The following is a 58711-nucleotide window of genomic DNA, read 5'->3' as shown; positions in this document are numbered from 1 at the left end:
ACAATAAACCATAAACCAAATCACAAATAAACCAATCCTCCACTCCCAGACGCTTAGCCACCCTGCCTCCCAACTCAGCTCAGTGTCTGGGCTTTCCCAGAGTCCTTTAATACCCCATGACCCGGAGATGTTCCTGCCCCACAGTCCACAAGTCCTTACCACTTCCGGGTCAGGGTAAAAGTCTTTCTCTTCAACCTGGAAGTACGTCATTCCTCCCGTTCACGTGACCAGGACGCACTTCCAGGTTATAGGGCACATAAGAGTCTATGAGCCTCGCTACAGCGACTCCTTGTGGTCCCCAAGGTATCCAGCAGGGCTGTGTATAAAAACTACAAAGTCCATGAGGCCCTGCTGGAACTAGGGGCACGTCCATGCTGTCGGGAGAGCTCCTCCTGGCGGCCTGGGGGTGAGGGCCGGCAACTCTTGCCGGACATCCATCACAACTGACATTGCTGTTCCACAGAATCAGAAGGTTCTGGATGCAAATTATCCCTTGCATAAAGTACATCCTAAGATTGCTTCCTGTTCTTTCTTTATACCATGCAGACACGGGGAGGAAGTGTAAACTCCAGAGAAGCAGTGTCTGAGCCAGGACTAAACCCAAGAATAAAGAGTTACCATGTTTCCCATCTAAACAACTACAAAATATCAAAAATAATACAAGAATGGGCAGAATCTAATTCAGACAGAATAAATTAATAATAGTGAAAAAGCTGACCATTTCTGGACTGAGGCAACAATACAGTTTGGTCATTCACTCTATAATTAAACCCTGATTAAACAGTCTGTTCCCAGGATATCTAATGGGGAGCCAAAGGATGGGAAAACAACGCTGAATACAATTACAGCTACTCCTACTGCTACACTAATGAAAAATTGCTGTGAAATAGGTTAATGGGGTTAGTACTGTTAAATGTACAGATTACAGTGACATTCTAACCTGTATGTGTTATTCAACATGCAACATGTTGCCTACCTTGAAACATCTGTCTGAAATTAACTGAATCCTATTATTTTTGCTCTGTCATTAAGATATATTTGCCAATTCACTAGGATAGGTTAATTCTTTCAAAGTTGAGATAAAGGCTAAGAATGGAACAATGAACAAAGATCAGTCCAATATGTTTGAAGAAGCACACCATTCACTATATTTATAACACCTATTAATACTTGAAACTAAATAGATGGTAAAAAGTGGCTTTCTGTACAACAGCACCACTTAACTGCTGGCTTTCTTTCTTGTGCATATATGTCTTGACCTAAAGTCGGTGCACTGTTTCACGCACTAGAGTTCTCCAGCTCATCTTGTCTTTCTAGACATTGTGATGGATGGCCTGCATCTCAGTCTGTCCGAGATGTTCCTCAACAGAAAGAAGGAGGAAGAGCAGGCTTTTCAGGGCACTGCATTCCCCGAGACACTAGGAGGCAGCTCCCCTGGATGGCAATGGTTCCCCAGATTCCCTCAGAGCATCCTGGGATGTGGAGTGCATTTCCTCAGCCCTGTTGGGTGCCGTGGGTGCTGCCAGGGGGAGCTCACAAAGAACCTGGGGACTCCTACTATTACGACAACCCGGAAGTACTTTGGAGTCACAAGGACAGAAGCCCGCAATACTTCCAGGCTACATAAGGAAGGATGATGTGGCATTGACCTAGAAGAAGAGACTATTTAAAGGAGTCAAGACCCAGCAGAGAGAGCCAGAGTTGGGAGGTTGGGTGACGAAGCTGCTGGGAGTGGAGGATTGGATTATTGTTAATGTTATTGATTATTAGTGTTATTGATTGGAGAATTGTGGAGTGTGCGGTGCTTTGTGCACTTTATTTAAAAAAAATATTAAGGAAAGTATTGTTGGTGCTTTTAAACGTGTATCCTGGATGCCTGTCTGGTGGGTTTAACGGGGCAACAGCACCTCTAGCGTCCACAACATCTACGATACATCGGTTTCTTGCTTGTGGGCATCTTCTTTCACTGAGTAAAGCCTCTTATTCTAGTCCCCCCTTATGGTCTATTTCCCACAATACTATCTTCTGATGCTTTTCATTAAATTTTGATCTCTTCGTATTAACATATCATAGCACTGTAGTCTTCATCCTTTGGCACAGCAACAATATCATTGTCTTAATTAAGCCCTCATTTTCTATGATTGCTTTGATTTAAAATTTATTAGTTGAGATTGGTCTGGGTGAACTTTTGTCTTAACATGTGTATATTGGTTAATTGTGTCAGCAGTTTTGATTTCTTCATGTTATCCATTTATTTTCACGCTGAATCCTTTCTATGATTTCCTTCTTCCATATTACTCAAGAACCACTCTTCCCCTATATTACAAATTTTTCACTTTTCCATAGGAAATTTACTCTGTCTGAGATAGCATTCAACTTATAGGGAGGTGTTTCGCTTTGTCAGCATTGACTTCTAGCCCAGCTCCTTTGGGCTCGTTTATGAAAACCCTTGTCATGTCATTCAGTTTTTACTTGCATTGAGATCATCAGCATAGGCTAACACAGTGGTCTTTTTGATTGTTTAATTCTTGTTTCCATTTCCATTTATTTCTTTGTGGTACTTTGTAACATCAAAAGTGAACAGCAGTGGGGAGAGGGAAAGTCTTGGTTTGATGCCATTCTTTACTTCACATAGTTATAACTGTCCAAGTCTGCAAAAAACATTTCTGTAAGTCTGATCGCTTTTTTGTAATTCTTGAGTTTCCATTTATTCCCCATATTTCTTTCTTGTCTTTGCTGTCATAAATGTTCTTTAAAATCCACACACAAGCATTTTATTTATTTTACTGTAGTGACAGTCTTTAATTGGTTTTAATTTGGTGTACAATTCCAGTTTAGATTAATGATCAGTAAAAAATCTGTACATACTGTATGATGTTGAACGGTTATGCATTGGATCATCTTTTCTAGTTTGACATAAGGAATAGTAGGACAGTAAGATCTGGCTCTCTGACAATCATGTGGATGTATTGTATAAATAATAAGCTTAGGAAAAATACAGTAACAATATTGCATTATTTAGTGCTTAGCTGTCCATTCTATCTGTTGTGTACATGACAAATTAGCATCATTAAAGTTCTTAAAAATGCACCTGTTATCTCCAGTCTTATACTAGAGAGTGTGTATGCTTCATGTAGAAATTAAACAACTACAAGGTTGGCAGAGGCAATTTCTCTCAACAGATAAAACAATCTGCAGTACATAAGAGTCACTAACTGCAGAAGAAGACACTTTAAATACAGTTATCTGGATTACCATTGTTGATTTGTAAATAAACAGAGCTGTCTGACTCTGAGTTTAAATAACTTGTCAGCTCATCAGTCACAATGGAATCATGGCACTACCATCATTCTTGTCTGAATTTATGACTTGTTAATAAATCAACATACTGAGCAATTAGTGCGGTACTTTCTGTATTGAATGAGTAAAGGTACATTGTTTCTGGTGTCTTCTTAGGACACTGGCTCTCCTGACCTTCTCCCTGCCTGGTATGTACAAATTGCTGTCTTGTGGTTTGCTCTATAATAACTGTCAATAAAAATATGACAAAAAAGTAGCTTTGTTGACACTGAAAATTTGGTACATTGTTTCACAGATTCAATAGGTCCACTCTGCCATATTTGAGCACACATACAAGCAAATCAACAAACAATAAGTTGACATAAGTATGTGCCATCTTTGATTTGTCTGTGAAATTGTAATACCTACAGATATCCTGAAACTTATCTGGATATTTTAAAGTGACATTGAAATGTAAAACATTGGTAAATTGAACTTTTTAAAATAGTTTAGCTTAAATTTGAAAATCAGAATTTTAAAAACATTCTTGTCTATATTGTCACTTTGGTCTGGAGTTCTCGGCCTCTGCATTTGAGCATTAGAGTGGTTTGACTGTCATATCACCTTTCACAAAACATACTGAATGTATTGAAAAATGACTAGTTTTCTTTAAAAATGCACATTGACAAGTTTTCAGCTGGATTACATATTTTGTTGCTTAAAATTGAAACCAGAAATTTTTAGTAGAAATCCAATTTATTAATTTTGTAATATTTACTTCTTGTGTTAGGTTGGAAGACAACATAATCTACCTCACTTTCTCCTTTCTGTAATTTCAAAAGCTCCTTGCCATTGTGCTGGCAGTTTACAGTCGATGGTAGATAGTGGTAAACTGTTGATAATATCAAAATCTGGAAAAAACTGGGTGTTGGTGGTACCCTTTAAAAAGCCTTCACTAGTGGGTACAGTCAGGTAGGAGTTACTAATTTGCTATACCAAACACCACACCATGGCAAGAGCAGATGATAAATGAAAATGAAAACAGGCAATACATTAATCTTACACGACAAATGGAACTAAAGTCAAAATCAGTTAGACAGGAAGTTAAGTTTCACAGGTTTGTAAGACACCTTCTAAATGGTATAATACATTGATTAAATTATAATAATTAGTAACCTATTATTCAGAAACAGTAACATGTGTAATAAGTATTATACTTTCTTTGATGTGTTTATATAAAAAGGAATACAACTATTCCAGGAAATGGTCTTATTAAAGTAATACTATTTAATCCATGCATCCTAACATGGCTATTAAATACCCACTATGTCAGACTGGGTTTTATGCCAAAATATACAGAATAGTGACATATTTTAATCATATTGTCAAATATACATTTTTTATTTTGAGTTTTCCTCATTAAACTAATTAGATGGCATAAAAGTATTGGAACCAAATGAAATTTTAATGAGTAATAATCACTTCTCTGATTTTCCCATAAGAGCTTTTTTTGTGTTTTTTTCTGGTTTCAACAGAATAATGTAACATTTTGGAGCAAATATTGACAGAAGTAAGCCGAAGCTTGAAGCTAATATTGCAAATATTTCCACAGCCACTGTATATTTTCCTGGAGAACTAATATAAGCAGGAATAAAACTTAACCAAACAGCACAAAAAATCAGCATGCTGAAAGTTATGAATTTAGCTTCATTAAAGGTATCAGGAAGATTTCTTGCAAGAAAAGCTAAGACAAAACAAATGAGTGAGAGCAGGCCAATGTAGCCCAGTAAAAAGCTGAAGCCAGCTACTGACCCAATGTCACACTCAAATATAATTTTAGCATTTTGATACTTGGTGTTTTTACTGGGAGCAGGTGGAGCTGTTATAAGCCAGATTATGCATATTATGGATTGTATAACAGTAAAAATAAAGACAGTGCCTCTTTGTTGAGCAACACCAAACCATTTCATCATGTTATTACCAGGTAGTGTGGCTTTAAATGCCATTATCACAACCACAGTTTTAACAAGAATACATGAAATGCACAGAACAAAACTGATTCCAAAAATGATATGCCTCAGCAAACAGTTGAGCTGTGATGGCTGACCAATAAAGCATAGCGAACACAGAAAGCATAGGCTTAGTGATACCAGTAAAAGAAAACTCAGTTCAGAATTATTGGCTTTAACTACTGGAGTGTGTCGATTATAAACAAAAACAATTAGTACGCCAAATGATAGGCAACTTCCAAATATCGCTGAAGCTGCCAGAATGATTCCCATAGTCTCCTCATAAGAAAGAAATTCAATTTGTTTCATCAGACACCTGTTTCTTTCTGGATTTGACCAAAAATCAGGAGGACACTTGAAACATTCTGGGGAATCTACAACAGAAGTAAAATCTCAATTAGAATGAATTCATAACCCTTAAAAAATAATAGATATAGCTGACACATGCAATCTCTGAAGAGGAGCAGCCAATGAAAGGAAAAATGTAGTCCTAAATGAGCAAAGATCAGAATGAACTGGAGAACCAGAGATCAAGTTACCAAAGCCCAAAATCAAAAAACAAATGCACAAAGTTCAGACGTTCTGAATTCTTTTAAAAAATCAAAGAAACGCAAGAGTGTGTTTAGTAATAATTTAGAAAATCAATGATGTACAAGGACGTGCCGCTATGTTTCATATGCTAGGTGTGGTTACTTTCTGTAAAACACATTTGGGAACCACGTGACGACTAGGGATGTGTGAAGTGACACTTAAGTGCTGATGCTTTCAATACTGACAGTCACCACTTAGGATCAATCTTTGCATAAAAAATTCCTTACAGAATTATTTTTTAAGCATTAATTTTATTGCTTATTAAATCAATGTTCTTCTTATAGCAAACAAAATTTTCAGAATGAGATTCACTTGTCCTTCTACCAACGCCCACTGGCTTCATAATATACAGTTTACACGTGTACACAGAGGAACACAACAGTTGACACTGATCAGTCCGTCAGTCAGTCAAAAGGAAGAGTAGTGGTTTTGTCATAATGAAAAAGAAGTATAGTTTGGAGCCATTTCACTGTACTTAATAGGGGTATTTGGCAAAAATCTGCAAAATACAGTAGCCAAACCACAAATTTAACGAAACACACAAACGTTTGCCAAGTAAAAAAGCATGAGAAATTACAGAGGAGGTAATCTCAGGAGGCAAATTCTTCCACATCTGCTAGTGCCAAAATGAGACAGCATTCTCTGTCAGAAACTTTTCAGAAAATAAAGCATTGTCCAGGTATATAATTATATACACTTGAAAATTACTGCCCAATTATCCAACAGTTATCCAATATTTTTGTTTATCCATGTCGTGTGGACATGTGGATTAGGGCATTTCTCAAAATGTAATTTTATTATTTAACTCCATTAACAGCAATATTAGAGACTTGCTATACTACCTATATAAGCCAGGTTGAAATCTAAATAATCAAGGTAGATCTTGCAGTGTTAACATTTACAGTGCACCATGCAATGTGTCATTTGGTATGGGATTCATAAAAGCAGTGGTAATATTTGTTATACTCTATCTGTTGGAATGATGGAGACATAGCAACTGGACCTGTTTTAATTAACTGTTTCTTTGACACTTACCTACTTGGGTACTAATTTCCCCCTCTGTACATAGGACACAATCAAAACAGCACACTGGCTGTCCTTTTTTGTTAGCCTTCCTTGAGCCTGGTAAACAACTTTTACTGCAGACAGATTCTGGAATCTCACAAAGAAAAGATTCAGTGAGAAAGAGCACAAAGGAAACTTAACTCAGCAAAAAATGATTAAAACCAGTGGAAATAAGAAGTCTGCATTAACAGAGAAAATTGAAAAACTAGGGAAAAAAAATACATAACTAAAAGAGACACATGGAAAGGTTGTTGACTACTTGACAAGCACACATGCTTATTTCTTCTAGGTACTTGATTGCACTAGGGAGTCACAGTTGCACAGTAATAGAGTACTGAATACAACCCACTAATTTATAAACCGTACCTATGTAAGATGCTGCACTTGCCAGACACACTTTATATCCAAGGTTAAGCTCAAGGACATATTTATTCTTTATCTTTCCCATCCATAATCCATAAGTATATTAAGACTGTGTGTCTTGGTTTTCCTCGTGTCATGTGCGCAGCAGTCAGTAAGACCTGGTGAAAAAGTACTGTAGTCTATTCATTCACGGTATTAGAAAAACATATATCACTATCTCAGTTTAAATGTTTGCATTCTTTTCCATCTTTTTTATTGTCCATTACCAGTGTGGGTAAAGATGCAAGTATGAATTTTCTTAATTTTAGTTTCCATAAGTTGAGTTTCAACCTACATACAGTTTCTGTTTATATTTAAAAGACGGTGAAGTCTCTGTCTTTGTTCCTGATTGAGTGTTGACGGCAGAAGAATAATTTCCCATGATGTCACAGTAGTAACTGTCAATTGAAACAATATCATTTTTTAGGGCCGGGCTGGAGAGATGCTTTTGGGGGTATAAAAGGTCCTTAGTAAGTTGAGGATTGGCATAATGTTTGTAAGCTATAGATATAAGATTAATAGCATTTTGAGGGCTTGGAAATAAAAACCTATTTAGATATTCCTGATAGCGTCTTCCTTGCAAGAAATTTGAGCACTGGAATAGATAGATAGATAGATAGATAGATAGATAGATAGATAGATAGATAGATAGATAGATAGATAGATAGATAGATAGATAGATGTCCACTACTACACATTCTAGCTGCATAGCCTCTAGCTGAGAATTTCTATGTATAGTGTCTCCAAATCAATCTATGAAGTAGATAGAGTGAAAGAGAAGAGAGAGAGAGAGAGAGAGAGAGATTGATCATTCTAGTTTGAGAGGCACAGAGCCACCAGTACTGCATGTGAAATTGAATCTATGTTTTCACAAAACTATTCTGAGAGGGGACTCCAAAATTCCTGTAATTGATCAATAGTATGAGAGTAGGATATAATTATGGACTAAGCCGCTAGGTATTGTATGCCGATGGTCTTGTTAATCAGTCTGACAAGTGGCATTGTGCTTAACTGATTGAAACTCAAATTTAAAATTTTTATTCTACAGTCATGCATGTCACTTCTGCAGTTTTTTTTTTTTCTGCAAGCACATCAGATCATATAAACCATCAAGAATATGAAAGTCGCATTTTTCAATATTAGCGACACTTGTTAATAAAGAGTATCCAGAAGGACAGACTTTTTATCAGCTAAATTTCACTAAACGGGTGGCACAGTGGCGCAGTGGATAGCACTGATGCCTCGCAGTTAGGAGGCGCGGGTTCGCTTCCTGGGGCTACACTGTGTGGAGTTTTCATGTTCTCCCCGTGTCTGCATGGGTTTCCTCTGGGTGCTCCGGTTTCCTCCCACAGTCCAAAGACATGCAGGTTAGGTGCATTGACGATCCTAAATTGTCCCTAGTGTGTGCTTGGTGTGTATGTGTGTGTGTGTGCCCTGCAGTGGACTGGCGCCCCTCCTGGGGCTTGTTTCCTGCCTTGCGCCCTGGATTGGCTCCAGCAGACCCCCGTGACCCTGTCGTTAGGATATAGCGGGTCGGATAATGGATGGATGGATGGATTTAACTAAACTGCTGAGGTGTGTATGGGAAGCAGCAGAAAAAAAAACATCCACAGTAGTGGTGCACTCACTGCATCATAAGTTAAACAGCTTTTGACCAAAAACAATGTGGTTGTTGCTTCATGTCTTCTGTATTCACAAGATCTCACTCCCAGTGACTTTTTTGTTCCCTAAATTACAAATGAGATTGAAGGGTAGATAATTTGCTACCATGTTAGAGATCCAGGGAAAAAAAATTGAGTCTCTAGGCATAGTATCAAAAGATTTTTTTCAGGAATGAAAGAAATACTGAAACAAGTGTTTTGCAAGTTTTCTTTTTTTTTTTAAGAATTCAAAACATTTTTGAACCACTCTTATATAGCCTTTTTAGATGTAGTGAATTTAATACTGGAAAGGGCCTCATCTACTGACTCTGCAGGTCTACTGGAAGATAACACTGCTCATTTAGGGAAAGATTGTGATATTTATAGACATATCATTAACTGGAATAGCCTCTTTGATCTGAGTCTGAGTTTTGACTTATTATTGGAAGTCAGTGCTAATTATGCTTTGCTCAAATGCAAGATATATTTGCACAGTAGAAGAACAGAATGTAAACTCTCAGCTTCTAGTTTATTGATCCTTATAAATCCATAAATTCTAGACACCCAGGGAAAAGGAAGTGATGGATGATCAGCTAATCACCATTGATGGTGAGTTTGGTTATGAATGAAGCATCTGCTGCTGGACACTCCTGAAAGTGTGCTTATTGTGATCAGCAAGCAAGTTCGTTAATCCCTTTCCCTTAGAATGGCCTTTTCTACAGCTGGAGGTGGTTGACATGTAGACTGAACTGACCTAGGCTATCCTGTGGGAACGAATAGCACTTTGTTTCATGAAGGATGCCCTAGACTTGAGATGCCTCACTGAAGAGTATTACTTTTTTTTTTACACACTTGCAAGCAAATTGCAGGTGGCTTTCTTTCTTACCAACGAGAATGGGAAATAATTGGCATATGTCTAATTTTACTTTTGTCGTGTTAAAAGGGTTTATAATTTTGCACATCCTTATAGGCTGGTAGCTTTTTGCTGATTGTATTAGAACAGTTTAAAAATCTAGAGATAATTATTACAAGGAAACATAAATATCTCTTTAAACACAGTTATGGGTGCATAGTAAACATCAAGAATAGATGGTTCTCTCTATACCTTAATTTAACTATGAAAATGAATATTGTCAACATGAATATCCTTCTAACGCTCATATATCTTTTCGGGGTCCCTTTATACATCAACAAACTCTTTATTAATACGTTAGGCTCAACTATAACAATAGGTGACTTTTACAAAGATCTAAAGTAGAAGGTGGCAGAGTTCTACCTTTCAGTCCTATTACTGGGTGGAAATAGAACATACAATAATATATCGGTAACTGGGAGATGTCTACAAGTTTACACCAGCTTGGTTTGCAACGGAAAAATAATCTACTCTGTATGCTTTGTTTTCTGTTCCAGTTAAAACTAATACCATGAACCTGCTGTAAATCCTGTGAATCACCATTTTTCAAAATTATGGAACCAATTTAGGACATATATTAAGTAAGAGAAGATTTTAACTATTTTCCCTATATATTAGCCTAGGCAGTATTCAGTCATACAGGAGAGATCTTAGAGATCTGCAGTATATATTGATAATGTATTTGCAACCTTAAAACAATTAATATCCGGATACAAAGTTCTGTTATATGCAGATTAGAATCTTTGTTGAAATCAAAGGGATTCCCACATATTTTACCTATTTCTATTCCTGACGTCACACTGGATAATGTGAATGAAAATTCAGGCAGCATTTCCAAAGTATCTAAAGAGAGATCTTTAAATGAAAATCTCAACAAAGGAATGGAATTCAGCAAATCATAAGATACATTCTAGTTCAGTGTGCGGCAAAAATGCCATAATTCAACAAAAAAATGTTTTCATCAATCACATATAACTCATTTAAAATGGTATAAAATATAACCAGGGCAAAGTCCAGCTTCTGTTATTAAGCACCTGCATCACTAGGTCGTGTTTCTGAAATGTCCAACACTTAAACCATTTTGGCAGTATTTTTACTACAAGTCTTGGAGAATTTTGGATCTAAATTCTCTTCTGCTAATATAACAGTTGTGCTTAACATTTTTTACTCTACTGTCTGTTTTATACTATCCAAGATTTGTTTTATTTCCTCTCTTTCTCTGTCTATGACTAACAATTTTTAATAGCCGTTTCCTGACTGATCCTGCATTCATACGTTAGACTTAGTAATTACCAAAGGACTAAAAGTTGATGTAAAGCAGATCATTGATATTGGTCTATCAGACCATTTTCTTTTACTATTTAATATAGAAATATTGATAGAAAACATTCATGAGAAGCATATTGTTAAAAAACGCTTCTTTGATTCATCAGCAGCCTTAAAACTTACAAACATTCTAAGCAATCAGTCCGTTTATAGTGCTAACTATAATAGCAAGGATAATGTAAATAGTAATGTGGAAAACTTTTAATACTAAGGTGAGTGCTGCTGTTGACATAGTTAACCTGAAAAGACAGTTAAAAAATCTTATAGCATTGTTATACCATGGAAGATCCAAAGAGTGTGTGATTTAAAGAGAACATGCCGTACAGCTGAGCGTAAATAGAGAAAAACTAAACTAACAATCCACTATGAGATATTGAAGGTTAAAATAACAGAATACAATAACACAGTCCATCTTGAGAGGCGCTGCTATTTCTCTAAGATTATAAATAACAATGCTAGTAATCTGCGGTGGGTTGCCGCCCTGCCCGAGATTGGTTCTTGCCTTGCTCCCTGTGTTGGCTGAGATTGGCTCCAGCGGACCCCTGTGACCCTGTGTTTGGATTCGACGGGTTGGAAAATGGATGGATGGATGGATGGATGCTAGTAATCCCAGAATCTTGTTCTCTCCAATTGATCGTCTGCTAAACCCAGGTATTGCAAAAGAATGCCTCCAAAATACTTCCAGTGAAGTATGTGAGGCTACTGCTGTATTTTTCAATCAAAACATTAATGATATTAGAAATAATATAGAATATCTCCCCAACACTGCGGATCCTCCTAAGCCCCAGTATTCCATTATAAACAAATTTAATTCTTTCACCATGATATATTTGCCTGATTTACATAAAATAATTTCTCAACTGAGAACCTCCACCTGCGCCCTTGACCCACTACCAACAAGTTTTTTTATAGAAGTATCGGGCATGCTAATTGATAGCATTCTTGACATAGTAAACCCATCATTAGATACGGGGGTCTTCCCAGACTGTCTTAAGACTGCTGTAGTTAAACCTCTACTCAAGGAAAATAATCTTGACCCCTCTGCTTTTGAAAATTTTAGACCTATTTCTAACCTGCCTTTCTTAAGTAAAATTCTAGAGAAGGCAGTCATTATGCAGCTAAATGACCTCTTCAATAAACATGCTACTCTCGATATATTTCAGTCAGATTTTAGAACAAATCACAGTATAGCAACTGCACTCATTAAAGTAGTAAATGCCATGCGCATAAATGCAGACAGAGGCCATTTATCTGTTCTCATCCACTTAGATCTGAGTGCCGCATTTGACACCATTGATCACAACATTCTCAGAAGTCAATGGGTGGGCCTCTCTGGTAGTGTCTTAAATTGGTTTGAATCCTACCTGGCAGGGAGAAACTTCTTTGTTTGTTGTGGTAATTACAACTGAAAGACACAAGATATTCTATATGGTGTTCCACAAGGCTCTATCCTGGGTCTGCTGCTCTTTTCTATCTACATGTTTCTGTTAGGTCAGATTATCTTGGGGCATAACGTGAGTTACCACAGCTATGCTGATGACACGCAGCTGTATTTATCAATAGCACCTGATGACCCCGACTCTGTTGTTTCACTAACACAATGTCTTACTTGTGTTTCTAAATGGATGAACAGTAATTTTCTCAAGCTAAATAAAGAGAAAACAGAAATTTTAGTGATTGGCAATAATGGATATAATGAGTTATTAGAAATAATCTTGATATATTAGGATTAAAAGTCAAGACGGAGGTAAAGAATTTAGGGGTAGCTGTTGACTGTAACCTGAATATTAAATCGCATATTAATCAAATTACTAGAACAGCATTTTTTCACTTAAGAAACATAGCAAAAGTTAGACCTCTTATATCATTGAAAGATGCTGAGAAATTAGTTCACGCGTTTGTTTTCAGTAGACTAGATTACTGTAACGCACTCCTCTCAGGACTACCCGAAAAAGACATAAATTGTTTGCAACTAGTACAGAATGCAGCTGCTAGAATCCTAACTAGGAAAAGAAAATCCAAGCACATTTCTCCAGTTTTGATGTCACTACACTGGTTACCTGTGTCATTCAGAATTGACTTTAAAATACTGCTTATGGTTTACAAAGCCTTAAATAATCTCGCTCCATTTTATATATCGGAATGTCTGACACCTTATATTCCAAATCGTAACCTTAGATCCTCAAATGAGTGTCTGCTTAGAATTCCAAGAGCTAACCTTAAAAGAATTGGTGAGGCAGCCTTCTGCTGTTATACACCTAAAATCTGGAATTGACTGCTAATAGGAATTCGCCAGGCTAATACAGTGGAGCACTTTAAAAAACTGCTAAAAACTCATTACTTTAACATGGCCTTCTCATAACTTCATTTTTATTTAATCCTGATACTCTGTATATTCAATTTATTATCATAACTATTCATGGTGACTCTAAAATAAAATTCATGGTGAACTCCGAGTCCAGCTCTGGGCTGCGAAGTAGCAGTACAGGAGAAAGCTGGAGCAGAAGTTGCAGAATAACAGCATGAAGGAAGTGTGGGATGGGATGAAGATCATCACTGGCTGCAGCTCGAAGCGGGATGCCACTATTGAGAGAGACGTGCAGAGAGTAAACCAGATGAACAACGTCTTCAACAGGTTTGACCACCCTAACCCACTCTCACCTCAGAGTACTGCACCCTCCAGCCATCCTTCTGCTGATACCAGCATATGTGAAAGTTTCCCCCAACCCACAATTACAGCAGCCAGGTAAGCAGAGAGCTGAGGAGACTTTGTGCCAGCAAAGCAGCGAATCCAGATGAAGTATCGCCACGACTGCTGAAGGCCTGTGCGTTGGAGCTGGGGAGTCGTCTACAGCGCATCTTCAACCTGAGCCTGGAACAGGAGAGAGTCCCGAGGCTTTGGAAAACATCTTGCATCACTCCAGTCCCAAAGGTTTCACGTCCTAGTGAGCTGAACAACTTTCGGCCTGTCGCTCTGATGTCACATGTGATGAAGACCATGGAACGGCTGCTGCGTCACCACCTGAGGCCACAGGTCTGCCACGCCCTCAACCCTCTGCAGTTCGCATACCAGGAGAAGGTAGGAGTGGAGGATGCCATTATTTATATGCTACACCGATCCCTCTCCCACTTGGACAGAGGCAGTGGTGCTGTAAGAATTATGTTTATGGACTTCTCTAGCGCCTTCAACACCATCCAACCTCTGCTCCTTAGGGACAAGCTGACAGAGATGAGAGTAGATTCATACCTGGTAGCATGGATCGTGGACTATCTTAAAGACAGACCTCAGTATGTGCGTCTCGGGAACTGCAGGTCTGACATTGTGGTCAGCAACACAGGAGCGTCGCAGGGAACTGTAATTTTGCTGGTCCTGTTCAGCCTATATACATCGGACTTCCAATACAACTTGGAGTCCTGCCATGTGCAAAAGTTTGCAGACGACACTGCTATCGTGGGCTGCATCAGGAGTGGGCAGGAGGAGCATAGGAAGCCAATCAAGAACTTTGTTAAATGGTATGACTCAAACCATCTACAACGGAACACCAGTAAAACCAAGGAGCTGGTGCTGGATTTTAGGAGACCCAGGCCCCTCATGAACCACGTGATCATCAGAGGTGACTGTGTGCAGAGGATGAAGACCTATAAATACATGGAAGTGCAGCTGGATGATAAGTTGGACTGGACTGCTAATACTGATGCTCTGTGTAAGAAAGGACAGAGCCGACTATACGTCCTTAGAAGGCTGGCATCCTTCAACATCTGCAATAAGATGCTGCAGTTGTTCTATCAGACGGTTGTGGTGAGTGCCCTCTTCTACGCGGTGGTGTGCTGGGGAGGCAGCATAAAGAAGAAGGATGCCTCACACCTGGACAAACTGGTGAGGAAGGCAGGCTCTATTGTAGACACGGAGCTGGACAGTTTGACATCTGTGGCAGAGCAACGGGTGCTGAGCAGGCTCCTGTCAATCATGGAGAATCCACTGCATCCACTGAACAGTGTCATCTCCAGACAGAGGAGCTGCTTTAGCGACAGACTGCTGTCACTGTCCTGCTCCACTGACAGACTGAGGAGATCATTCCTCCCCGACACTATGCGACTCTTCAATTCCACCCTTTAAAGGTTAATATTATACAAAATTATTGTCTGTCTTTTATACCTTCATTTTTATTACTCTTTAATTTAATATTGTTCTTTATCAGTATGCTGCTGCTGGAGTATATGAATTTCCCCTTGGGATTAATAAAGTATCTATTTACAGTATCTATCTATCTATCTAAAATCTGTACTAACCCCTATTCTCTCTTCTGTTTCTTTTCCCAATTTTCTGTGGTTGCGACCTGCGCCACCACCACCTAATCAAAGCACCATGATGTTCCTACATTGATGGATTAAAAGCCAGAAGTCTACATGACCATCATCATCTAGTCCTTCCATGAGAACACCAAACACAGAGAGGACTGTTTCATTTTTGTTAGGTAGAATGCCCAGAGGGGGCTGGGCAGTCTCATGATCTGGAACCCCTGCAGATTTGTTTTTTTTTTCTCTCCAGCCGTCTGGAGTTTTTTTTTTTGATTTTTGTTTTTTCTGTCCTCCCTGGAGGAGGACCTTACTCTTATTTTATGTTAAGTATGGTAAAGTCATCCCTGATGGAAGATCGCAGGAATCATGGGAAAGAGGGGTCCTTTCATAGGATTTGCTGGCCCAGCACTGTTTCAGCCGTGGAATGGCCAAATGGGGGAGGCAGCTTGATGGATGAGGTCTGCAGGACTCTAAAAATATCCAAATCTTATTATGTGATATCATCTACTGTTAAATTCTGCTCCGTACTTCTAAAATTTTTATTTTTATGCTGTATTAAGGATTTGTTCTGTTATGTGTATTGTATTGTATTGACCCCCTACTTTTGACACCCACTGCACACCCAACCTACCTGGAAAGGGGTCTCTCTTTGAAGTGCCTTTCCCAAGGTTTCTCCCATTTTTCCCTACAAGTTTTTTTTGGGAGTTTATCCTTGTCTTCTCAGAGATTTAAGGTTAGGGGACTGTCAAGAGGCAGAGCCTGTTAAAGCCCATTGCGGCACTTCCTGTGTGATTTTGGGCTATACAAAAATAAATTGCATTGTATTGTATAGTAATTAGTGTTGTCTTATTTTAATTCTTACTTTGACTTTTTTCTGTTTTCTTCATCATGTAAAACACTTTGAGCTACAATATTTGTATGAAAATGTGCTATAGAAATAAATGCTGTTGTTGTTATTGTTGCACCTTACTCTCATTTTTCTTTTTGTGAGAACTAAGGCAAATGGCAGTGTATATATTTAAATGGTTTACATCCATATATACTTTCAGCTATTAGTTTAGCATTCTTGATTTTACTTAGTAATTTTTTCATATGACATTGTGCATTTTGCAGTTTACACATATTCTGTTTTTGCAATATGACTCATATAATCTTATTAAGTAACAAATAAATAACTTACTGAGCCAGAAGGAAAATTCCAAAATATGTCCCCTTCATTTAGTGTTAGTTCCTGGCCAGTGATGGCTGCCTTATCATAAACACCAACTGTTTTAATGTCTATCTTCCCACTGCCATCTCGCTGCCAGTTCACTATGTCATAAATTGCTAGGGCATCTCCATTTTTATCAAATGCCACTCTTTCTCCTAAATGTGTGGTGAAATTGATGCCTTTCAGGTAGTGCATTAGCTTGTAAAAAAAAGAGAATTCATTATTTGAGAATTGCCAAATAAGACTAAGTAACTTAAAATTAAAGTAAGTAAACATGCAAACACACTTATCCATTTGTGGGTCACAGAAAATTATGGTATAAATATGCAAGACGCTCCTGAATAACAAATGTATATTTATCTGTACTGCCCCTATGGCTACACTGTAATCCAAAGTAATATCCCATAGTTATACCGTAGTTACAAAGTATTTGCAATCTATGCAATATAATTGCATAACATAACATTTTCAAACCTGCTTAAACAAATTGATTGTTGTCTGGTCTGTAGCTTATCCTGTCAGCATCAGGCACAAAGCAAAAACAAAGGCTGGATATTGTTCAGCCCCACTGGACTCCACTTCCGAAAACATCCATACTCACAAAGGGAAAAAACACACATTTGGAGAACATGCAAAATTTACACAGACACTGCAAATTGGGGTCATTAAGGCACTATGTATAGTGCCACCATGCAGATTATAATTTAGTTAATCAAACCAAAATTAAGATGTGGTACAGTGACAAAGCAGTTAATGCATGTGAGGAGCTTTCTTAGTAACTCATTGAATTTAATTGGCCACTCTAAAGTGGCTGACTATGAGTTTTTGTGGTCGTATGTGTGCGTGTGAACTTTAAAGGACTTCAGTGGAAGCTTACTGCCTTGCCCATAATGCTGCTGGTTCATTTGACCCTTAATTAGGTAAGAAAAAGGGGTTGATGGATTTTTCATTTTTAACTAGCTCAGAGATTTGCATAAACATTACTGTAGGTTAGATTAGATTAACTTTATTAAACCCAAGAGGAAATTTGGATGAATACAGCAACAGAAACACAAAAACAAACACTAACAAGACAAATAATACAATCAATTAATCAATCAATTAAATATATATTGAGAAGAAACTGCAAAAATAACTTAAAGAGTATAAGCATTCAGTTTGGGATGATGGGACGTGATCAGAGATTAAGCTGTCTTTCTCACCTGCCAAGGTTGAACATTTGTAATGCTGGCACAGCTCTTGTTTTCAAATGGTCCTTTTCCATTTTCACAGGATGCTAACTTATTAAGTGAATGTGCTAATGCATAAACGCCTTTATAAATATTGTAAGAAGCCCGTGATTCTGATACGTCTGTATAAGGTGTCTGCTTGCTTCTAACATCCTCAGATCCTGTGCAATACTTGACTTCGGGCAAAGCAGAGGAATTTTTCATACTTAAATTTTCCTTAAATTTACAGTCAAACATTTTTTCCCAAAATGTGGTTGCCAAATTTTGCATTGAAACAGGATTGGGGTTAATCTGAAGCAGAAAATTTTTTAATCCTGGAATTTCTCCTCTCCGCAGAGCAATTCCAAAAGTTCCACCAAATGCACCAAAATTTTCCTCTGTGGCTAGTACTGTGGCGGTGCTCCAGGCTTCACTAGCAATCCACTGCCTGCCGGTGATGTTTTGTTCAGTGATTTCTTTTACCAAAGGAGCTGCATCAACTCTTGTTGAAAATAGCACAATCACCTTTGCTGTTGAGTATTTGATAGTATTAACAACTTGAAGAATTTTTGCTCTCTCGCTGATGACAGGCAGATTTTCCGTGAATGCAATGCACCCAAACTTGCTCATTTCTTCTTGGAAGCTTTTTGCAGCATACTGTCCATAGTCATCTTCAGTTGCAATAATGCCTACCCAGGACCAGCCATAATGTTTAATAAGTTGAACCATTGCTTTGACCTGAAAGGCATCACTGGGTACAGTTCTAAAAAATGATGGATATTCCAGTTTATTACTTAAGCAAGAGCATGTAGCATAGTAGCTGACCTAATGGAAATATAAAACATGTTGATTAGAAAGAAAGAAAGAAAGAAAGAAAGAAAGAAAGAAAGAAAGAAAGAAAAATTGATTTTTGTCTTTGAACAGCTAATACTAATTACGGGGTTGACTAGCTTAAGATAAAATGGACCTAAAACAATTATTTAACACCTACAGAACTGCATTAAGAATCTTCACTTTCAAATTCATAATATTTAATTAATTAAATTTTTTACAGATACTACCAAACAGTCTAAGCCAGTCATTTAAATGACGTGCATTGATTTCATGTCACATTCAAAAGGCATGTTACACTGAAAAAAGTATAACATTGATGTTGTTCATTCAATGTAAATTTTCTCTTTCAAGCAACTTAAGATTAGTCAATTAGTGTTGCAGATTGAAATATTTGGTTTCAGATCTCAATCAAAATAAAAAAAATTGTTTGTACCAAATTAAGTTATGGTGGAGGTAATAAACGTAAAAATCCTATTTCATTTAACTTAATATATTAGGTTGTTCATGTGCTGTGTTTGGGGGCCATTTGCATATTCATTCGGTCTAACTTTCCAGTTTGATGACTTTCCAACTGCCAAAATAGAAGAACAACTTAAAAAATAGATTTACTTCAGTAAAAAAAAAAACAAGTGAATTGCACCCAATAACTCTAAATGATTTGCCTCAATTTAAAAATTGTGGGATCAATAAGCTAAAAAGAATTATATTGGTTCTGATTGAAAATATTAAGTGTGAATCATTCATATTTTTTTTCAGTGTAGATTAAGTAGCTATTTTAAAATGCTCTGGATTGTGAGTCTTTTTATATACTGGCATCCACTACAGTTTTAGTTCATGCTTGCCTATTAAAGCTGTTAGGACAGGCATTGTGTAAATCTATAATGGAAATGTGAGTTTAGACGCAAGATGCACAGAAGAATGGATGGATCTGATGAAGTTATGAGGGTTGTGTCTATCTATCTATCTATCTATCTATCTATCTATCTATCTATCTATCTATAAACCACTACTTATAGAGACAAACCTGAGTTACTCTGTTAAATTAACTACACCAGGAAAGTGCTCCATCAATTAACTGAGTTATTAAATAACATTTCTGTCATAAGCAGTTTTGTGTTTCTTCATTAATTCTCAATTCAGATTATAGCTGATTGTTGTGGACAAAGCTAATGCCCTGAACCATTGTTTATTTAGATTTTGCCTCACACTGCCACCTTCATCCAATGACCAACACCTACTACTTCAGCTGGAATGGCCAGTGATCAGTTCACCTCTGACCATCAGTATGGACTGTTGGTACCTGCAGACCAAGTAAGGAGACAACTGAGGAAGCTACATACAGGAAAAGCCAAGGGACCAACGGAGTCAGTCCTTGAGTTTCTATTGCTCATGCTAACTAATTTTGTGGTATCCTCTGGCACCTCTTCACTCTGTCTCTAAGTGAAAGTGTTGCTGCTGTGGAAAATACCCTGCATTGGTCTGGTTCCAAAGAAGGCAGGTGCCTCATTACCTTATAACTAATAGACCAGTCAGACTCACGTCTCACATCATGAAGATCTTTGAGAGGCTGGTCCTAGACTATATGAATCCCCTAGTGTTGATTTTATTATCAGGCAAAGATTGGAGTAGAGGATGCAATTGTCCATCTACTCCACAAGGCTTATTCTCACCTTTACATAGCACTGTGAGGATTATGTTTTGTGCCCTGACTACCATCCAGCCAACCTTGTTAAGGGGTAACCTCAGAGATATTCAGGTGGATCATCCTATGGAGTCCTGAATAATGGACATCTCGATAAGGGAGATAGAAGTCAGGTGGTGAACTTAACTTAACATCAACAAAAGCAAGGAACTGGCTATTGACTTTCACTGCACCAAAGAGTCTTTATGTCCAGTCACTATTCATGGAGTGGATGTCAAAGTGGTCCAATCCTACAAGTACTTAAGGGTCCACACCAGTGACAGGTTGGACTGGTCTCAGCACACAGAGGAGCTATATAAGAAAAGGCAGAACAAGCTCTTTTGTCTTAGGAAACTGCGTTCCTTAATTGTGGGATGTGACTTCTTACAAATCTTCGACAACTCATTGATAGACCATACAATTTTCTACGCTAGTTTTCGGCTGGGCCAGTAGGATCTTTCTATCTCCATTTGATGTAAATGGAAAAATGTTTATACACTATAAAAACGTTCTGCAGTGTAAGAACTATAATGATTAACTATACTCTATACATTAATAATATTTTGGTTACTTAACTATTGAAACTGTAACAAATGTAAGCTTTTTACCTAAACATAACATTATGGGTGAGTGAGTGAATCTACTTTGTATTTATTATATGGAAAAAATCTGTGTCCATATTAATTGCACCAAGAAAATGTCCCAAAACTAACAGTGAATAAACTTCAGTTATTAATTAATATTTATGTCACATGCAGTATTGTACTTCTTCATTAATTACCAATTTAAGTTATAGCTGTGTTCTTTACCTTTTATTGATTGCACATTTCTAATTTGATTTAAATGGAAAAATATTTATACTACACATTATAAAGAAGTTCTACAGTGTAAGAACTATAAAGAATAATACAGTATATACAATAACAATATTTCAGTCACACTAGTATTAATATTGTAACAGATAATTGACTGAAAAGCTGAAAACCTTTCATCATAAAGTAAAGAGAAAATGTACATGAAATGCATACATTACCATTGGCAAACGAAACAGCCCCAGTATTCTTGATATGGCGATAGAATGTGAGGACAGAGGATCACCAATAACGGCAACAACAGGCGGAGGTCCGTTACAGTCAGACTCTGTTAAGACCTTATCCATGCCAGTAATGAGGGTAGTTGCTGCCCGTAAAGCGACTTGCAGTCTCATGCAGTTATCAAAGAGCCTATATCCTAATGTGATATTAGGAAGAATAGTAGGGTCTCTGTTTATTTCCTCAATTGCAAATGCCATTGTCAATGCCCACTGAAATACAGAAAAATCCAAACTGCCAAGAAAATGCAATAGCAAACATTAAAAGTATGCATTGAAAGTTCAATAAGGTGAGTCTTACACAGCTAACATTTTTTATTATTGAAAACTGCAATTTGTCTATGACAGTCCAATAGGCATTATTTTTTCAAACAATACAGGTCAGTATATCATATACATTTACAACAATTTTTACGGAATGTTTTATGATGAATTGAAGTAACAACAATCCACAAAAGAATACCTCCAATATGAACACTATCCCAATATATTTTTTGTAGTCTCACTTAATTTATTCAAGCAGACATTTTCCAAGGAAAACTCAAGTATGTAAAATGAATAAAATAACACAGAGAGCCACTGCCGGCATTTACAAAAGGTGATGCTTCCCATTGTAGTTTGGCAACAACTATTGTTATTAATACTGAAATACTGAGATACTATTAAAAAGGAGCATTATCTTGAAGAATGGTTACATTCCAAAAAATAACTAAATGTAATTAAGTTAATAACTCTATGAAATATTCATTGTTTGTTCTCTTAATCCAGATATTCCAATGCAGAACAGTTAGCCTCATACACACATACACATCTGTGGTATGGGGGACTAATTGTTGCCTGGAAAAAAAAAAAAACTGAACACAAATAGTGCCCAGGCCAGGATTTGCAACCAAGACTCTGAAGTCATGAGAGAGCAGTGCTACAAAATTGTACCACACAGCCAACTCTTATGACATAAAGTGCACTTTATTTTTAATCAGTTATTCATATTTTTTTGAAATGTAACTATTGGTTTTTGAAAACATTTTAGTAAATCTTAAATACACACTCTGAATACATTGTACATTCAATTGAGAATTATTTTGACTAACGTTAGATTTTATCAGATTTTAAGAAAGTCACTTAGTTAACCATCCTTCATTTAGCCATCACATAACCTCAGAACTTGGACAAGTAGAATGTCATACCCTTGAGCAGACTTGCTTTGTCACATGATCTGCTGACAAAATGGAAGTGAACCTGCCTATTTCTGGTTTAAAGTTCAGTCTGTTAGATTTGAGCAAATTGGTAAAAATACATTTCTATGTGCAAATAAATAATAATAATTCACCACATATAAGAAACTACTTGTAAAATTGGATGTTTTCATCCATACATACAAACAGTAAATACTCAGAATATTCATTAACAACATACATATTTCAAGTTGCATGATCTGAATCAAAAAGCAAATACTGAGGCAAGATACAGTTTCACCATTAATGCTATAATTCCACTCACCTCTCACAATTCCACTTCTCAGGTTTAGAATGAAAAGATAGATCTGGCACAATTGTTTTGAAACTCACTTCAAATATTCCTCCTAGCATAATATCACCTTTTTTATATAACCCCTGTAGATCAAATGTTTCTTGAATTCTGCATACTGGATCTTCAGCAGAATAGGTACATGTTGTTACATACAAAACCATTAAGCAAATGAACCTGGATTTCATGGCTTATTGTTACTTGAAATGCCAGAGTGATTTACCCATTTATAAGCATATGTACACTGCACTCAAGAGATAAAGGTGTCACAAGGATACTGTGAACAGCTGGCATCACTTAGCTAACCTGGGAATCATTGACATGCTTATTGTATCAGCCTCTTTAAAATGTTGTATATTTTTTAAATGTGATATTAAATCTATTCATAATAAGGGTCTTATATATACTGTTATATATATATATATATATATATATATATATATATATATATATATATATATATATATATATATATATATCAATCAATCAATCAACATTTATTTATATAGCACATATTCATACAAAAATGTAGCTCAAACTGCTTTACAAAATGAATAGAAAAATAGAAGACACAATAAAAAATAAACATAAGTCAACATTAATTAACATAGAATAAGTAAGGTCCGATGGCCAGGGTGGACAGAAAAAACAAAAAACTCCAAAAGCTGAAGAAAAAAAATAAAATCTGTAGGGGTTCCAGACCATGAGACTGCCCAGTTCCCTCTGGGTAATCTACCTAACATAAGTCAAACAGTCCTCTTTGTATTTAGGGTTTTCATAGAAGGAAATATATATGTATATATATATGGAAATATATATGCAGTATATATATATATATATATATATATATATATATATATATATATATATACAGTACACTTTGAATTTCTTTTACAATCTAGTTAAGGACTGTTCATTTTTTCATATTGTATGTGGTCTGTTTTCAGCATCATCTTGTAAACACAGTTTAAACTTACTACTCATTTGTAAAATAATTGTCATGTTTAGTAATATTTAGTTTGCATAATTACTTAAATGTTTAACATGAACAATGTTTTTATTCATATATGAAATACTCAGAAGGTAAGACTTCAAAAATGTTTAAAAGAGAATTTGATGATTTATGTCATTGACCAAACAAATGTAAAGCTGCTGATAGAAATTAAAAACAGAGAAACAGGTAAAATCAGAGCATACTGAATTGACTCCTTGAGACTTTTGGAAGGATGAACATTTGTTTGCCAAACCTTTGACAGACAGATGTTAAACCTATTCCCCCATCCTTTTTAAAAAAGGCTATGACTTCCTGTCATACTTTAAATATAGTAAATATAAACCCACACCATAAACAACGGAAATGTCAAAGTTAAGTCGAAAATGAGCATAATCTTAATGACACAGAATACTGAGACTTTAAATCATGCTCTTAAAATTTATTAAAATGGAAAGTAGAAAATATTGGAAATTTCTGGAAGGATACAATAATGGAGAAATCAACTATGATTATTTTAGTTTTAAACAGGAATTAATTGTGAAATGGTTGATATCCTTTTTAGGGTGGGATTGAGAAGCACTTTGTAATGGGTGAAAAGTCTATATAACCTACTGAATAGTGGTCCTAAATCTTGTAAAGAAAGCCCTGACTTTAGATGAGTGCTGGTGACAAATAGCATTAAAGGACTACCTTAATAAAGTAAAAGGGAAGCAATAGATAGGAAAGACCATGTTTAGGAATCTTGAAAATAAGAAGGCCAAATTCCTTGTGCAAATTAGGAATATTTATAGAAAGACAAAGTGCTGGTGACATTGTTGATCATTTTGTATATTTACCTGTATTTACCTTGTAATTTACCTTATATCTTCTTTGGATGCCAATAAAAAAAGTTCAAATTAAAACAAGCATAAAGGTTTTAGCAATGGTAATTACCTTTCGGACCAGGGGTTATCACTGTGTACTAATGGCTTCTCCTTTCCTCCCTCTACAGAATGAAAGACTGACAGCAACTCCATTGATGATGTCACTTTCATGTCCGTCAGCCTGGACCCTCCTCTTTCTGCCACTTGAAATAACCCAGAAATTGTCAGAACAGGAAACTCTCCCGTCTTTGTACTCCCCAAGGGTTTTGCTAGTGAAGATGACACCCTTGGGCAACCCGGAGAGTTCCCGGTTCCACTTTGAGCTCACTTCAACATTGCTGCACTGGGACAAGGGAGCCTGGGAAGTTTTCGTGACCCCATTTTTAACCGGGGAGGCCCTACAGTTTGTGCAAAACCTCCCTCTGGAAAGACTGATTATGACTTCCTGAAGCAACAGAGCCTCCTCTGTACGGCGGTGAGCCCCATGGTCAAGGGGTGCCAGCTTCGTCTGTAGCATAATGATCTGGACAGCCCTATACAAGAACAGATCCAGGACTTAGTACTCCTGATTTACAGCTGGATCTGCGGAGTCACTCTGAAGTACATTGGGGAGAAACTCGCTATCGATGTAGTCCTGTCAGGGATAGACGAAAGCCTTTGTGATAAAATGCTATGGAACGATGTCCACTTGCTGCTAGACCTAACCCACAGACTGGAGGATGTAGAAGCCACCTGGAAACAATGGGACTACCCAGGCTTGACCCCGACTTAATCCAACCAGCATAGATGTTTAGGGTCGCCAGCGCCACTGGTGGAAAATGCCATTGTTGGAACACCATAGTGCAGACTGAATGCAGTTGCTTTTGCTGTGATCTAACTCGAGTGTGCCATCTCCCACCTGTGAAAGCCATGACAATTGGTCTGGCCTAGCTATGCGGCTCAAAAGTTTCCCCCACGATGTTTAAGGAGGACAATTTTAAGGTCTCTAATACGTTGGCCGGGTGCGAAGACTCGCCACTGTTGGACTCTGGTAGTGACCTCTGCCATATCAGGCACTTCACCCTGGCCACTCTTAATAGGTAAAAGGAATTTTCATGCTCACAGTGAAGATTTGGGGGGCTCACCTCTGGGTGGAAAAGATGAGGGAACACATTTCGAAACATTTTTATTTGGTAAATATGGACTGGGATGTGGAGCAATTTTGTAAGACCTGTCAAATAGTTTCCGCTCACAGATCTGCCAGGGTACCCCTTGTACCAATGCCTATTTTAGCCATCCCCTTTGAGAGAGTGGGATTAGAGTGGCCTGTTTCCCAAGAGTAAAAGTGGCTTTCAGTATATGCTCATGTTAGTCAATTACACCACAAAATACCCAGAAGTAGCCATGCTGTGGTGGGTATACGCCTGGACTATTGCAAAAGCGCTTTCATAAATGTTCACGCATATTGGTATCCCTCGTGAGATTTTGACTGATTAAGACATGCCCTTTATGTCTTGCATAATGAGGCAACTATGTGAAAGCTTTGTAATTAAGCAGTTACTCTTCACGGTTTATCATCTGAAGATGAATGGCCTGACTGAACGATTTAATAAAACCCTAAAACAGATGATTTGATGGGTAGCCTATGACAATTCAACCTTCTGGGATAGAAATGTGTCTTTCCTCCTGTTTGCTTTCTGATAGTTTTCTCAAGCGTCCACCGAGTTGAGTCCTTTCAAACTATTATTTGACCAGTGACTGCACGGGGTGCTAGACATTTTTTGGGAAGAATGGACAGGGTCTCACAAGACACCCGGTGGGGGGGCGGGGGGATTTATTGACCGACTTGTTTTGCTGCAAGAACAGGTTGCCAGATTGTCCTCTATTGTGGTGGAACACCAGCGCGAGCAAGAGGCACAAAAGCATTCTTATGACAAGAAAACTTTGTGAGTTTAAGAAGGGGGATTGTGTGCTGGTGTTGATCCTGTCAAATACACATAAGTTTTGCGCTGAATGGCAAGGGCCGGCAGTAATGAAAGAGCGTATATCCCCAATGAATTATAAAGTCAGGATTCCCGAGTGACAAAAACCGGCACAGATTTTGCATTTTAACCTTTTAAAGGAGTGACATGACCCATATGCAGTCTTGGTCACGTCCGCAGTGGTCCCCCAGACCGAGGATATTATTGGGGATGATTTAACTTACACGCAGAAAGCAGAGTTGCTGTCTCTGATCGAGAGTAACTCCAAAGTCTTTTCGGCCATGCTTGGTAGGACAGACATTGCAGAACACAACATCATAGCTCCACGAGGTGTAACTGAAGAAGCGCAGCAGATGTTTCAGTTAGGTGTGATTCGTCTGAGCATAAGCAAGTGGCAGAGCCTAATTTTACTTGTCTCAAAGCCTGACGTTTCAGTTTGGTTCTGTATTGATTTTAGGTGTTTGAATAAGATTTCCAAGTTTAATGCATACCTGATACCGTGTGTGGATGAGCTGTTGGAGAAGCTCAAGCAAGTCTCGTATATTTCCACCCTAGAACTCACAAAGGGTTATTGGCAGGTGCCCATGGAGAAGTACAGTTGTGAGAAGACCGCATTTACCACTTTGGAGGGCTGTTTGAATTTATACGACTTCCTTTTGGTTTCCATGGTGCTCAATTGACCTTTCAGTGGATGATGAACCAGTTCTTGCGCACCCATTCCATATATGCGGGTGCCTATCTTGACAATGTGGTCATTTTCAGTAATGACTGGGACTCTCATCTTGTCTGCCTTCAGGTGGTGAATGGCAGTTTGCAGCTGGTTGATGGCTAACCCTAAGAAGTACAAGCTGGGTATGTCGAAAACCCACTATCTGGGATGTTCATGCCTTCCTCGGGCTTGCAGGATATTACAGACAGTTCATTCCCAATTTTGTGCATCGGGCCGCCCCTCCTCACTGACTTGACAAAGGGCAGAAAGAATCCTAATGTTGTCTGGACCAATGTTTGTGACACAGCCTTCTCAGACCTAAAAACCGCTTTATCCTTGTTCCTAGTTCTGTGCAATCCAAACTTTTCAAAGGAATTTATTCTGCAAACAAATGCAAGCTCTTTTGGTTTAGGAGCAGTGCTCCCTCGGTATTTTGAGAGTGAAGAACACTCAATCACGTTTCTCAACAGGAAACTACTGCCCAGGAAGCGTAATTATTCAACCATTAAAAAGGAGTGTATAGGGATTAAGTGGGTGGTGGAGGCCCTCCGCTACTACCTCTGGGGATGGCGGTTTACCATGGTGACTGACCACACCCCATATCAATGCTGATGTTCTCTCCTGCCTGGCTGAGCCCAACTTAGATGGACGCTTTTCGCACACCGGTGTGGACAAAGCTAAGTGGAGGGTTGTGAGGTTTTTGAACTCTTTTGGAACCCTCTCCAATGGGTGCGACAACAATCTGATTGGACAGCAGTTCTTCTTGCTAGGATTCTAGGCTCCCAATGTGCATAGATATCATTTGACTCTTTCAATATTGTTTTGCATTTCTGAGCTGGTATGTTTTCTATTTGGTGTCATCTCTGGATGGATACTGATGGAAGGAGAGAGAGACAATCAACTGCTGGAATGGAATATAGTTGTGCCTGCCATGTTCGTCCTTACTGTGCACATTGACCTAATGGGGCTTCACCAACAACCTCCTCATGTTCTGGCCTCATTACTCTGAACTGATACTGCCTGGCACAGCCTACGTTCTGCCAATCACTACTACTAACCTTCTACCAATCAGCATTCCACTTGTGGCTGTAGGATAGGTAAGGTTATTCATTTTGTGTTGCAGTCCTCAACTTATGGTTCAAAAAGCCAAGTTATTTAAAAAGTATTAAAATTTGAAAACAAACACACCAAACATTTATCCAGAGTTAGTTCTCATGTCACTGATATCGATCAGAATAATAATAATAATTCAGAATCATAATTTAAGTTTTCAATAAAGAGTCAAAAACTCCACAACAATATTTTAAAAATATACATTTAAGTCTCAAGTTGAAATTCTAAACAGGATTATTATTTTTTTTTTCACCTAATATATGTATGGTTTACATCTAAACAAATTCTTTGTTTAAAGGCAAAAAAAATCTAATTATTATTTCTAAATGTACATAAAAATACAGCACATCAAAAACAAATGGTCTTCCTGTATGACTAATATAATTAAAAGTCATAACTTGTATTCTAAGCTTTATTTTCATTGAAACCTAAAGTTGTAAGCAAACCAAAATCATTGATTCAACTCTTGCATGTCTTTATTCTACTTACAGCCAAGTTTAGCTATCAGTTATGATAAAATGATTATCACATACCGTAGATATGGAAAATTATCTCCTTAGTAAAACATTTTTATCATTTACGAAATCAGTAAGATTTTTCCACGTTGTGACAAGTCCCACATAAACTGATAATCGTGCTTTACCCTGGGTTTAATGTGTACAATGTAATTATCTTCCCTCTGAATGAAATGTAAGATTATTATTTAATTACCTTTTTCCTTTAAATGCTCACCTCAGGACAAAAACTATGAGGTGCTGTTCTTCACACTACACTTTATACTAAAGCACATATACTATTTACTGAAACAGGTACAATATATACTGAAACACATACATTGTTATAGGCAAATGCATACACTGTATGCTGAGATTTTGTCACATGCACTGCACACAAATACTTTTAATAGTGAACATTTCTTCACTTGATTGGAGTAAACTAGTGATATAAAAACATTTAATTCATTGGCCAGGTACACTATTGGGAATTAAATAACAGCTCAACAAGGTACTTCAATTGCCACTGTGATGTTTTACTGAAAAAGGCAGCACATTTGTGCTTCTCCTCATGGCAGAGAATAAGTTGTTCGTCATTATTTTGGAGATAGATTACATGAAAAAAATTACTTATATTCTGTTTCGTTTCGCCCCATTTAATAACATTTTCAATAACGCTTAATTCAATTAGATTTCTTCTTTCTAAAGCAGTTCTGAAGCGATCTATATATATAATTCACTAAGGCAAGACACCCATGGAAAACACGCCAGAAGGGGCGTGGATTCACTAAGCTGCCGACAAGTAAGACACCTATGGCGCACGCAGGGAGGAGCCATGGCTACCAACCCCAAGACCACTGGATACAACGACAACTCGCAGAGCCACACCCATGAATTCGGACACGACGACACAGAAAGAACAGCGTCATTTATATTCGTCTGTCGTAGAGGCCTCATGTACTTCAGAGCCACGTTGACTGTTCATAGAGGCATGTTTCTCGTAGAGGTGAGTCGCCATATGCAGCGTGTGAAACGGTTTGCGAGGGGTATCCTATGGGATCCTTAAAACAATCCTTTACAACTGAGGTTAAAACACAATGAAGTAAGCAGTCTTTAAAAACCGAGTTTTCGGTTATGACACACGACCTCGTGCACCATAGCAAACTGTTTTACACGCTACATACAGCAATTCGCATCCGCGCCAAACATGCGTCTTCTTCACTCACGAACAATTAAATGTTGCTCTCTCCAGAGTTCCATCTTTTCATTCACTTTATATTGTATCCTCAAACCCTCCCTTTTTAAACAACTGTGTCTTTCCAGAAGTGTTCAACCATCAATAAATAATTATGCAGCGTTTGTTATGCCGCAGGTTCACTATTGTGTTGCATTTTGCTCTCTCCAGAGTTCCATCTTTTCATTCACTTACTGTTGTATTCTCACACCAACCCGTTTTAGACAACCAGAAGTGTTTAGCATTCAATACATAATTATGCATGAGATTGAGCGTGTGTCTAGGCGATTGTGTGTTGGTTCGTTCCGTGCATTGTTACAATGTTGCTTTTCTTGCTGATTTATTACATTACTGATTTTTCAAATGTTAATTTTCTCCCTGTGCTTAAAAATCATTAAAAAACTGGCCTGATTATGCGGCGTATGGTACGCCGCGGGTTGGCTAGTTGTGCATAATGCAGAAACCACTTAGAAATTTCCTGAAAACAAACAAGATTAATGAAATTTCAGTCTGCTTGCATTCAATACAAATAATATATGCTCCAATGTAGAATGACTACATTTTTTATTGTGGATTGCACGCCTTTCACTTTCAACTATATGTGTTTCAGGATATAGTCTATGTGCTTGAGTGTTTTAGAATAAATGATATACATAATATTACAGATTTTATGCATTTCAGTATACAGTATAATATGTGCGTGTTTATAAATCTGAACATATACAGCAGTGTATATGTTTTGGTAGACAATGTATAAATTTCAGTACAGTATATTGTTTAAGAGTTTCAGTATAGAATGTATTTCATTTCAAGATGTATTTCAGTATAGAGAATAAAAACAGATTTATGTCCTAAATGGCATATCATTTTATTAATAACAGTAACTGAAGATTTATTGATATTACAAAAAACACAAACTAACACATGGAGACCAATAATAAAGTTGAGATGATAAATAGTTGCAAATTCCAAGTGAAAAAGGCTTCAAAAAACTATATTCCTTGCAAACCAAATGGAATTAAACTGAAAATGTGTTTAGCATGATGTAATGATGACACTTACTGGAGTTCTACAAAGTTGCACGTGTTCAGTAATTCAGGTATTAAATAGTATATCACATTAATTACATTGTAAAAGGGAGTAATGTGTTAATGAGATATAATACAATAAAAACTGAATAAGAATGAACATTTCTTTGAAATATATTTAGAAGAAAATGATACAACTGCTCCAGGAAATTACCTTATTAAATAATTGTATTTAATCCATGCATAGTAACATTGGCAAGTATAATTATTTAAAGGACAGGTAGAGATTTGCCTCAGAATTACAGAAGAATGATATATTATAATATTAATGCTAAAAATAACTTATTTTTCATGTGCTTTCCTCATTAAACTAGTAAGATGTCCTAAATCATGTCACCTGATCTAGCTTTTATCAGATTTTCCCATAAGAGCTTTTTTTGTGTTTTTTTCTGGTTTCAACAGAATAATGTAACATTTTGGAGCAAATATTGACAGAAGTAAACCGAAGCTTGAAGCTAATATTGCAAATATTTCCACAGCCACTGTATATTTTCCTGGAGAACTAATATAAGCAGGAATAAAACTTATCCAAACAGAACAAAAAATCAGCATGCTGAAAGTTATGAATTTAGCTTCATTAAAGGTATCAGGAAGATTTCTTGCAAGAAAAGCTAAGACAAAACAAACGAGCGAGAGCAGGCCAATGTAGCCCAGTAAAAAGCTGAAGCCAGCTACTGACCCAATGTCACACTCAAATATAATTTTAGCATTTTGATACTTGGTGTTTTTACTGGGAGCAGGTGGAGCTGTTATAAGCCAGATTATGCATATTATGGATTGTATAGCAGTAAAAATAAAGACAGTGCCTCTTTGTTGAGCAACACCAAACCATTTCATCATGTTATTACCAGGTAGTGTGGCTTTAAATGCCATTATCACAACCACAGTTTTAACAAGAATACATGAAATACACATAATAAAACTGATTCCAAAAATGATATGCCTCAGCAAACAGTTGAGCTGTGACGGCTGACCAATAAAGCATAGTGAACACAGAAAGCATAGGCTTAGTGATACCAGTAAAAGAAAACTCAGTTCAGAATTATTGGCTTTAACTACTGGAGTGTGTCGATTATAAACAAAAACAATTAGTACGCCAAATGATAGGCAACTTCCAAATATCGCTGAAGCTGCCAGAATGATTCCCATAGTCTCCTCATAAGAAAGAAATTCAATTTGTTTCATCAGACACCTGTTTCTTTCTTGATTTGACCAAAAATCAGGAGGGCACTTGAAACATTCTGGGGAATCTACAACAGAAGTAAAATCTCAATTAGAATGACTTCATAACCCTTAAAAAATAATAGATATAGCTGACACATGCACTCTCAGAAGAGGAACAGCCAATGAAAGGAAAAATTTAGTCCTAAATGAGCAAAGATCAGAATGAACAGGAGAAGCAGAGATCAAGTTACCAAAGCCCAAAACCAAAAAACAAATGCACAAAGTTCAGAAGCTCTGAATTCTTTTAAAAAATCAAAGTACACAAGAGTTTGTTTAGTAATAATTCAGAAAATCAATGATGTACAAGGACGTGCCGCTATGTTTCATATGCTAGGTGTGGTTACTTTCTGTAACACACATTTGGGAACCACGTGATGACTAGGGATGTGTGAAATGACACTTAAGTGCAGATGCTTTCAATACTGACAGTCACCACTTAGGATCAATCTTTGCATAAAAAAATCATTACAGAATTTTTTTTTAAGCAGCAATTTTATTGCTTATTAAATTAATGTTCTTATAACAAAAAAAAATCTTCAGAATGAGAACCAGTTGTCCTTCTACCAACACCCATTGGCTTCATAATATACAGCATACACGTGTACACAGAGGAACACAACAGTTGACACTGATCAGTCCGTCAGTCAGTCAAAAGGAAGAGTAGTGGTTTTGTCATAATGAAAAAGAAGTATATTTTGGAGCCAATTCACTGTACTTAATAGGGGTATTTGGCAAAAATCTACAAAATACAGTAGCCAACCCACAAATTTAATGAAACGCACGAAAGTTTGCCAAGTAAAAAAGCATGAGAAATTACAGAGGAGGTAATCTCAGGAGGCAAATTCTTCAACATCTGCTAGTGCCAAAATAAGACAGCATTCTCTGTCTGAAGCTTTTCAGAAAATAAGGTATTGTCCAGGTATATAATCATATACACTTTAAACTTACAGCCCAATTATCCCAGTTATCCAATATTTTTGTTGGCATGTGGATTAGGGCATTTCTCAAAATGTAATTTTATTGTTTAACTCTATTATAGCAATATTAAAGAGACTTGCTATACTACCTATATGAGCCAGGTTGAAATCTAAATAATGAAGGTAGATCTTGCAGTATTAACATTTACAGTGCACCATGCAATGTGTCAGTTGGTATGGGTTTCGTAAAAACAGTGCTAATGTTTGTGATACTCTATCTTTTGGAATGACAGAGACATAGCAACTGGACAGACACACAAACATGTTTCCTTTTGTTAATGTGCCTATCACCCCCATATTTTTGTTATAATATATCACATTTCATCACATTCAGAGTACTGTATATGCTTGTAATTTGTGGTGTATTCATTCACTGTGATAATGATTTATTTATTGTAAAAAAGCATCACCAAATAAAAAGTTAAAAAGTATTACATTTTTATAAAAAATTCTGGGAAGGATGAGCCTATACAAAGAGTTGTATCTGAAATGGGCATGGGAAGAAATTGCATATGGTGACTGGCAAAGTAAAAGGACTGGGAAATGACACTTTCATGTATTATAGTATAAACAATTAAAATATTTTAAAAGTTCAGTTGTTCAACCCGGATCTATTAACAGTGATATTTGGTGTCCTCCTAGATTGGATTAAAGTGCATAGGGAGAAATTGACTGTAGCATCCAAACGTAGGTCCAAAACCTTTTTAAAAAACATGTCAAGAATTCTTTAATATAATTTTTAAAAAAGCATGCCTGGCCTGTGATGAACTCTGATGCTATTGCCCATCTTTTTATACAGGTAAAATTCCGTTACATGAATATCTTTACAACAAAATTTTCATTACAACGAAGTATATTTATGGTCCCGACAGGTTCCCCATATGGCGCGAGTCTATAGAAATCTTGTTCCTACGAAGTACATTCAGCAGATCCTTTCATTACAATGAAGTGCCCAAAAGACCTTGAAATGCCTGAATGAATCATCCACAGATGTGACCCGACATTTGCACGATAGACATAATAGTGCCAACAAAATAGCGCCGATTAAAACGCGCCGTCAAAATCACGCCAACAAAATCGCCCCGACAAAATCGCGAAAGTTTCATTAAATATGAATTATTAGTTTAAAGCATATGCACTATAATAATGTTTATTTTAGAAGTCAATATTATGAGACACGGCATGCCATCAGCACGGCACGCAGATAGTCCTTAAGATCACGCCTTGCATATGTAGGAAGAATTACAGCAAGGGCATCCCACTCTCTTGGCCTCTCTCGCAATTTTGTCGTGGCGATTTTGTCGGCGCTCATTTGTCCGTCATGGTTTTGTCAGGGCGCCTATGTCTATCGCGCTTTTGTCGGTGAACCTCTACAGACTAGTTAGTTCTCTGGCCGCAGCTCAATTGGTGAAAAATGATCCCCAAACAGAAACATTTTAATTTTTTTTTTCTTTCATTGAACTTTCCTCGTACTGTTTTGCTTTTTTTTGCCTTTTGTGTTTCCTACAGTTTTCAGTGATACCTTTTGCTTATTGCTCGTCAACATTTGAAAAACATCCATTGGAATTTAACTATTTGTCACCCTCCTATAGAAATGGCAGATAGGAAAAAACGATAACAATTCATATTAGAAAAAAAACTTTAAATTTTTGCAGCTCTCGATTGCGGCAAAAAGAAAAAAGACATTGCCAGTGAATACGAAATTTTGCCATCGACGCTGTCAACTTTCTTGAAAGACCGAGTAAAAAAAGAAGAAAAATCTCAGGTTGCAAACATATGTGAACTGCTGCAAGATGTTGAAAAAGTAGTTTTTATGTGGTTCAGTGATGCTCGTTCAAGAAACATTCCTATTAATGCGGCACTCATTCAAGAAAATGTGAGGTTTGTAAACTCTCTTGGGACCTCACCCAACTAGACAGCACACTGAAGAGCATCCCGAAGTCCGATTTCTCCATCTATGCAAGACTGTTTATCTGTTGCCGGGGCAGCAGCAGGCTCAGAGCTATGCTGCATCTCTCAGCTATGCTGCATCTCTCCAGCAAAGCAAACAGAAAAGATCTCGATGGGTGATGCAATGTAAATTGTAAATGCAGATAACAGGATTAATTGATCACTGATCTGGCCAAGACCCTGCCTGACTGCTGTGTCTGTGTATAGCAGAGTGGCAGATCACGCTACAATAAATAAGTGTGCCGTTCCTGTTTCAAGCTGAATAAAGCTGATTTTGCTAAAGTACTGAGACTCAGCCTTGTGCTTTCAGGTGTAAGACAGGGACTTATAGCGCAACACCAATCTTTTATGATTTGCTTCTGTGTCACTTCACTGCAGCACTATGAGTCTGTTGTTGCCCTGCTCTGCCCTGCATTTAGATAATGTTCGCGTTGAATTCCTCCCACCGGATTGCACAGCAGTGCTTCAGCCATTGGATTTGGCCGTCATTTGCACAATAAAAGTGTATTATTGCAAGGAAATGCTGAGAAAAATTCTCATCAGCATGACTAGTTGTAGGCAGGAGGAAATTAAATAGAAGCTATTGAAATGATTGCAAACGCCTGGGCGCAAGTTAAAGAAAGCACTATAGTAACAAATATAGAATCTCATTACAACAAAATATTTTTCAGGTCCCTGGGAGTTCGTTGTAATAGAATTTTACCTGTATTTAAAAAGTTAGATGGGTTTTAATGCTCCTGCCTCTCTTCTTTTTTCTCGTTTTCCTGGGTGGGATTTAAATCTTGTTTTATTTTTCTTTTCTTTGTATTTCTATTTTTCTTTTGTTTTCTCTGGATTGATTTTGAAATAAATTGTTTTATCTGTTATGTTAATATTATTTGATTTAGTAGTATGAATGTTCTTCTTTTTGAAAATAAAAAAAGTAAAATAAGAAACCTGTTAAATTAAATGTTATAATGTAATAAAGAATGTAATATTACATATGTGGCATGTAAAATAAAACAAGATATATTGCATAAAAACAAAAATATGAAGAAATCAGAATAATAAATACATTAACTATCAAAACAATGTTATTCTATTATATAGAAGTAAAAATGTAATTTAATATTTAAAGCTAAAATGAAATTATAGAATCTTTCATTGCACTACATTCAAACAATAAAGAATAAGCTACAAAAATTACCCAATGTATGCTAACTCTCTCGATAATTTTATTAAAATACAGCAAAAATCAATACATTAATAGCAGAATGAGAACAAAACAACTGTGATGGCTGTGGATTGTACAAAATTTTAAATGTATTCATATTTACTACAGGTTAAAAGTACAAAAGTGTGAATGAAAATTGAACATACTGAAATATGAATGACCATATGAATTGAATATCTGCTTTCCCCTTATTCATTGGTCATGAGTATATGATTGATGACTTGACAAGTAGATTATGTGACACGAGTAATGTGATATTTATTTTAATCGACACTTTTGTGATTGTGGGCGGCATGGTGGCACAGTGTTAGTGCTGCTGCCTCACAGTAAGGAGACCTGAGTTTGCTTCCTGGGTCCTCCCTGCGTGGAGTTTGCACGTTCTTCCCTGTGTGCTCCGGTTTCCTCACACAGTCCAAAGACATGCAGGTTAGGTGCATTAGCATTCCTAAATTGTCCCTACTGTGTGCTTGGTGGGTTGGTGCCCTGCCTGGGATTTGTTCCTGCCTTGCTGGCTGGGATTGGGTCCAGCAGCTCCCCGTGACCCTGTGCTAGGATATAACAGGTTGGAAAATTAGTGACTGACTTCTGTTATTGCTTATTGTTGTCCAATGTTGGTTACTATTGATGCCTATTCCATCAGAAAATTTGATATCTCTGTTCTTCATGAGAGGAAACTTTTTTCTTGGCCATCACTTCAAACTACATGATGTATCTAAGATATTAAAAAGTATACTTTTTTGGTGGAGTATCTGTTTAAGCATGCTTACAACAAAATACCTGGAAATGGTTGCCTTCTAAAACAGGATTTCTTAAACTTTTTTTTGTCACAACCCAATCTTTCAGACCCATTCCATAATAATTATCATATTCGGGGTCTTCTTTGGAGATTAACTGCTGACATAGTGTGGTGGAGGGTGCATTTGGAAAATTGTCACCAACAACATATGCCATAGCAGAGAAGCTCAACAACCTCCCAGTAACCTATCACAAGACACTTTACAAACCGTGCGCAAACCATTCATCTTAAATGCAAGGGTGAGTCTTGACCCTATACAACCCAATGGCAGCAACCATTGTTTAAGAAAGTGTTCTATAAGAAACATGCTGTCATTTCTTATCTAACACTTGTAAATAAGGAAAGAATGAGGGTAGCAGCTATTTTTGTTTTAGATTTTAGATTTCTTTTTTGTTCATTATTTATATTTGTTAAATTTACATCCATTATTCCAGTATTTTATTTGACAAAATAATAACTCCTAGCACAGGCAATATCTTATTTATTTTTTTGATTTGTTGTAAATAAAAACAAAGAAAATCAAATTTTTAATACCAATAAAAAGGCTTTCAGAATGTATTTTTTTTTATCTTTAAATTTACAGATGTTTTTACTGTAAAAAAAACCAAAAATATTACTCCTTTTAATATACTATGATGAAAAAATGTGGCGGCACAAGAGTTTAGAAAAATAATATGTTCACGCTGGGGGAGGGACGTAGGTGTGATGTAGCATGGTGGGGTACCATTGGAGTTGGCAACATGGGCATGATTCTGCAATTTAATGATTAGTGCTCCAGGGTGCAAAATTATCACCTTCCAACACTTAAAATGAGCCTGAGCAGGATAACGTGGGAGGATAGATGGAAAGAGTCAATGTGGTGGAGAGGAGGCAGTGAAATTGGAGGACCGCAAGGGAATGAAGGAAATGGTGCTCCGTAGGTTGTCCCTGCTGAGCAGTCTTTAGGAGTGGGGATGTTTGTGAAGCCTATAGAGGAATCTGGTGGATGCCAAGGGAGCATAAGGGAAGACAGAGGACCAGCTCTGTGCATTCTGGCAGACACTGGTAGAGTTAGAAAAAGGAGACTGTAGATGTCAATGTCTCCACCCAATGGAGTATGTGGAGGAGATAGGGAGAGAGAGGAGCGCTGGGCAGGCTGGAGATTGTAATCTGATGCCTGGATGCTTTTACATTTGAATTTGAATTGTTTGTTTTTATCCTCCACATGAACACTGTTTTTTCTGGATTATGTATATAATGAAGACTGCACTGCATATTGGTACTCTCTTAATAAAAGGACGTTTGCACTTTGTACTATACTTTTGTTGTGTTAGGTGTCCTCATTGCCAGGCTCATCTCAATCATGACAATCAACAGTTGTAGGTTCAAGGATGTGATGGCAGCTGTAGCCATCCTGGACCATCACACATACAAATTAATTAAAGTTCTGAAAATAATAATAAATTATACAAAGAAGTTAAGTTAAATGAGTTACCACCCCCTTATTCATGATAATATAACTGGTCTTTATTGTGTCTGGATGTTAATTGTTTATGCTACTTTTTAATTGACTCCTTCATGGATTAAAAAAACACAGAGCTGTTGCTGTCATTTTGATGACACATTGTGATGTCCTTAACCAGGAAATATCAAGGTCGACAGCCCGCTCGTTACTCTTTTTGCCTAACAGTCTGCATTAATAACCTCACCAAAAAAGAGCTTTGTGTTTCAATTATTTCTTTTTAAGAAAAGTCTTATAAGTGGGCCAGCAAATTTTGCAACAAGTTTTCAGAATGATCTTTGGTTTATGTATTGTGATTTGACAAACATTTCTTTTGTTTGTCTCTTAGAGCTTCATTTCCCAGTCCTTATTTCCAGAATAATGTGTTTCCTTTGTGATGAATGTTTACATCTGCACTCAAAGTAGTTCATTATACCTGCAATATGTGCATGTTTAGAATCTGCCTAACAGTAGATTCATGATAGAAAATATGATTTTATGAAATAATTTACTGTTTTAATTAACTGTTTCTTTGACACTTACCTACTTGGGTGCTAATTTCCCCCTCTGCACATAGGACACAATCAAAACAGCACACTGGCTGTCCTTTTTTGTTAGCCTTCCTTGAGCCTGGTAGACAACTTTGACTGCAGACAGAATCTGGAATCTCACAAAGAAAAGATTCAGTGAGAAATGTCTAAAACCAGTGGAAACAAGAAGTTTGCATTAACAAAGAAAACTGATAAACTAGGGAAGAAAAAATAAATAACTAAAAGAGACACATGTGTTGTTCACAAGCACACATGCTTATTTCTTCTAGGTACTTGATTGCACTAGGGAGTCTGTTGCACAGTAATAGAGTACTGAATACAACCCACTAATTTATAAACCGTACCTATGTAAGATGCTGTACTTACCAGACACACTTTATATCCAAGGTTAAGCTCAAGGACACATTTATTCTTTATCTTTCCCATCCATAATCCATAAGTATATTAAAAGTGTGCATCTCAGTTTTGCTCGTGTCATGTGCGCAACAGTAAGTAAGACCTAGTGAAAAAGTACTGGAGTCTATTCATAAACGGCATTAGAAAAACGAACATATCACAATGCCAGTGTTAATGTTTACATTCTTTCCCGTCTTTTTTATTATCCATCACCAGTTTGTGTAAAGATGCAAGTATGAACTTCCTTAATTTTAGTTTTAGTTACATACAGTTTCTGTTTATATTCTAAAGACGGTGAAGTCTCTGTCTTTTTTACTGATTGAGTGTTGATGGCAGAAGAATCATATCCCATGGTGTCACAGTAGTAACTGTCAATTGAAACAATATAATGGTTTAGGGCCAGGCTGGAGGGATGATTTTGGAGGTAAAAAAGGGCCTTAGTAAGTTGAGGATTGGCATAATGTTTGTAAGCTATATTGGTGTATTCTCCCATTTTGTACTTGTGCTACTAACATGGTGTTTTGCATGCATCCTAATACCTTCTATAGCTTTTCAGTAGTGAGAATGTTCATTTATTGCTAGCTTGTTCTAGTTTGTTAAGATTAATAGTATTTTGAGGGCTTGGAAATAAAAACCTATTTAGATATTCCTGCTAGCGTCTTCCTTGCAAGAAGTTTGAGCACTGGACTAGATAGATAGATAGATAGATAGATAGATAGATAGATAGATAGATAGATAGATAGATAGATAGATAGATAGATAGATATCCACTACTACAAACTCTAGCTGCATAGCACCTAGCTGGGAATGTCTATGTATAGTGTCTCCAAGTCAATCTATTAGGTAAATAGAGTGAAAGAGAAAGAGAGAGAGAGAGAGATTGATCATTCTAGATTGAGAGTCACAGAGCCACCAGTCTTGCATGTAAAACTGAATTTATGCCTTCTGTATTTGCCAGATCTCACTCCCTGTGATTTTTTGTTCCCTAAATTAAAATGTAGACTGAATGGTAGATTATTTGCTACCATGTTAGAAATCCAGGAAAAAAAAAATTGCTGGAGTCCCTAGTCATAGTAACAAAAGATGAACATAGGGATTTTTTTCAGGAATGGAAGAAATGCTGAAACAAGTGTTTTGCACCTCAAGGGGAGTGATTTAACAGTGACTAAATGGGAATTACTGTTGTTGTATAATAAAGGGTTTTTTGCTTTTTTTTAATAATTCAAAACATTTTTGAACCACCCTTATATAGCCTTTTTAGTCAGTCATTTCCCAACCTGCTATATCCTAACACAGGGTCACAGGGGTCTGCTTGAGCCAATCCCAGCCAGCACAGGGAGAATGGCCTTTTCTACAGCTGAAGGTGGTTGAAATGTAGACTGAACTGACCTAGGCTATCCTATGGGAACAAAGAGCACTTTGTTTCATGAAGGATGCCCTAGACTTGAGATGCCTCACTGAAGAGTACTACTCACTAATGTTTTTTTTTTACACGTATGCAAGCAAATAGCAGGTGGCCTTCTTTCTTATCAATGAGAATGGGAAATAACTGGCATATGTCTGATTTTTCTTTTGTCTTGTTAAAAGGGTTTAAAATTGCACATCCGTATAGGCTGGGTAGCTTTTTCTGATTGTATTAGAACAGTTTAAAAATGTAGGGATAATTATTACAAGGAAACATAAATATCTCTTTAAACACATGGGTGCATGATAGTAAACATCAAGAATTAATGTTTCTCTTTACATCTTAATTTAATTATGAAAATGAATATTGTCAACATGAAATTCTTCTAAAACTCATATATCTTTTCCGGGCCCCTTCATACATCAACAAACCCTTTATTAATAAGTTAGGCTCAACTATAACAATAGGTGACTTCTACAGAGATCCAAAGTAGAAGGTGGCAGAGTTCTACCTAACTTTCAGCCCTATTACTGGGTGTAAATAAAACATACAATAAAATATTGGTAAATGGGAGATGTCCACAAGTTTACACCAGCTTGGTTTGCAACGGAAAAGGTATCTACTTGGTATGCTTTGCTTTCTGCTCCAGTTAAAACTAATACCATGAACCTGCTGTAAATCCTGTGAATCACAATTTTTCAAAATTATGGAACCAATTTAGGACACATATTAAGTAAGAGAAGATCTTAACTAGTTTCCCTATATATTAGCCTAGGCAGTATTCAATCATGGAGGACTATAACACTTAGAGATCTGCAGTATATATTGATAATGCATTTGCATCCATAAAACAATTAATATCCAGATACAAAGTTATATACAGATTAGACTCTTTGTTGAAATCAAAGGGTTTCCCACCTATTTCTATTCCTGAAGTGACACTGGCTAGTGTGAATGAAAATTCAGGCAGCATTTCCAAAGTATCTAAAAGAGATTCAAGGTATTTGCCTTTTACCAATCAGATGGAATGATGGTTTAAGAGATCTTTACATGAAAATCTCAAAAAAGGAATGGAATTCAGCAAATCATAATATACATTCTAGTTCAGTGTGTGTGGCTAAAATGCCATAATTCAACAAAAAAAAGTTTTCATCACTCACATATAACTCATTTAAAATGGTATAAAATATAACCAGGGCAAAGTCCAGCTTCTGAGAGATGTTATTAAGCACCTGCATCACAAGGTCGTGTTTCTGAAATGTCCAACACTTAAACCATTTTGGCAAAATTTTTACTACAAGTCTTGGATAGCTTTAGATCTAAATTCACTTCTCCTACCTTAACAGCAGTATTTGGAGTAATACTTGTAGGCTTAAAACTGTGCTATGAAAAATAAATGGTCATTTCCTATTCTACACTACTTACAAAAAGAGTTAGTTTGTTCAACTGGAAGAATCCTAATCCACCTTCTATAATTTAAAGCAATCATTTTTCATATCCCAAATTGGAAACAATGAAATTCTGTTTATGAGGACCTCTTTGAAACTTCTTTTGAGCTCATTAACATAATGTTTAATATAACAGTTATGCTTAACTTTTTTTTACTCTACTGTCTGTTTTATACTATCCAAGATCTGTTTTATTTGCTCTCTTTCTCGGTCCACAACTAACAATTTTCTAATAGCCATTGCCTTACTCTCATTCTTCTTTTTGTGAGAACTAAGGCACATGGCAGTAAATCAATTTAAATCTGTTTACACTCATATTTACTTTCAGCTATTAGCTTAGCATTTGTGATTTTACTTTGTAATTTCCCATATAACATTGTGCATTTTGCAGTTTACACATATTCTGTTTTTGCAGTATGACTCATATGATCTTATGAAGCAACACAATGAGCTTAAATCAAAGTCTGAATAATAAATGTAGCCAATAGTTTCAGTTTACTTTGAACTACTGGGCACATAGTAAAAAAGCAAACTATGTTAAAAACAACAAATGAAAAATTAAGCTGCATTTTTTTAAATAACTTACTGAGCCAGAAGGAAAGTTCCAAAATATGTCCCCTTCATTTAGTGTTAGATCCTGGCCAGTGATGGCTGCTTTATCATAAACACCAACTGTTTTAATTTCTATCTTCCCACTGCCGTCTCGCTGCCAGTTCACTATGTCATAAATTGCTAGGGCATCTCCATTTTTATCAAATGCCACTCTTTCTCCTAAATGTGTGGTGAAATTGATGACTTTCAGGTAGTGCATCAGCTTGTAAAGAAAACAGAATTCATTATTTTAGAATTGCCAAATAAGACTAAGTAACTTAAAATTAAAGTAAGTAAACATACATTTGTGGGTCACAGAAAATTACGGTATAAATTACGCTCCTGAATAACAAATATACCTGTATATTTATTTGTACTGCCCCTATGGCTACACTGCAATCCAAAGTAATATCCCATAGTTTTACTGTAATTACAAAGTATTTGCAATCTAAGCATTACGAGGGGGGACCCAAAAATAACCAGAATTTTGTTGTTGTTAGGTTGGTACTTGTAGTACATGGTTGGACTGCTAGGGAGATCTAGTTACACTCCTCACAAATCAGTCTGCCAAGTGCCATCAGTCTGGAAGGTTATGCTTGTGTTCAGTGAATTTTGTAAAAGTAGTTTTATGCAAGTGTCGTTTTTTTTACAATGGCCGATTATCGTGAGCAACAGTGTTGCAGAAAGTATTGTTACTGAAACGGTATGACAACCCTGAACCATCCACCCTACTCACCGGATTTAGCTCTGTGTGATTTCTTTTTGTTTCCACGGATGAAAAAAGACTTGAAAGGAAGGCGTTTTGCTGACGTCGAAGAGTTAAACAAGAAACGACCAGAGCATTAATGGCCATTACTTCAGATGAATTTAAAAAATGTTTCGAACAATGGAACAAATGGTTAGATAAGTGTATTTACGTCAATAGAGAGTACTTTGAAGGAGACTAATTGTAGTTTGTACAGAAAATTAAATTAAACACGTTTTAAAAATATTTTGGTTATTTATGGGTCCCCCCTCGTATAATTGTATAACATAAAATTCTGAAACCTGCTTAAACAAATTAATTGGTGTCTGCTCTGTAGCCTTTCCTGTCAGCATCAGGCACAAAGCAGAAAAAGTCTGGGTATTGTGCAGCCCCATTGGACTCCACTTCTAAAAACATCCATACTTTCCAAAGGGAAAAAAACCCTCATTGGGAGAACATACAAAATTCACATAAACACTGAAAGTTAGGATCAATAAGGCACTAACTACTGTGCCACCATGCAGACTATAATTTAGTTAATCAAACCAAAATTAAGAGGTGGGACAGTGACACAGTGGTTAGTGCATTAGTTAGTGTGTGTGAGGAGCTTTCTTAGTAACTCATTGGCTTAAATTTAATTGGCCACTCTAAAGTGGCTCACTATGAGTTGGTGTGGGCATATGTGTGCGTGTGAACTTTAAAGGACTTTTAAACCTCCAGTGGATGCTGCCTTGCCCATAATGGTGCTGGTTCACTTGACACTTAATTGGGTAAAAAAAAAAAGAGTTGATGGATTTTTCATTTTTAACTAGCTCAGACATTTGCATAAAAGTTAGGTTAGATTAGATTAACTTTATTAAACTCAAGAGGAAATTTGGATGAATACAGCAACAGAAACACAAAAACAAACACTGACAAGAAAAATAATTCAATCAATTAATCAATCAATAACTTAAATATATATTGAGCAGAAACTGCAAAAATAACTTAAAAAGTATGAGTATTCAGTTTGGGATGTTGGGACGTGATCAGGGATTAAGCTGTCTTTCTCACCTGCCAAGGTTGAACATTTGTAATGCTGGCACAGCTCTTGTTTTCAAATGGTCCTTTTCCATTTTCACAGGATGCTAACTTATTAAGTGAATGTGCTAATGCATAAACCCCTTTATAAATATTGTAAGAAATCCGTGATTCTGATACGTCTGTATAAGGTGTCTGCTTGCTTCTAACATCCTCAGATCCTGTGCAATACTTGACTTCGGGCAAAGCAGAGGAATTGTTTATACTTGAATTTTTCTTAAATTCACAGTCAAACATTTTTTCCCAAAATCTGGTTGCCAAATTTTGCATTGAAACAGGATTGGGGTTAATCTGAAGCAGAAAATTTTTTAATCCTGGAATTTCTCCTCTCCGCACAGCAATTCCAAACGTTCCACCAAATGCTCCAAAATTTTCTTCTGTGGCTAGTACTGTGGCGGTGCTCCAGGATTCACTAGCAATCCACTGCCTGCCAGTGATGTTTTGTTCAGTGATTTCTTTTACCAAATCATCAACTCTTGTTGAAAATAGCACAATCACCTTTGCTGTTGAGTATTTGATAGTATTAACAACTTGAAGGATTTTTGTTCTTTCGCTGATGACAGGCAGATTTTCAATGAATGCAATGCACCCAAACTTGTTCATTTCTTCTTGAAAGCTTTTTGCAGCGTACTGTCCATAGTCATCTTCAGTTGCAATAATGCCTACCCAGGACCAGCCATAATGTTTCATAAGTTGAACCATTGCTTTGACCTGAAAGGCATCACTGGGTACAGTTCTAAAAAATGATGGATATTCCAGTTTATTACTTAAGCAGGAGCATGTAGCATAGTAGCTGACCTAATGGAAATATAAAACGTTGATTAGAAAGAAAGAAAGAAAGAAAGATAAGAAGATTGATTTTGTCTTTGAACAGCTAATACTAATTATGGTGTTAATTAGCTTAAGATAAAATGGACCTAAAATAATTATTTTAACCTACAGAAAAGCATTAAGAATCTTCACTTTCAAATTCATAATATTTAATTACTGATGCTGCCCCACAGTCTAACCCAGTCATTTAAATGGTGTGCGTTGGTTTTTTTCTTCAAAACGCATGATAGATTAAATAGCTATTTTACAATTTTCTGGCTTGTGAGTCTTTTTATAGACTGGCATCCACTACAGTTTTAGTTCACGCTTGCCTATTAAAGCAGTTAGGACAGGCATTGTGTAAATCTATAATGGAAATGTGAGTTTAGACACAAGATGCACAGAAGGATGGATGGATCCGATGAAGTTATGAGGGTAGTGCCTATCTATCTATCTATCTATCTATCTATCTATCTATCTATCTATCTATCTATCTATCTATCTATCTATCTATCTATAAACCACTAATTATAGAGACAAACCTGAGTTACTCATAAAATTAACTACACCAGGAAAGTGCTCCATGAATTAACTGAGTTATTAAATAACATTTTGGTCATATGCAGTTTTGTGTTTCTTCATTAATTATTAATTCAAATTATAGCTGTGTTCTTTGACTGTTGTGAACGAAGCTAATGCCCTGAAACAATTTTTTATTAGATTTTCCCTCCCTCTGCCATCTTCCTCCAATGACCAGGATCCTACTACTACTAGGGTCACTACTACAGCAACAACACCTACTACTTCAGCTGGAATGGCCAATGAGGAGTTCACCTTTGACCATCAGTATGGACTGTTCGTACCTGCAGACCAAGTAAGGAGACAACTGAGGAAGCTACATACAGGAAAAGCCAAGGGACCAACGGAGTCAGTCCTTGAGTTCCTATTGCTCATGCTAACTAATTTTGTGGTATCCTCTGGCACCAATTCTCTTCATTTGATGTAAATGGAAAAATGTTTATACATTATAAAAACATTCTGCAGTGTAAGAACTATAATGATTAAGTATACTATATACATTAATAATATTTTGGTTACATAACTATTGAAACTATAACAAATGAAAGCTTTTTAACTAAACACAACATTGTGAGTGAGTGAGTCTACTTTGTATTTTTTATATGAAAAAAGGTCTGTGTCCATATTAATTGCACCAAGAAAATGCCCCAAAACTAACAGTGAATAAACTTCAGTTATTAATTAATATTTATGTCACATGCAGTATTGTGCTTATTCATTAATTCCCAATTTAATTTATAGCTGTGTTCTTTAACTTTAATTGATTGCACATTCCTAATTTGATTTAAATGGAAAAATATACTACATATTATAAAGAAGTTCTACAGTGTAAGAACAATAAAGATTAAGTACAGTATATACAATAACAATATTTCAGTTACACTAGTATTAATATTGTAACAGATATTGACTGAAAAGCTGAAAACCCTTCATTATAAAGTAAAGAGAAAATGTACATGAAATGCATACATTACCATTGGCAAACGAAACAGCCCCAGTATTCTTGATATGGCGATAGAATGTGAGGACAGAGGATCACCAATAATGGCAACAACAGGCGGAGGTCCGTTACAGTCAGACTCCATTAAGACCTTATCCATGCCAGTAATGAGGGTAGTTGCTGCCCGTAAAGCAACTTGCAGTGTCATGCAGTTATCAAAGAGCCTATATCCTAATGTGATATTAGGAAGAATAGTAGGGTCTCTGTTTATTTCCTCAATTGCAAACGCCATTGTCAATGCCCACTGAAATACAGAAAAATCCAAACTGCCAAGAAAATGCAATAGCAAACATTAAAAGTATGCATTGAAAGTTCAAAAAGGTGAGTCTTACACAGCCAGCATTTTTTATTATTGAATACTGCAATTTGTCTATGACAGTCCGAAAGGCATTATTTTTTGCAAATATTTTAGGTCAGTATATCATATACATTTACAACAATTTTTACGGAATGTTTTATGATGAATTGAAGTAACAACAATCCACAAAAGAATACCTCCAATATGAACACTATCCCAATATATTTTTTCTAGTCTAACTTAATTTATTCAAGCAGACATTTTCCAAGGGAAACTCAAGTATGTAAAATGAACAAAATTAGACAGAGCGCCATTGCCGGCAATTAGAAAGGTGATGCTTCCCAAAGTAGTTTGGCAGGAACTATTGTAATTAATGCTGGAATACTGAGATACTATTGAGATTATTCCAAAAAATAATTACATTTAATGAAGTTAACAACTCTATGAAATATTAATTGTTCATTCTCTTAATCCAGATATTCCAATGCACAACAGTTAGCCTCACACACACATACACATCTGTGGTATGGGGGACTAATTGTTGCCTGGAAAACAAAACTGAGCACAAATAGTACCCAGGCCAGGGTTTGCACCCAAGACTCTGAAGCCATGAGACAGCAGTGTTACAAAATTGTACCATTATGACACAGCCAACCATTATGACGAACAGTGCACTTTATTTTTAACCAGTTATTCATATTTTTTTGAAAATTAACTATTGGATTTTTAAAACATTTCAGTAATTCTGCATACATTGTATATTCAATTGCAAATTATTTTGACTAACATTAGATTTTATCAGATTTTAAGAAAGTCACTCAGTTAACCATCGTTCATTAAGCCATCGCATAACCTCAAAACTTGGACAAGTGGAATGTCAGACCCTTACACAGACTTTCTTTCTCACATGATCTTCTGAAAAAATGGAAGCGAACTTGCATACTTCTGGTTTAAAGTCCAGTCTGTTAGATTTGAGCAAATTGATAAAAACATTTCTTTATGTGAATAAATAATAATAATTCACCCCATATATGAAACTACTTGTGAAAATGGATGTTTTCATCCATGCATCCAAACAGTAAATACTCAGAATATTCATTAACAACATACATATTTCAAGTTGCATGATTTGAATCAAAAAGCAAATACTGAGGCAAGATACAGTTTCACCATTAATGTTGTAATTCCACTCACCTCTCACAATTCCACCTCTCGGGTTTAGAATGAAAAGATAGATCTGGCACAATTGTTTTCAAACTCACTTCAAATATTCCTCCTAGCATAATATCACCTTTTTTATATAACCCCTGTAGATCAAAATTTTCTTGAATTCTGCATACTGGGTCTTCAGCAGAATGGGTACATGTTGTTACATACAAAACCATTAAGCAAATGAACCTGGATTTCATGGCTTATTTTTACTTGAAATGCCAGAGTGATTTACCCATTTATAAGCATATGTACACTGCACTCAAGAGATAAAAGTGTCAAAAGGATACTGTGAACAACAAGCATCACTTAGCTAACCTGGGAATCATTGACATGCTTATTGCATCAGCCTCTTAAACATGTTGTAATGTTGTATAATTTTTAAATGTGATATTAAATCTATTGATAATAAGGGTGTTCTATATATATACAGTATATATATACTATATTTCATGTGGTGTGTATCTCTTTTACAATCTAGCTAAGGACTGTTCATTTTTTCATATTTTATATGGTCTGTTTTCAGCATTATCTTGTAAACACAATTTAAACGTACTACTCATTTGTAAAATAATTGTCGTGTTTAGTAATAGTTTACATAATTATTTAATTGTTGTCACATGAACAATGTTTTTTATTCATATATGAAATATTCAGAGGGTAAGGCTTCAAAAATTTTTAAAGGAGAATTTGATGATTTATGACATTGCGCAAAAAAATGTAAAGCTGCTGATAGAAATTAAAAACACAGAAACAGAAACACAGGTAAAAGCAGAGCATACTGAATTGACTCCTTGAGACTTTTGGAAAGATGAACATTTGATTGCCAAACCTTTGAAAGACAGATGTTAAACCTATACCCCCATCCTTTTCAAAAAGTTTTTGACTGCCTTTCATCCTTTAAATGTAGTTTTGTGCTGTATTGAAGAGAAATAAAGGCACGTCTTTAAAGATCCTCTTAGGGATCACTTGCTCCTTAAGTATTAAAAGGAAAATGGTATACTATTACAGAGCCAATCATATTAAAGGATAAGCTTAATATTTTGTATTTTGAATTTATTTCTCCATGCCATACATGTCACTACCTGAAACAGCTTTATTTTATGCTAACACAGGGAGAATGTGCAAACTACATAGCAGTAGTATCTGAGCCAGAACTTATACCCAGAATTCCGAAATTACCATGTTCCCACAACATAAACAACTGAAATGTCAAAGTGAAGGCAAAAATGAGCATAATCTTAATGACACAGAATATTGAGACTTTAAAGCATCCATCCATCCATTATCCAACCCGCTATATCCTATCTACAGGGTCACGGGGTTCTGCTGGAGCCAATCCCAGACAACATAGGGTGCAAGGCAGGAAACAAACCCCAGGCAGGACACCAGCCCACCGCAGGGCACAAACACACACCAAGCACACAGTAGGGACAATGTAGGATTGCCAATGCACCTAACCTGTATGTCTTTGGAATGTGGGAGGAAACCGGAGTACCCGGAGGAAACCCACGCAGACACGGGGAGGACATGCAAACTCCATGCAGGGAGGACCTGGGAAGCGAGCCCAGGTCTCCTAACTGCAAGGCAACAGCACTATTTCTGTGCCAATATACTGCCCACTTTAAATCATGCCCTTAAAATTATTAAAATGGAAAGTGGAAAAAATAGAACATTTCTGGAATGATACAATAATGGAGAAATTGACTATGAATATATTAGAAAAGAGTTCAGTTTAAAACAGGAATTAGTTGTGAAATGGTTGATTTCCTTTGAGGGTGGAATTGAGAAACACTTTGTAATGGGTGAAAAGTCAGTGCTCCATATAACTTACTGAATAGTGGTCCTAAATCTTGTAAAGAAAGCCCTGACTTTAGATAAGTGTTGGTTACAAATAGCATTAAAGGACTACCTTAATAGAGTAAAAGGGAAGCAATAGATAGAAGGGACCATGATTAGAAATCTTGAAAATAAGAAGGCCAACTTCCTTGTGCAAATTAGGAATATTTTATAGAAAGACAAAGTGCTGGTCTCCTCCTTGAACCGTCACCTTATCGTGGTGGAGGGGTTTGCGTGTCCCAATGATCCTAGGAGCTATGTTGTCCGGGGCTTTATGCCTGGTAGAGCCACCCAAGGCAAACTGGTCCTAGGTGAGGGATGAGACAAAGAGCGGTTCAACAAACCTCCAATGATGAAAACTTTGGACGACGCGTTTTCCCTTGCCGGACGGGTCACGGGCCCCCTCTGGAGCCAGGCCTGGAGGTGGGGCTCGATGGCGCGCCTGGTGGCGGGCCTGCCCCCATGGGGCTCGGCGGGCACAGCCCAAAGAGGTAACGTGGGTCCTCCTCCCCATGGGCTCACCACCTATGGGAGGGGCCAAGGAGGTTGGGTGCAGTGTGCGTTGGGTGGTGGCGAAGGCGGGGACCTTGGCGGTCTGATCCTCGGCTACAGAAACTGGCTCTTGGGGCGTGGAATGTCACCTCTCTGAAGGGAAGGAGCCTGAGCTAGTGCGCGAGGTCGAGAGGTTCCGGCTAGATATAGTCGGACTCACCTCGACGCACAGCTTGGACTCTGGAATCAATCTTCTTGAGAGGGGCTGGACTCTCTACCACTCTGGAGTTGCCCCGGTGAGGCCGAGCAGGTGTGGGCATACTTATTGCCCCCACTGGAGCCTGTGCATTGGGGTTTACCCGGTGGGCGAGAGGGTGGCCTCCCTCCGCCGGGTGGGGAAGGGTCCTGACTGTTGTTTGTGCGTATGCCAACAGCAGTTTGGAGTATCCACCCTTTTGGAGTCTCTGGAGGGTTGCTAGAGGGCATACCTTCTGGGGATTCCCTCGTTTTGCTGGGAGACTTCAATGCTCACGTGGGCAATGACAGTGAGACCTGGAAGGGCGTGATTGGGAGGAATGGCCCCGATCTGAACCCGGCGGTGTTTTGTTATTGGACTTCTGTGCTCGTCATGGATTGTCCATAACGAACACCATGTTCAAGCATAAGGGTGTTCATATGTGCACTTGGCACCAGGACACCCTAGGCCTCAGGTCGATGATCGACTTTGTGGTGTGTCGCCGGACTTGCGGCCATATGTCTTGGACACTCGGGTGAAGAGAGGGGCGGAGCTGTCAACTGATCACCACCTGGTGGTGAGTTGGCTTCGATGGTGGGGAAGATGCGGTCAGACCTGGTAGGCCCAAGCGTTTTGTGAGGGTCTGCTGGGAGCGGCTGGCAGAGTCCCCTGTCAGAAGTAGCTTCAACTCCCATCTCCGGCAGAACTTCAACCACGTCCCGAGGGAGGTGGGGACATTGAGTCGAATGGGCCATGTTCCGTGCCTCTATTGTTGAGGCGGCTGACGGAGCTGTGGCCGCAAGGTGGTGGTGCCTGTCGTGGCGGCAATCCCGAACCCGTTGGTGACAGCTGAAGAAGGAGTCCTATAGGACTTTTTGTCCTGTGGGTCTCTGGAGGCAGCTGATAGGTACCGGCAGGCCAAGCGAACGCGGCTTCGTTGTTGCTGAGGCAAAACTTCGGGCATGGGAGGAGTTTGGAGAGGCCATGGAGAGCGACTTTGGACGGCTTCGAGGAGATTCTGGTCCACCGTCCGGCGTCTCAGGAGGGAAGCAGTGCAGTGTCAACACCGTATATGGTGGGGATGGTGCGCTGCTGACCTCGACTTCGGGCGTTGTGGGTCGGTGGGAGGAGTACTTCAAGACCTCCTCAATCCCACTAACATGCCTTCCAATGAGGAAGCAGAGCCTGGGGACTCTGAGGTGGGCTCTCCCATCTCTGGGACTGAAGTCACCGAGGTGGTCAAAAAACTCCTTGGTGGCAGGGCCCGGGGTGGATGAGATCGCCGAGTTCCTTAAGGCTCTGGATGTTGTAGGACTGTCTTGGTTGACACGTCTCTGCAACATCGCATGGACATCGGGACAGTGCCTCTGGATTGGCAGACCGGGGTGGTGGTCCCCTCTTTAAAAGGGGACGGAGGGTGTGTTCCAACTATAGAGGGATCACACTCCTCAGCCTCCCTGGAAAAGTCTATTCGGGGTTCTGGAGAGGAGGGTCCGTCGGATAGTGAACCTCGGATTCAGGAGGAACAGTGTGGTTTTAGTCCTGGTGGCGGAACAGTGGACCAGCTCTTCACCCTTAGCAGAGTCCTGGATGGTGCATGGGAGTTTGCCCGACCGGTCTACATGTGTTTTGTGGACTTGGAAAAGGCATTCGACCGTGTCCCTCGGGAATCCTGTGGGGGTGCTCGGGAGTATGGGGTACGGACCCCTGATAAGAGCTGTTGGTCTCTGTACAACCGGTGTCAGAGCTTGGTCCGCATTGCCGCAGTAAGTCGAGCCCGTTTCCAGTGAGAGTTGGACTCCGCCAGGGCTGCCCTTTGTCACCGATTCTGTTCATAACTTTTATGGACAGAATTTCTAGGCGCAACCAGGGTGTTGAAGGGGTCGGTTTGGTGGACTCAGGATTGGGTCACTGCTTTTGCAGATGATGTTGTCCTGTTTGCTTCATCAGGCCGTGATCTTCAGCTCTCTCTGGATCGGTTCGCAGCTGAGTGTGAAGCGGCTGGGATGAGAATCAGCACCTTCAAATCCGAGAGCATGGTCCTCAGCCGGAAAAGGTTGGAGTGCCCTCTCAGGGTTGGAGGAGAGATCCTGCCCCAAGTGGAGGAGTTCAAGTATCTCGGGGTCTTGTTCACAAGTGAGGGAAGAATGGAGCGTGAGATCGACAGGCGGATCGGTGCGGCATCCGCAGTGATGCGGGCTCTGCATCGGTCTGTCGTGGTGAAAAAGGAGCTGAGCCGTAAGGCAAAGCTCTCAATTTACCAGTCGATCTACGCTCCTACCCTCACCTATGGTCATGAGCTATGGGTAGTGACCGAAAGAACGAGATCGCGAATACAAGCGGCTGAAATGAGTTTCCTCTGCAGGGTGTCTGGGCTTTCCCTTAAAGATAGGGTGAGAAGCTCAGTCATCCGGGAGGGGCTCAGAGTAGAGCCGCTGCTCCTCCGCATCGAGAGGAGTCAGATGAGGTGGCTCGGGCATCTGATCAGGATGCCTCCTGGACGCCTCCCTGGTGAGGTGTTCCGGCACGTCCAACCGGGAGGAGGCCCCGGGGAAGACCCAGGACACGCTGGAGGGACTATGTCTCCGGCTGGCCTGGGAACGCATTTGGGATTCTCCCGGAAGAGCTGGAAGAAGTGGCCGGGGAGAGGGAAGTCTGGGCCTCTCTGCTTAAGCTGCTACCCCCGCGACCCGACCTCGGATAAGCGGAAGATGATGGATGGATGGATGGACAAAGTGCTGGTGGCATTGTTGATCATTTTGTATATTTATTTTATTTACCATCTATCTTCATTGGATGCCAATAGAAAGAGTTCAAATTAAAAAACGGACATAATAGCTTAAAGGCTTTAGCAATGGTAATTACCTCAGACCAGCGGTTATCGCTGTGTACTAATGGCTTCTCCTCTCCTCCCACTAAAGAATGAAAGACTGACAGCAGCTCCATTGTTGATGTCACTTTCGTGTCCATCAGCCTGGACCCTCCCCTTTATGCCACTTGAACTTATAACCCGGAAATCGGTCATCTTCAGTTCCTATTCAGAATTCCAGACTGAAAAGACTTCTCTGTATTTACTGTGTATTTTCTTTGCTTTTTCAAATCCAATTATACAGGCTCACCAAGATGGGATCTTCAGCTTGTATGTGGGCTTTTCAATTCACAAACTGCACACTCACCAATTATTTGCATAACACTTTCCATCTCTGTTGTGCCCAATTATCACTTTGTTTGGCTACCTTCTATATTACTTAAACCCAAAAAGCAGCAATACAAATTATTTGTCCAGTATTGCCACCAACTGTTTTTGCCTATATGGCTTTAAGTACCACAGTTCTTAAAAAACTGTTAAGTTCTATCCCACAAACATTGTTTCCCTTATACCTTGTCCTACAAACTTTGAAAGGTTTGTACTATACCCTGTAAAAAAGTGTTAACATTAAATATCATACAATTTGTGTCCTAATCTTGTATGTGGTCTATAGTGTATTCTCTAATGTGGTCTAATGTGGTCTCTAATGCAAAATCCACATTCATTAATATTAAAATTTTGTTCCATCTTTATGTATCCATTACTGTTACACATATGAAATTAACATCCATCATGAAAAACACTACTTATCAAAGAAATGGTAGATATTGCTTGTTTCAAGAGTCTTCTAGTTTATACAGGCTCAACAAAGTGGTTCTCCAACTATTTATATTTGTTTGTGTCCTATTTCTCTATAGATAGATAGATAGATAGATAGATAGATAGATAGATCTACATATATATATATATATGTGTCTACGTGACCATCATCATCATCAAGCCCTTCCGTGAGAACCCTAAATCCAAAGAGGACTGTTTCATTTATGTTAGGTAGAATGCCCAGAGGGGACTGGGCGGTATCATGGTCTGGAATCCCTACAGATTTTATTTTTTCTCCAGCCGTCTGGAGTTTTTTTGTATTTTCTGTCCCCCCTGGCCATTGAACCTTACTCTTATTCGATGTTAATGTTGATTTATTTTTTATAATTATGTCTTTCATTTTTCTATTCTTTAATATGTAAAGCACTTTGAGCTACTGTTTGTATGAAAATGTGCTATATAAATAAATGTTGTTGTTGTTGTTGTTATATTGTGATAAGAATGAGTCGGAGACATCATAAAGATTTGGGGCAGCCTCCCGTATAATTGAATCAGCTGCGAAAGTAGTTGTAAATAGCACAATGTGCTTAGTTCAGAGTCCAGAACAGAACTGCCTGTACTGAGGCAAGATGGCAGTTTTAAAGTGCTGGAAGGGAAGTGACGTCATCTATGCCGGATCTGGGAGTGGTGTCCATGAGCCCAGAAGTGACATCATCCTTGGGGCCGGCAACAGGCGGGATTTCCCGGGAAAAGGTCTGCAAGGGACTGAGAGAGAAAGTCAGTACACTCCGCCACCTCCTGGCCTGGCGTAGAATTACTAGTGTTTAGGCCCTTCAGCTGGTTTCCATGTGCACGTGTGTGACAAGGCTTCCCCCTTAGCCCAGACCCACCAGGTCGGGCGGACCTGTCCGAGAGGTCGTGGACTCAAGAGAGGGCATCAGCATTGGCATGAAGAGTACCCCTACGATGAACGAGCGAAAACTTGTATGGTTGGAGGTCAAGAAACAACCTAGTGACCCGCGGATTAGACTCCCTGTGAAGGGCCATCCACTGGAGAGTTGCATGGTCCGTCACTAGAGTGAATTCATGGCCCAAGAGGTAGTACCTCAACTGTGTAATCGCCCATTTTATCGCAAGAGCCTCCCGTTCCACTGCCGCATACCTGGTTTCCCGATCCAGCAGTTTCCGGCTCAGGTACATGACGGGGTGTTCAACACTATCGACGCTTTGGCTCTGCACGGCTCCCAGGCCTGTGTCCGAAGTGTCCGTCTGGAGTATGAAAGGAAGTGAAAAGTTGGGTGCTTTCAACACGGGTGCTGACGTAAGGGCCTGTTTTAGGTCACAAAATGCAGCAGCAGTCTTGTCAGTCCATACCACGTGGTTTGGAGCCCTTTTTTTTGTTAAGTCTGTCAAGGGTGCTGCTCTCTCAGAGAACCGGGGTACAAACCGGCGGTAGTACCCGGCCAAACCGAGGAAAGCCTGCACTTGCCGCTGGGTAATCGGACGGGGCCAGTTTAATATGGCATTAACTTTGGAACACTGTGGCTTCACGGCACCCCAACCCACTAGGTAGCCCAAATACTTAGCCTCTTTTAACCCAAATAAACACTTCTTGGGATTAATTCGAAGCCCAGCTTCACCCAGCGTCCGCAATACCGTTTCCACCTGCCACACGTGGTCCTTCCATGTGCTGGAATAGATGACAACATCATCCAAATAGACAGCACTAAACGTGTTATGAGGCCGGAGCACTCTATCCACCAGACGCTGGAAGGTTGCTGGCGCCCCATGTAACCCGAATGGGAAGACCCGGTACTGCCAGTGCCCACTGGGAGTGCTAAACTCTTCTCCTTCGTGGAGTCCGTTAAAGAAACCTGCCAGTACCCCTTTGTCATGTCAAGGGTGGTCAAATATTCCGCCTGTCCCAGCCTCTCAAGGAGGTCGTCCACGTTCTAGCTCTCGTCTTTGTTTAGCATTCAAGTCGGGTCCGAAGTTAAGGTGGTCTGTCTGAGCAAATAAAGAGCGGGGCTGAGCAGAGGAGGGATCAGAATCCCTCTCCTTCCACGGCTTCAGCAAGTTGACATGATACACCCGCTCGCTCGGCCGACGATTGGGTTGTTTCACCAAATAATCGACGAGCCCTTTCCTCTCCTTAACTTCATACGGGCCTTGCCAGTGGGCAAGCAACTTAGAATGCGAGGTAGGAACCAACACCATGACGCGATCCCCCGGTTGGAACTCCCGGAGAGTCGTGCCACGGTCATAATAGTGGGCCTGTGTTGCTTGCGCCTCTTCCATGTGACTTTTTAACAAAGGTTGGATTTTTCCGAATTGATCGCGTAACTACGCGATATACTCCAATATATTGCTAGATGGGAGAGCCTCTCCTTCCCATCCCTCTTTTAAGACATCCAATAGCCCTCGGGGTTGTCGGCCATATAACAATTCAAAAAGGGAGAACCCGTGAGGCTTGTGGAACTTTCCGATAAGCAAAGAGCACGAGGGGGAGGAGCTGATCCCAGTTCCTCCCGTCCCTGCTGACCACCTTGTGTAGCATCTGCTTGAGAGTTTGGTTAAACCTCTCGACAAGACCGTCAGTTTGAGAATGATATACTGCGGTTTTTAGGTGCTTTATTTTAAGTAACTTGGCTGTTTCCTTGAACGTCGCCGAGGTAAAGGGCGTCCCTTGATCCGTGAGGACTTCTTTAGGGATCCCTAGACGCGCAAAGACTCCCACTAGTTCCCGTGCGATCGCTTTACTAGTAGCAGAGCGCAATGGAACTGCCTCTGGATATCGCGTAGCATAATCCACAAGGACTAATATATATTTGTGTCCTCGAGCTGAGGGCTCCAGAGGTCCTACTATATCGACCCCAATACGCTCAAAGGGAACATCAATCGGGGGAGGGGAACGAGAGGAGCACGGTCCCTCCTAGGAATTTGCCGTAATTGACATTCTGGACAAGATATGCAAAAACGGCGAACCTCCTCATTAATTCCCGGCCAATAAAATCGGAGCTTAATGCGCTCTAATGTCTTTTCGGTCCCTAAATGGCCTCCCATGAGGTGGGCGTGTGCCATCTCGCAAACCTGCCACCGGTAGGTTCGTGGGATTAGCAACAACTTACGCACCCCGCCCTCATGCTCTGCTATTCGATATAACAGATCATTGTCTAATACAAAGTGGGGCCTGCGTGGCATTGGCTGATGAGTGCGTTGGCCATTGACAAGTACG

General features: G+C 38.4%; 2 protein-coding genes across 2 annotated transcripts; both read right to left on the bottom strand.

Annotated features, from left to right (window-relative positions):
* Positions 1-4757: 4757 nt before the first annotated feature.
* LOC120518168 (extracellular calcium-sensing receptor-like) lies at positions 4758-23193 on the bottom strand. The gene is made up of 6 exons (XM_039740804.1): positions 23048-23193; positions 21491-21782; positions 17937-18767; positions 16705-16932; positions 6915-7038; positions 4758-5662 (listed from the first exon to the last, which is right to left on the bottom strand). The coding sequence occupies exons 1-6, from the start codon at positions 23134-23136 to the stop codon at positions 4758-4760; spliced, it is 2469 nt and encodes an 822-aa protein (XP_039596738.1). The 5' UTR covers positions 23137-23193.
* An 8679-nt stretch (positions 23194-31872) lies between these two features.
* LOC120529459 (extracellular calcium-sensing receptor-like) lies at positions 31873-49458 on the bottom strand. The gene is made up of 6 exons (XM_039753313.1): positions 49268-49458; positions 47750-48041; positions 45360-46184; positions 43557-43784; positions 39714-39837; positions 31873-32780 (listed from the first exon to the last, which is right to left on the bottom strand). Exons 1-6 carry the CDS (start codon positions 49456-49458, stop codon positions 31873-31875), a joined length of 2568 nt encoding a protein of 855 aa, XP_039609247.1.
* Positions 49459-58711: the final 9253 nt, after the last annotated feature.

The sequence above is a fragment of the Polypterus senegalus genome, chromosome 1, assembly GCF_016835505.1.
Source record: "Polypterus senegalus isolate Bchr_013 chromosome 1, ASM1683550v1, whole genome shotgun sequence".
Classification (NCBI taxonomy): domain Eukaryota; kingdom Metazoa; phylum Chordata; class Cladistia; order Polypteriformes; family Polypteridae; genus Polypterus; species Polypterus senegalus.
The sequence above is the reverse complement of the archived record's forward strand: the minus strand, read 5'-3'. Positions and strand labels throughout refer to the sequence as shown.

Bases quoted from the DNA above. Each gene is read 5' to 3' on its own strand.
- LOC120529459 (XM_039753313.1), bottom strand. From the start codon at position 49,458: ATGGTTTTGTATGTAACAACATGTACCCATTCTGCTGAAGACCCAGTA. The intron at 46,185-47,749 runs GTAATGTATGCA...TATTTCCATTAG, and splicing joins GGCTGTTTCGTTTGCCAATG to GTCAGCTACTATGCTACATG. The intron at 43,785-45,359 runs GTGAGAAAGACA...TTTCTTTACAAG, and splicing joins CAAATGTTCAACCTTGGCAG to CTGATGCACTACCTGAAAGT.
- LOC120518168 (XM_039740804.1), bottom strand. From the start codon at position 23,136: ATGCTAGGAGGAATATTTGAAGTGAGTTTCAAAACAATTGTGCCAGAT. The intron at 21,783-23,047 runs GTGAGTGGAATT...TTTTCTTGGCAG, and splicing joins GAGAAGTGGAATTGTGAGAG to TTTGGATTTTTCTGTATTTC. The intron at 16,933-17,936 runs GTGAGAAAGACA...TTTTTTTACAAG, and splicing joins CAAATGTTCAACCTTGGCAG to CTAATGCACTACCTGAAAGG.